Source organism: Larus michahellis, chromosome 1 (genome assembly GCF_964199755.1).
Source record: "Larus michahellis chromosome 1, bLarMic1.1, whole genome shotgun sequence".
Taxonomy (NCBI): domain Eukaryota; kingdom Metazoa; phylum Chordata; class Aves; order Charadriiformes; family Laridae; genus Larus; species Larus michahellis.
In genome coordinates, this window is record NC_133896.1 from 15,681,293 (window position 1) to 15,753,381 (window position 72,089).

The window sequence follows — 72,089 nt, forward strand, 5'->3', positions numbered from 1 at the left end:
ATGTCAACTCTGGCTCTTGGAAAGATGCACTTCTGGATCCTAACTAGAGGGTTCCTATATGGGTTTCTACCTAATTTCTTTTATGATTAGTAGAGGTTACGAAGTATTTCCCTGCAGAAGGCTTCATAGACCTACCGAGAGAAAATGCACCCCAAAAAGCAATCAGGTAGGGAAGTGGCATAGCCCCTGCTCAGGCAGCATTATGGTGAAGAGGCGAAGCTAGGTGTGATACGCTGTGCCTGTGCCACAGGGCTGCCGCTGAGCACCCTCTGCAAGCCCAGCACTGGTTTCCAGGCTCAGAAACATAAAGCATGTCAGCCTCAAAGCTGCTAGGTTGGGTCTGGAGTCAAGGCAGCACTTTTTTTTAATGCTAGTTTGGTTGTCAAAATAAATATTCTAAACAAAAAGGCAAAATAAAGATAGTCCTCCAAAGAAGCCAGTTCCATATGACAATAGAGGAGTTCAGAAAGCTGGACGGGGACCGTTATTTAATGGATTCCCCCAGTTCAGTTGCTGAAATAAACTTTCTTAACATGTTTTTACAGAAAGCAAAACTGAGTTAAAATATGATTTCATGCTATCGCTATTTGAACTGGGGATACAGCACAGGCTGGATGCAGGGCTGCACTAGACATGCCAGCAGGCAGGTGATGCTCTGCAGAGCCGAGGTCCGGCTCATCTCCCAGGCTGGGTGCTGTGGTGGCCGCTGGGCAGGAGGCGTGCTGGGCTCCCCGCTGAGCACAGCAGTGCCTGTGTCTGCCTGAAGGGACCACCTCAGCCTGGTATACAACTGTTGTTATTTCTTCCACACCAGTGGTGAGCTATGAAATGGTATTATTTGGGCTGCTCTGCTCCTCCAGGCTCCTGCCAGCACACTGCAGATGGCCAGGGGACTCCCAGGCCCCTGCTGGGGTGCCTGTGGTCCTGGTGTCACCCCTCCCACCGCCCCGCTGGCTGCCTTGGGAGCTTTGTGACTCCTGTAGGATGAGGATAATTCTCCAGCAGCCTGGCTGAATCCTGCTCCTGTAACTCCTAAGGACAGGGCCAGCAGGAGCTGGGAGGCGGAGACTCCCCAGGGATGACTGTGCGGCTGCCGCTGCCCGTCCCCACCAAAATCCCAGTGCGACGGAAACCATGAGTGCCCCAGCATCAGCCCAGGTCTTGGTGGGAGGACATGCAGGGGACGTTGGAGCCCCAGCCGCCCCTCAAGCCCTGATCCAGCTGTTTGGGCACCATGTTTGTGGGTGGCTCTGCTGAGTGACAGCGCTTGGTGCCAAGCCAGCGCGGAGGTACCAGGGGCTGTGGAGAGCCCCATGAGTGTCTCTCAGCGGTATTGCCCAGCAGGAGGAGGACACTGGGATTTGGTGTGAGCTTAGTGCATAAACTAACTAACCAAGTAAAATGTTTACTAGGAGAGAATTAGGAACCACATGATCCAATGATTGATTAATTAATTGTTTATTAAAGGGACCCCTGGTTGATGCTCTTTGGTTTTGGACTGGATTTACTCCAAAAGCTCCGGGGACTTACATTTTTTATGGCGGTGACTTTTTTATGACCCTTGAATTACCTGATTTAGATGTAGAAAAGCCTTCAGACTTCTCTCTCTCTCTCTCTCTTCATTATATTTATTAGACGTGTTTAAGCATAATGCTTTTGATTCTTGGCTACTGTTAATCACACACAGCTCTGTGAACTTAAAAAACCCCACAATACCACTTTACTCCTGGCTATTCAGGAAAATGTTGGGCTAAGCTACAAGGAAGACAAAAATAAGCGATGGGTGATTTTTTTGAAAAGCAGACATTAATTGCAGATGACGGTGCCTCATGCACAGCTGCCAGGGAATGCAGTTTGGAGATGATCGACTGAGAGGGAATGGTTTTGTCTTTCTGGGTTTCAAACAGATACATCTCTTTCTCCAGCTGGCGACCTGAGCAAGGTCAGGTTTGCACGGATTGTACGCTGACTGGTATTAAAATGTCATTTCAGCCCCGGGAGGATAAAAATCGTCAGCAGCATCTCTTAGGAAGACTTGCAGCAGGATGCATTATCAAGCAACGAGGAGGAAAGACAGGCCACTTAATGTCGTCTCTAACAACCACAATCCAGCAGATTAATTTGGTACTTGGGAATTTAAATGAGATGGGCACAGCTGCCCACAACCTGCTTGGTTGCAACCCCAGTGGATCATGAAACATGCTGTGCAAATATAAGTTGTTATTGTTGCCTTTTTGGCCCTAAGCCACAACAAAAGTTATCTGTGATGGGCCACAGTTCCACGCCTTTGGTGTGCCATGGGACTTAAGGCCACAGGCAGCATCGTTTCACCCAGCTGGGAAGTGCATTAGTACTTTGCCAGCACAGGTTCTGGAGAATGTTATTCCTTGATGAAGTCTTCCTTTTTTTTTTGGCCTTAAAAATCCCACTTTTTCCAAAATTAGAATGAATGTAATTGGCTTCGTGTGCTTTTGCTGGTGCAGAAAGCAGAGGAGGGGGAGGGGAAGGAAAAAGAAAGTTTACTCACCTATTTTTAATTATTTCCTTTGGTTTCCCCCACCCACCAATTATTCCCAACGTATTTCCTGGACGAAAATACCTTTAACAGAGGGCAGGATCTTGGCTGGACCTTTACCTTGTTCTAAACATGCTTCACAGTAGTTCCAGCCCAGAATACTTCCTTCTGGGGGTAAAAAGCAGCAGCAAAACAGTAATAAGCCTTCTAAGGTTAGTTAGTGTTGGTTAGCAAGACCAACGTGTGCCTTTAGTGTAATATTTGCTCTTTTTCTCATTAGACCTCTCGCACTGCCTTTGGTGAAGAGGGAGAGAGCCAGAAATGCCTCACCTGTTGCTTTGAACATGCGCTATTCCGAAAAATGAAACCAAATCCATGGAATCAGGGCAGATCAGTAAAACAATTACAAATAAGGGCCACCCACCATGGCCCCGGCCCTCCCCGCGCCACGTGCAGGTTCAGGCAAACCACGCGGTGGCTGTGTCCCACCTCCGAGCTGCTGGGAGAAAACAGTCATGAGGCAGAAGGGGCTTCCCAATTTCTAACTGACATTATTTTTGCATCAGAGTACTAGATAGACTTATTTTGTGTGCAGAGGAGGTATTGGCTGCATGCTAACCTGTCCAAACGCAGAGCTCCTGCTTTGCATGACCGCGGCCACAGCCGCCGGTCAGGGAGCTATTCGAGCCCATTTCGGAAGAGATACCTGTAAAGAAAGCGATGCCGTTGCACAAGGTCGGCGGTTTATCCTAGAGCACAGGCGTGATGCCTCAGCCCCCAGCCCCCCACCTGCCCTGCAGCTTTCCTTCCAGGGCTGCTTCCCAGTCTCCCCGTGGAGGGGATGAACTTCCCACTCCCCAGAAATCCGGATTGCAAAGCTGTTGTGAACTGATGATTACAGTGCGTTTTGGATTAGGTCACTTTAAACATTTTGGTTTTAAATAATGCAAAAATACTTAATTCTTATTTCAATTATACTTTTTTATTAGTAATATTTATTTTTTCTATTTTTAAAAAATTCTAGTTATATTTTTTTAATTCTCAACTGTAGATACAATTTGTATGTGAAGAGTTATGCTGACAAACTCAGCATTTCAGCAGTTCCAAAACTTTTCTAGCCAGCTATCAAATGGATGGATTCATTGAAATCAAGTCTTTCTGCAGAGTGCTCTGGTTTTAGTGAACTGGCATTTTTTAAGGAAAAATATGCTTCACAGGAGAAATTCCAGTTCTCTTTGCCCAAATTATTGTATAAAGGCTTTCATAGCACTCAAAGGTCAGTTTGTTTTCTTGGAGAAAGCAAGCTCATATTTTGTTCTGCTCTCCTGCTCTAACTCGAAAGGAAATAAAAATAGATAAACATTCCCCTTTTGGTAGTAAAAGTGCCGTTTTGTACTTTGATAAGCACTTTATACATTTGAAGCACCATAGAAAAAGTAATTAAGTCATTTAAAACTTCTGCAGCTGAGATGGCGAACCTGAAGCTGTGGAAATGCTGGAGACCCAAGGCTGAGATATCTCGTGCTTGCTGGTTTGCAGAGCTCGTTGCTGGCCACCAGGCTGTGAGGAGGTCCAGTGTCCCATGGCTCCGTGCGGAGTCACTGGGTCGGTGGCTGTGCTTCGGTCAGCAGAGCCCTGTCAAGGCTCCCAACGCGCAAAAATCCCAGAGCTTACCTTGAACTTGGGGGTCTGCTGAGATAAAAATAAGCTCTCCCACCTCCGGGTTTACCCTCGGTTTTCCCAGAGCCAGATTTTCACCCTGGCTGGAAACCCTGCTGTTCTGACAAAGTCCGAAAGGTCAGCAGCGCTCGCCCGCCCAGCAGACCCAAGTCCCAGCCCCGGCACTGCTGGGGCCACCCCACTTACAGACAGCCCAAGTAAGCCGTCTCTTCTAGGCCTTGACCTGGCTGCAGGAGATTGTCTCTGTTTAATGAATGTTAAATTCTGGTGGAGATGAAGGAAGCTGCAGTTTTAGCACAGCACAGGCAGCATTAGGGGAATCAGAATCAACAAATCATAAAATGATTTGGGCTAGAAGGGACCTTAAAGATCATCTATTTCCAACCCCCCTGCCATGGTCAGGGACACCTCCCACTAGACGTGGTTGCTCAAAGCCCCATCCAGCCTGGCCTTGAACACCTCCAGGGATGGGGCATCCACAGCTCCTCTGGGCAACTTGTTCCAGTATCTCACCACCCTCACAGTAAAGAATTTCTTCCTAATATCTAATCTAAATCTACCTTCTCTCAGTTTAAAACCATTAGCCCTCATCTGATCACTACACTCCCTGGTAAAGAGTCCCTCCCCATCTCTCCAGGACCTTTAGATACTGGAAGGCCACTATAAGATCTCCCTGGAGCCTTTTCTTCTCCAGGCTGAACAACCCCAACTCTCTCAGCCTGTCCTCATGGGAGAGGTGCTCCAGCAGGTATTTCAGCAGGCTTGATCTGAAGTTATATAGCTGTGGCTTATCACTCAGCCAATTAATTAGTGCTGCTTTATTAATTTATGAGGGATCAGGGTGTCTTTGTACTTTGAGATAATAGATGACGTATGGCACCGTGCGTGTAATGCAGCAGGACAAGCAGGAGAGGAGCAGGCCAGAGGGAGATGGTCAAGCTGCCCCTTTGGGAGGACAGTGCCTGATAATGGTGCCCAGCTGCCAGACGTAGGGGTTTCCAGCAAGTGCTGTGTTAACACGGGGAATGGTGTAGGATATGCAGTGAGATCCTTCACACTGAAACTGCGCAGTCACTGAAAGACATGTGTGGAAATTATATTTCTTGCTTTCAGCAAGATGGTGTTTGCGAATGGGACACAGGAGATGACATCCAGGCTTACAGACAGACTCTGCCTGCTTAAGGAAGCGGTCAGGTCAGTTTAGTGAAGACTGTCTGGACTTTTCCTGGGTACATGCTTATTCTCCTGTGTCTTGGAGGAACAACATAGAGGGCATTTCCGAAACTGTCGTTGATGCCCTGGATTGCTGATGCTCATTGCTGATGCTCCGGGGGGGGTAAACTACTCAGACAATGAGTAGCATTTGCTGGGTACGTAAGGTCTGCTCAGCCCCTCACTGGGAGCTCAGGGTATGTGCTCCTTCCCACTCAGCATGTTCCCGGCAGAAAAGTCCCAAGTCACAAACAACTGAAAATAGCAAAATGATCTCATAGATCAGTTGCTAAAAATACGGAGAAGAGTCTGGTTACAAACACTGTGGCCGAGCGGTTTGTTATTCACCCAGCAGAGGAAGGCATCAGAGAATCTTGAGTTCTTCCACTTTCAGAATCATTTTTCCTTTCTGGTGTTGCTTGCTGGCCTTTTCTGACCGCCACCGAACTTGTTAGAGAGGAACTTATTCATAAGGAAGTGCCAATGAACGAGGCAGGAGTACATCACATCTCTCATGGGCCACTGGCTCTGCCAACACCTGCCCATCGCCCAGGGGTGTCCTGTCCCGAGTCTGCATCATCAGGAGAGAAAAACCTCACACCCTGTCCTGAGACGGCAAATGTCTCCCCAGGAGAAATAATCCCTATACAGACACAAGGCAGCTGCAGTGGTTTTGACCAGAAGTTGAAGACCCGATGCAGTTTTGTTGTGATGCTGCTCGCTCACCTTCAGGACTTACCTGGAGCTGGGAATGGAGTTGCTCCAGGGGCTGCTCCTCGCTCATGCACATTGCTGGGCTGTGGGGAGAGAGAAGTCCCTCCTGAGAGGAGCACACAGGCAGCAGCTGCTGATGGAGAGGACTTGCTGGAGGGCCCAGGATGGCTTGGCTTTGGCTTGGCATCTTGAGGGAAGCAGCGTACTCAGCCAGCTCCAGTTCAGTTCCTTCCCTCCCACCTGCACTTGGACAGGTGTGATAGTAAAGGCAAAGTGTGTTTTAGCGAATTACAGCCAAGATTTTGGAAGCTGAAAGGTCACCAGTGAAAGCTGTACAGTCCTCGCCTGTGCTTAACAGGATGCCCACACAGTGCCCATCCCCCTGGCTTTTCTTAGATGCAGACAGAGGGATCTGGTGTTCTTGGAGCAGCTGTTTCCCTACAGACTCCCTTGGTCCGTACGACTTTGCTCTCCCCCAGCTTGCAGCTAGGCTGACCTGGACCTCAGTTTTGAAACACAAATGCACCTCACATGGACAGCTTGGCCTGGTGGGAAGCACCTTGCATGCTAAATGATGATTGCTCCATCCCTGCTCACACTTAACTGAGCAGGAGCAATGTGGAAGAGGAGAATGCATTTCATATAAAATCCCGTTTTCTCCCCAGGGTATGCTGGGTGTTTGAGGGGAGTTCCCTCTTCACCCTTGGTTGGTTTGCTGGCTGGTTACTCCCCACCTTCTTCTTGACATTGTACTTCTCTGATCCAGACCTGTGTGGTATCTAACTCAGCAGTTTAAATTTCATCCTGCCATCAGCCATTCTTTCACTCTGGAAATATTAATGTCACAGTGCAGAAGTACTCACACACCCACTGCAGCTTCAATGTGCAGTTCCCTGGGGGCTGTGAGATCCCCCCTGGGGTAGCAGAGGGCTCTGTCTGGTGTGGTTTCCACCTGTGCAGAACAGCCACTGGCATGGAGCAACCCTGCAGCCTCCTTCCTCCTCCTCTACCCCGTGGTGGAACTGCCACGCTGTCCTCCCAACCCTTGGGGCCAGTGGCCCTGGGCACAGCATCCAATTCAGTTTGTTCCTTGGTGAACTAGACAATGACATGAAACTTCTGCAACTAAAGTCTGGGGAAGACATGTAAACTGGAGGGTAATAAAGAGGGACAAGGACAGGTTACTGTTAAGCAAATCTGACTTGCCTGGTCACAGTCCCGTGACATTGCCTGGCAGGTAGCTAAATACCAACTTTCACAACACCAGAGGCAGACACGCGGACTGTCTTGGCAAGCAATAATTCAGAGACAGATTTAGGAGTAATCATAGATGATCATTTCAGCATAAGCTGCCAGTCAGGTAGTAGCTGAAATGGCTGGTTACGCAACCCCATCACGTATAAAATGAAGCTATCGGGAAGAAACAGGGCAAGGATCCCTTTGTGAAAGACCACAGCCCATGAAAGATCACTGTTAGAATGTCTTTATGGACATTGGCTTCTACAGCTAGAATACATACACATCTACATACATCCGTCTATTCATACATAGATAGATTGCATGTTTTTGTATGTAAAATATATATGTATATATACTTACATTTATGTGTAGCTCGTGGGAAGGACCCACTTTGGAGAAGTTCGTGGAGGACTGTCTCCTGTGGGAAGGACACCACGCTGGAGCACAGGAAGAGTGAGGAGTCCTGCGCATGAGGAGGAAGGAGCGGCAGAGACAACTTGTGATGCACTGACCACGACCCCCATTCCCCGTCCCCCTGAGCCACTCGGATGAAGGGAGAGAAATCGGGAGTCAAGTTGAGCCCAGGAAGAAGGGAGAGGTTGAGAGGAAGGTGTTTTAAGATTTGTGTTTTATTTCTCATTACCCTACTCAGATTTGATTGGCAATAAATTAAACTAATTTCCCCAAGTCGAGTCTGTTTTGGCCATGCCAGTAATCGGTGAGTGATCTCTCCCTGCCCTTACCTCAACCCATGAGCCTTTCACTTTATTTTCTCTCCCCTGTCCAGCCGAGGAGGGGAGCGATAGAGCGGCTTTGGTGGGCACCCAGCGTACAGCCAGGGTCAACCCATCACAAAGAGAAAGTCACTTTCTTTGAAGTCCTTTGAAGAAGTCAACGGATGTGTGGGTAAGGGAGACCCTTTTAATATAATCTACTTGAATTTCAAATAGGCATTCAACAAGATTTCCAATCAAGTCTTGAAGGGAGACAAAAACTTTTGAGACATGAGGGGAGGTCCTCAGATGGGTACAATATTGATCAAAGGACAGAAAAGAGAGTAGGAAAAATACTCAGCTTTCACAGAGAGTGTGAAACTCCACTTAGTGATCTGTGCTGGAAGTCAGGCTGCTCAACATGTTACTAAACAATCTCGAGAAGGATGAGTAAGTAGGTGACAGTTTGCTGGAGGTGCTGAGTTACTCTGGGTAATAAAGATGGGAGCTGATTGTGAAGAATTGCAAAAGGACATTATGAAACACTGTGTCTGCAAATTATAATGGGAGATGGAATTCAGCATAAACATAAACTGAGGTGTATAGGAAAAAAATAATCCTAACCGCATGCATGAAATGATGTGCTATGATTCATCTACCACTGAAATAAAAAATCCTGGGGTTATAAAAAATAGCTTCATAAAAAATATCAGTACTAAGCTCAATAGCACTAAAACCAACCAACCAACCAACCAAAAATACCCCAGGCAATTCAAAGGTTAGGCAAGAATAGAGACTGTAACGCAGAGCTTTACCCCGTTGTAGGAAAATTACACATGGTGAGAGTGATGCTTTCCAAATTCCATGTGTTTTAAGAGAGTAGTGGATAAAGAAAGCCCAGTTGGAAGAGAACCAGAGGCAGCCTTAGCCAACACGCATCTCGATGCCCCTGCCTTTGCTGCGGTGTTGTAACAACCATCTCAGTGACAGCATTTGTGTCTAATCAATTGACTTGGGAAGGAATTATTATTTACAATCATACCACAACCGGCAAAGTCACTCCCTCTTCTCACGCTGGTTTACAGCACACCTCATACTTAATAACCATATGGGTTCTTGTCTCAAAACGCCTTTGGGCAGGACCCCGTTGTAACATGGAAGAAATGAATGAAACTGTCCAGGTCTTGCCTAATCTAGTACGGGCTGCAAAAGATAGACCAGGAATAGAACACGGACATGCTTTCTTACAGCAAAACAGCCATGGGAATAGTCTCCACAGCTCTAAGCAGAGCCAGAGCTGAATGAGGGTCACCAAACCCACCAGAAACGCTTTTTAACTCCAGGGTTCAGGATGGCAGCAGGACTTGTTATTTCTTATAGTGTTAGACTTTCCCAGCAGACACAAGACCAGGAATTGTGGTCCCTATGTACTTGAGGACTTTCTTTTGGTATTGCGTGTGCCAGTGCCGGCTCCTGTCTGATGGGATTAACCCTGTATAACATGTATGGAATCTGGCTGAGACTGGCGAGTCAAGAGGCACCTGCAGAAACCAAGCTAAAGTGTTTGAGCATTCAGTTGTTTTATTAATTAGTAGAAAGATTATATGTGTATGTTTCAGTAGATGGCATTTATAAGGAAACCAATTTTTAAGAGAATATATTATCTTTGTTTTGCCAGCTCTCATGTGTCCATTAACGCTTTCATAGTCACAACTCAAGACATGAAAGGCAGCAAAGGGACAGCTTTCTTTCCTGGTTTTACTGTGGGAATCTATTTGCTTTTGTCTGAAGGTGTAAAGCGTGCAAAACCTTGTACAGAGGTGAAATCTTCCTTTTTATCTTCTGAAGATTTATAGTTGCAATAAAAGCAAATAATGGTCCTCAAGCAGCAGTGCTGGAGGTGAGGCTACAAAACCCACGGCGTGTGGGAAGAACAGTAGCTTTAATGAGGTTTGTCACTGGCATTTGGCTTAACAAGTAGCTACAAGCCTTGAAAAATGGATTCAGGTTAGACTGGAGCACATTAACAGACTGGTGCTTTGTTATCGCAGGGACACGGCAACACTCTGTTTTGGTTGAACAGCCTCAATGTTTTCACAGCAGATTATAGGATAGACTCGAACCTGCTCAGCTGACAGGAGAGGGGGAGGGACCCTCACCAGAGGCAGATTAGTTGTCATACTCTGACCTTTCTGTGACTTACAGACATATCTCTACCCAAAGCCATTTCGCCCAGAGATTATCCTCTGAAATTGCTGGGGTATGTCATCCTTCTGACACATCCAACAATGAGCCGCAATTCCTTATGCTTAAAATAGGGTAGCATCTTTTGGAATAGGGAAGACTTCCTTGAAAGGGAAGAGCATGGCAGCCTTGTTCTTTACGCTCTGACAGCTGAGGAAACTGCATCCCAAACGCCCTGAGAAAACAGCTGCTGCTTCTCCCTTTTGTGGGAAAGGGAAGGAAGTTTGGGACTGATGTTCTTCACTTTTCCTTAGAAGATAAAAATTTTAGAGTCCATACGCTCTCACGTCAGGTGAGCTGTATTACTTTTATTAATCTTTTGGTGATATGAATACTCAGCCATTATAAAATAAGTTTCTTCATCTCCTTTCCTATAATACAGCTGATGAGAAAGCTTTAAATAGCTACACTAATAACCTAAACTAGCAACAGAAAAGTAAAAACATCCAGCCCTCAGATCCTTCCACGCATCCTTTAACTACCCACTCAAATTTCTTAGGTACTGTAATTATAGAAAATTCTGAAGCCATTTTCAATAATTTATAATTACCTGGCTACATACAGTATGTTTACTTGACACAAGCATAGGAACAACCACCAAGAATCGGATCTTCAAATCTCATAGGCCAATATTAATCAATGAAGCATAAGGTAAATAGTTACATATACTAATAAATTAGAGTATGCTTGTGTAAATTATCTAGTGACCTAGAAACAGCTTGAACTGATTTAGACACAATCTAAATTGCTGGGGGAAAAAAAAAAGAGGAGTTATACAACCCAAATTTTCTGATTTTTTTTTGGCTCAAAGGTAAACAAACAATAAACTTGCCCTTCTACTCAGAAAAGTTGCATAAGAGGGAAGTAAAAACATTGCTGGAGGCATGATGGCTCCCTCTCCCTCCTTAAGAGACCTCTCTACTCCAGCCAGGAGCAGGAGAGAGGACTGCAATTCTGATTCCAGGAAACCTCACCATAAATTGAAAATTCCAGTAATTCTACTCAAAAAGCAGTTAGGAGTACTCGGATAAGGATTAGTAAGGAACTGATATGGAACAAAATGTGTTACTAGAGAAGAATCCTGCTGACTTCACTCCCATATCTGTTAAATTGCTCTGGGTTATGTTACAGCAGAAATCAGAGCACCTTTCAACAAAATACTGCGCCACAGGAAAACAGTTTTTGGAAATGCTCTATTGCTAAGCAATTTTCATCCCTTACCATGAGTTAAAACCAAACATCTTTAGATAACTCTGAAGGGTGTTTAAAAATCATTACAAGGTCAGCTTTACTACTACTAGTAAAACAGGGAAAAAAAGAACATATCCATGGCAGACAACGGTGATTTTATTGAGCGTGACTTTACAGAGCATCTTTAATCTCAGTATTTCCTTATTTCTGATCACCAGGTTATTTAGAAGGCATGCAGCTCTCCACATGAGGTGCCTCTATCCAACAGGTTTAAGACAAGAGGAGCATCTTTCACTCAAGTGTTAGCATATTCCACAGAGAAGGTGCACACCTACAGGACCCTGACGGGGCTCTCATGGACGAAACCCCCCATACATTACCAGGTAGACATGCAGTTACCATTGCTCAAATGCATCCTCAAAGTTCCTGCCTTGAGCGGCTCGGCACACATATTGCTTTATTTATTATGGTAGAATTAGAAGACCTAGGAAGACACACATTTGTGAGTCCCTTGTCTTCTCCTGCACATTCTGAGGCTTGGAATTTCCTTGCAGATCTCTTTGCGTGATGACCTGGGAGCCCACCACCGCACGCTCACCATCAATAATCATTTTTAACTTACACAAAGGCTGATTAGAGTGAGAAAAGCTGGACCATTGCAGCTGGAGGTTTTTACCAGTGTGGAAAGGAGGAAGAAGAGGCCTGCCTAACACTTAGGCTGTGCATGTTCTCTGTAAAGATAATGGAACAGAGACTTTAAATTCAAGTGCTAAAAGGCTACAGGAGTCCCTTTTTACATTACAGAATGACTTAAAGGGACCAGCAACAAATGCTGGTAAATCTTTACACTAGGTGCCTTACACACCCATCCTAACAGCGTCTGTGTCTGTAAGGTACCCTCTGCAATTTTAAGTTATGTAGGAGTTAAAAGTGTAGCTTCTTCCAATTATGAAAATCCTGCCCAAAGGGACATGAAATGTTCTCTCTGTTGAAGAGCTGACACCATTTGTTGACATATACTGAAGTGAACCGAAGGCTGCAACATCTTTGGTTAATTTGCTTTAAACAAGCTTTTTTAATAGCTTTAGAGGTAAAATTTAAATAATGAATCCTTATTTGAGAAAGGATTATATGAAATATAAATAGAGGGTAGCGAAATATAAATAGAGGGTAATTCCTTCTATCAAATTCAATTACAAGTGCTTGATTTTTAAGCACAAACACGCAAGATGCCGAAGCGCAGACGTGCTCACACCCTAAAACACACCCTTCTTCTCGGGAACTGAGCTGACTGTAAATTCAACTACCCAACCCCAAACAGCGCGCCGGCCAGCGGAGCAGCTCTCCTGCAGAGGACTGCAATGACAGCACAGCTACGCTGACGTCTCTGTTTGGCAACAAAAAGCACGGGAATGAAATCTGATGCCCAACATCGCAACTTTAAGACACAGTCAAGTAGCTATTATTTTCACTGCCAGAACTAAACTTTATTTCCATGTGTATTACATACTGGTATTTGATGCCAAGTACATTAAATTACTTTAACAGAGGATTTAAGTGAGGAATATTTCTTCTTCACTAAACAGGTTAGGAAGGAATGTAAAAACCTATAAGAAAAAACTGTTTAAGCTTTGTTTTGATTTTGGCAAACCAAACAGTTAAGTACTCTTCTGTTCTCTCCTCAGACCTTTCAAAGTACCAAAAAAGCATCTTATCATAATCATGCAGCTCAAGAAAAAAAAAAAAAAATAGTCTTATAAAACCCATTTCTTATGCTAAATATGGTTACAAATAAAAGTATTAACACAAAACTCCCAATTTCTATTTTTAAATACAAATACTGTATTATATTATGAAATGGGGATAATTAAAATATATCAGTGACTACAAATCTAGTAATTTAAAGCAAACTTAAACATGCTGTTTGCTTTCATATGGAAGAATTAGGATATTGTATGGTTCAAGCACTGCAGTAATTTCTGTCAACTCCTTGATGCCCAGAATGTCAAACCGCCAAACACAAAGAGACACGTATTCAGGTCTGAATAGCACCAGGTGTTTTTCTTTCCCCCGCCCCCCGCACCCCCTTTTAAAGATATTAACATTTAATAAAATGAGTGACATGACAACCTTCTGAAAGTGACATGCACAAGTAGACAATTTGCTTCAGATCTCCAACTAATAAGCTAAAAGTTTTAGACAATACTGAACAATTACTCATGTATTTCATGGTACACAAGAGAACAGTGCTTCCACAGTATATCCTCAGTTCAAGTACAAAAATATCAGTTATGGGTAGTCAATAGTTATCAAAATTTTTATTGGTACAGAATGAAAGCAGCATTTACTTTATTGTTGTTTAAACCATACATCATAAAATTCCCTAGTACACACGTGGAGGAGTGAAATAGGCTCTGTTCTATTTACCTGCTACTCATCCTAGGTCCAGATTTAAAACCTTTCCTGGCCAAATACAAACAATACCATTAATAGCAAAGGGAAGGCAGTTCCTCAGTGTGAAAGGTCAGCATTTAGAGTCTCACTAAAGCACTATTTTTGAAACAATACATCACTTAAATGTATAATTACATACACTACAAGTGGAAAACAAATTTTCATTAACAAGAACTATTGAGACTGGGCATAAGTGTTTTAACCGCAAACTCTGGAAATATTATGGGTGCTTTGATGTGGCCCTTTTTGGCGAGAGAATAAGAACAATGAAGTATGGCTTTTCAATCTTCCTTTAAAAGCATATTTTATAAAATTTTATAGGCTTAAGTTATTTTACAGGACCCCTAACATTTTTCTATAACATCGTTTACTAATTAGAAGCATCAGTGACATCAATATATTAAGCCATTGGCTGATAGTCGGTCACCAGCGTAACACAGGAGCCATTTACTTTTCCTGTTGCTTTTTGTTTTTGAGTAAGGGAGGTACTTTTCTAGTGAGAGCCATCCTACAGTACTACCAAACATTTCAGAGGTTACTACATAGCTTCTCAAATAAAATCCTCAAGAGTTTCGTTTTCCAGCAGATATTCAAATCAAGCACGCGCAGAGAGCAAATACAATCAAGTGCAGACAGTTCAAAAGCATCTCTCAAACATATTGTTTTACAGTTACCCTCTGCAAAATAAAAGCCCCTCCTCACCCCAATGAGACGGGGCGAGAAGGGGAAACAGGTCTGCCATTCATGTAGGAGTTTGGCGAGCATAAAGTTTTATTAAAGTTGTTAACAAAAATAGTTAAACATTTTTACAATTTAACATCCAGTCTGACAAAAGGCAAATCAATGAAAAAAATACAAAAAAGTAAAAAAGTGCACTACCCAGTCCAGTATTTTGCTTTAAAGTCATGTCACTTACAGTATATGAAAAATAAACCCAGAAGTGTAATTACTTTAAAATACACCGCTTCCATATTTCAGTATTTTACACATATATTCTATACTGGAAGAGGAGATCTCTTAAAAACTTTACTCTTAAAATATTGAGGTGCATATGCCAAGTGGGATAGACTTGGCAAGTTAAGTTGCAGTAGAGAATCCTTTCAAATTTGGCATTTCATTTACATCCCTTACCATGCCAGCAAGGTCTGTAGTACCTAAACCTTCTAGTAAGAACAGTAATTTTCTTTAATGCAGATTTACTAATACAGACAACTACAAGAAACGGTGAGGTCAGCAATTCTATGGGATCTTAAGGAGATACGAGTCCTCATTTAGTCGTCAAATGGTATAATGTCACAACAAACTTTAAGGCCATGTTTTATTTGCTGATTAATGGACAAAAGGCAATGGATTTTTCCCCCCCACCAAATATTTTCTTGAAAGTCTGTGCTCATAAAAATCATGAAAAGTTGGAAAGACTTAATTATTGAAACTTTAAATATATTTTACACAATCTTGTTTGTACAAAAATACAAGTTAAATATAAACATAAAGCAATCATGATAATTTTATGTAAATCCATTTTGTGATATTCTGTTATATATAAAAAAGTTTCTCAGCTCTGTCTCATTTGTGAAAAGATCAATACCAGATTGAATCACTACTGGCAAAGGGCCCTAAAAAGCACACTTTAGCATTAAATATGTTTTACAATGTAAGTACCATTTCCTGATTTCATCTTTTCTAAAGACTGGCAAAAGATAGGGCAGTATGTCCATAAACCAACAAATAATTTGGCTACAATGTCATAAAACACAAACACACAAATCTGTACAATAAACCCAGTAGCTATGCAGTACGTACTTGTTACACACACACGTACACAGACATGGAATGGAACTTAGTGAGACGCCACTTCTAGTTCACTGTTCTTCAGCCTGGCATTTTGTCTTACTTCATCAAAAGAATATGACTTCGTTACCTTTCCATTCTTAAATACTGTATGAAGGAGATCCTGCAAGAAACACCACTGCTTTAGCAAGAGCGATTTGGCAAACGAACAAACAACATGGGGTCACACAAACTCAAAAGCAAGCGCCCAATTCAAACCTGGTTAAGACTAGAGCTTTATACTGCCAAGATACTAAATCTTTACAGTGTCTTCTGACACCTTTCACCAATGGTTAGACAGAAGAAAGGATTTAGGCCATTCTGTGCACAGAGAGATTTATGCCGAGTAGTCCCTAAAGTAGGTTGTCCACATCTGGCCAGAGCCACACACATGCTAAAGATACCCTCCTAGAGCAGCTAGTAAGAAAGGAGATGCTCGACAAATTAAATACAACTCAACTACAGAGGTTTACATTAAGCCTTTATTTCTTCTAGAGCAACTATGAAAAAAAAATTTAAAAAAAACATATCTCTTTGCAGTCCCCTTTGCATATACATTTTGTAAAACGGTGTCTCAAGAAGTGCTTGCAAACAGCGCACCCAAAGAGCAATAGGCACAGCTTTGTGCAGAAAAGTCAGCACAACAGCAACGCTGAGCAGTCGCTATGATGGATGACCTCCTGCAAGGACCTGTGGCTTTAGGGAAACGGGCCCACAAAAGAGTACGTTTCCCTGTCCTTTCCCAGGGAGCCCCGGCACCCGTACCATACAAATAACCCTCTCTAATATCCCAGGACAAAAAAAATTTCAAAAATGAATTATTTCACCTGTCAAAAAAGAAGGAACTATAAATTGCCTGATTTCAGAGCCAAAGTCTCATGATTTGTTTTGAAGAGATTTCTCACCATGAGGTCCCTCTCTCTCTACGTATACATATACGTTCACCACAAACATACACACGTGCATATGTGTATACTTAACTTTGAAAGTCTTTTTCTCTTAAATCTTTGCATCTAGAGCACATTATCTACAGTGTATATAACTGTTTAGTTTCCATCTTGAATTTTCTCAGACAGATCTCAGTTTTACAGTACGCCTAGTGGTACCCCTCTGCCTAAAAGCACAGAAATGTCCATCCATGTACCAGAAAACTCAAGAACCTTCCAGCTTCTAAAGGCTGAAGTGCAATTCGATAACTTATTTTCAGTCCTCTTAATTCAGGAAGAGACTCAACATCCAGTTAACCATTTCATTGCTTGTACACGGAAAATGTTAATCGATATCAAACTGAAAGCCAAGACTGGCATGAAGTCTGCGCTTATTTTAGAGAAATAGCATTTCATTTTGCAATTATAAAGAATTAACAGGGAAACTGAATTCCCGGCTTAAATTTACATCTTTGAAAACTGGGCAATTACTCCACACACAGAGCATTAACATCTGAAGGAACTACTTAAAAATCTCAATGGGGAAGTAGAAACAAGTTTTAGTTACGCCTGTCCCTCTCCCACCTCCAACTGAGCTCACGACTCCAATAGTGCAATACAGCCCAGGCAAGACTACTTGGCTAGCACTTATTCTGCAACATTGAGACATTAGTTTTGGGAAAAAGCAGCAATGTTCTATTGTTTCTGAAGACAAACAAAAGAGAGAGACCTCTAATTGTAAAGCCTGAACATTCTACTGGCATTCTAACATTCCTGCTGTTACTGAATTTGGCACCAGGGACACTTCTGAGGTAATAGGACAGGAGTTGAACAAAAAAGACAATAAAAAATAAATTCTGAAATTAAGTTATAACCTGCTTTTCCTCAGCCTATTTTTGCATGAAGAAGGATGTAAGAAATTTTGAAAATTCATACCTGCCCATACTCTTCAAGATCTCCCTTGCCTTCTTCAAGTGTCACATAATCTCCAGCAGGTGTCCTGTGCAACGACAGTCTGCCTTTCTTTGACCTTTTGTTTGGATCAGCAACAGGATCCTTGAAGACGTTTACCTAAAATGAAAAGAGCATTTTTTTTTAAAAGGAAAGGGCTTTGTGGGCCTTGTGTACCTAATGCAGATGGTGGTAATGTAACAGGAAATGTCAACAGGCATTCAAGCAGCGAGGCCTCTATTGAAAACATGATGGTAGAAGTAGTACAAGGACATACCCCGAGACCGTTGGTCACCACGTAACTACATTTGAAGGAACAGTTTAAGAGATCTCTGGTTAGTTTCTGCAACAAAGCTCCACCAGATCCAAAGGCAATATTCTCAATACTCCATTTATTCTTCTTCATTCCCTCCACAATCTAATAAGAAAAAGAAAATTATGTTGGAATGTACTTTCAGGCCATGCCATTTTTCCATAAAAATATTATACTACTTAAACAAGATGCTTTTACAGACAATTAAGCCAACTAACATTCAGTTTCCAGGAGATATATGCAAAAATTCTGTCAATACTTGGCACGCTGTTTGCATTTTTATTTGAGACTCCAGCATGGACTAATTATAGAAAGTTTATGCTGTAAAATTATCATCATGCCAGCATGTATACTTCCCAAACTAGGGTAGCACAGTAGTGCAATGCCCAAACAATCAGAGCTCTAAAGGAAATGAAAGACTTCATGGAAGCATTCCAGAGCCTTCTGATTTCTCAGAATTATGGGAAGACCTCAAAGCATAGCATGTATCCTGAAACAAAGCAGTCATCTTGCTCATCGACTCCAGAAGGTTATTACCCACTTTGACCAATGATTTCTACAGTCCTGAAAATCACATTGACTAGAATTCAATTAGCGATCTCGAAGATGGGAAACGGAAATACATAAAGCTGCTCAAAAAGTTGGTACCTGCCTGAGAAGGTGGCAAAGCAGATCCATGTGAACTGCACTGCCAATAGTCAAGTTAAAACTTGCTATTTATCGTTTCCCCCAACTCTCATCCTACCCAGACAAACATGACGTCCTCTAGCCTGGAGTAATGGGTGCTGGTTTAGTCATGCTCATAAATGGCCAAGATTTGTTTCCCTGACCTGTTTACCATTACGACAGCCTGAAATGATGGTTATAGCCCCAATACCGGAGTGTTTGAACTCCCATCTCCTAACCATTTTCCTAATAAAAGCTGGTGAGAACTTCAGAGTGGATGAAATAGCAAAATCCCATCCATCCAGAAAAAAGGAAGGTGAGAAGCAGAAGGGGAGGACAAAATTATGTGGAACAGTGCAGAGTTTCAAAAATCACATTGTCAGAAACCCAGTAATCTTTTGTGCAGTCTCAGCCTCCTGCATCAAAAAAAAAAAAAATGCCAGAGTAACACTGAAAAGGACTGTTTCAGGAGCTACTGATGTCAAGACACTTTTTTTAAGGCACAGCTAAGGCAAAGTTAGAGTTTTAGACGAAAAAAAAAAAAAAGAGACAACTCCAACTCTACAGAGTGGCAAACGGATAGCTAATGTAAACAAAAGAGCATACTAGTTAGTGTTTTGTTTATCCATTTAGTCACCACATGCAGACTGCCTCTTCAAACACTCTCAAACTCCGAATGCCTGGCAGAGGCCAGCCAACAAGTGGACTGCAGAGCCGTAACCTTTTGAGGGTATGCTCTGAACACCCTCCCACTATGTTTTTAGCAGAGATTTCCGCGGTAAAGGTTTCATCAGTGAGCTTCCATCATTCTAAAGCTACCAGCTTACTCAGCCTCATCCAAGAAACCAAGCGCAACGAATCTCACGGCACTACCACCATGACTTTCACTTAAGGGAACCCTTTGGAAGTTTTGTATCCTGAACAAATAACCCCTCAATATGTGACAATCCTGTGGACTTCAGCAGTAGTTACCATATCCTTTCAGACAGTGACCACACATAAAAGGAATCCCTGTTTTCAGGTGATTAGGTTCTCCTGGAAGCAGTTAAAGGGGGTACCCAGTGAGGGATTGAAATGAATGAAGTTCTCCCTTAAGCATCTGAGAAGTAACTGAAAACAGAAAAGGAAGGGTAAAAAAAGAGATTCTCCATACTTTCTCCTTAAGCATAAGGCCAAACAGCACCGTAAGAAGTCAGCCTTGACTGGGCCAGGATATGGACTCTGCTTATCTGCACTGTCTTTTGAAAAGGCAAATGTAGGTAAACTCCACCTGGACTCTGATCAAATTCTGTCCAGATGCTGACCAAGACTGAAGCCACGTGAACTGTTGGCCAATCCTGAGCCAACATATTTGACTCCTTTCCTTATGGAGTTTTATAGATCACATCTGACACTGAACTCCCTTGAACATGCCTGCAAGATGTAGCGCAAACTGCCTGGTATAAACAACATCCTACCAAGGCACACGGATGCTTAGACTTCGGGTTCACTGATACCTGTAGGCTAACAGATGCTCGTACAAGCGCAGCATAGCTGGGCCATGGCCGCTTAACCCTCTTGCCTAGGTGAGAAGAAATGTGAACCCCTGTTCAGCTAGTGTTCCTGCTCTCGTTTACAGAGGGTTTGTTCACCTGCCACAGGCACAGCTCCTCACTTACCTTGGGTGAAGAACTGGCTTCCACCTTTCCACTCTCTCCCAAGGAATTTCCTTACTCAGACTGATCTTTGGCTGGTGAGGGGTGGAAGGGAAGGGAAATCGAGACCAACCTGAAAGACAGCTCTAACTCTACCAGTGACCCGCAGCAGAGGCCCAGATAACAGCTTCCTTAGGTATGGGGAAGAGATGGCAAACAGCAGCCGTAGTATGGAAGAAGAAAAGGGGGAGATCTGAAACAACTGAAGCCTCCCCCAAAGGAAACCAGTACAGAAGAATTTCTTGTTTCACACTTTCAAACCTATACCGGGAGAACAGTTCAGATGTCAAGGTTTTGGCCAGCTTCCTTTGACCATTATGAGCATGATTAATCTGTCAACTGTGACTCCAGATTAGAGGATTTTCTTTGTATAAAAATTTAAAGACATCTGGAAATTGAATGTTCAAAGAAAATCCTTTGAAAGTGTAGTATATTGTGGAGTTAGCAGATTGGAATGATTTTAAAAAGTGAAAATGCTAGAAGAAAGTCAGAAAAGGTTCCTTACCTGTTCTACCAGCATCCCCTATTAAAACAAAGAATTTTAAAATCCAGTTTATACTCTGAGTTGTTTTCTATATTGTTGTTTCAGCTAGTTTGGATCGTGAAATGAGACTGATCGGTCATTACTCATTCTAGATTTTCCTACTGTACCCATTACCTTTCATCTGATCCATAACCATAAATCACATCTCGAATCTAAGGCTGATACGGAATAATTAGGATAATCACTTCCATAGGGTCTAAGGGGCCAGGGGGTGGGGGCAGTGGTATGGCTACAACGATACCTGTTCATGTAAACTCCTTTTTTGAAAAGGTTAGGTTCGCTTTAGGGTGGTTTTTTTTTGTTTGTTTGTTTTTCACATGGCAAGCTATTACCCAGTCTTCCAAAAGTCAGCATGGTAACCTTGGTTTTGCTGACATACGAGGATAAAGAAATCCATGAAATTTAAACATGACTAAAATTAGGCTGCAAATTCAGGGGTTTTTCTCCAAGATAACTTGCTGCTGTGTCTCTTTCCTTCCTTCCTGCTTCTCCCAGCTCAAAACAACAGCTTTTCTCTCCTGTATTGTGCTGGTGAGTACCGGCCCCTTTTTTGAGCCAGTTTAATTCACTGAACCAAAAAACTGGTCACTTTTGGCTCAGTTAGTTTGCTGCTACGTGTGTGGGCTAAATTAGTTTAATGACCAGTGGTTCAATGACCAAAGCTGACATGAGGTACGCAGCAAGATTAGAATCAGGAAGAGCTAAAAAGGCAGCCAGTAGGCAGCAGGGACTTATGTCTGCTCTGTAAGTCTTGTGGAACCAGACCTTCAAGTCCCTTCTACTACATAGAAGTAGACTTTTCCTCATAATCAGTTACAGTTTGACAAGGAAGATACGTAAACAGGCAGATCATCTGAACAAAGAATTGCTCCTTCTGCCTCTTACCCTCTCCCATTAGCTGCTGGAATTATTTACCTGCTCTATTTAGAACTTATAAAGCAGTGCATTTTTTAATATTTTAAATACTGGTTTTACTATTTTGATTACAATTGATGTTATATGAGTATCCTTGAATTTTGTCCAGTACAATTTACAGAAAGCAGAAATTGTCCAGTACAATTTACAGAAAGCAACCTTCGAATTCCTTACAAGAAATAATTAATAGCCCAGTTTCTTTCCTGTCATGACTCATGAAAATCTCAACATACTTTGCCTAACACAGGCATCCGTCCTGTTAAATGGTTGTTGAGAACAAGTAGAAGTTTATATTAAAAAAAAAAAAGAAGAAAAAAAGAGTCTCTTTCCCTAGTATCTAATAATAAAACTTTCTTTCCAGCTATTAGCCTCTCATGCTTGTGTCCTGTTAAGCACTTTAGCACAGTTGTAGATTTTCAAAAAGCCACATGGGACAAAAAAAATGAAGTAAAATAGAATTTGCTTTAAAGGCTATCAGTAGAGGAACAAAACTATAGAGCATGACTGCACTACAGTAGGCACAGGGAACAATCTCAAAGTTAACTGCTCTCTAAGGATCTGAGTAACAAATTTGAGTTCTGTCGCTGCGGTTCACATGATGTGCCTGTGTTAGATACTCAGTTTCAGACCAGCTAAAAAACAAGCTTGATGTCTCTCTTACTCCTAATTTTGAGGAGTAGCATAAGTCAACTTTGATTAAGAAGAATCTAAGGATGTCTCAATCTAGAAAGCCAAGACAATTGTGAATAAAATCAAGTAAAATTGATCTCAATTTATTCAACTTATTTCTGGTTTTGAACTCCAATACAGCTGAAGATGAATGACCCAGGAAAAACCTGATAAAGTCAAGTTCTCCTCTTACACACATCTCCCCATCTGTAGTTACTGGAGTCTATACCTTTGTAACCACATTATATTACCTAGTATCTCCATCTAGTCAATAGTGGTGTATTTATAACGAGTTCCAAGCATGCAGCATCTACTTAAATAATCAATTTTTGTCTTGATGAAATTGTACTTTCGACTTAGACTACAGACTAATCTGTTAAACATATTTTCTGTGCTTTCAACAATCCTTATTCCACTAGTTGCCAATTAAATGAACTCACCTCCCTTACCTTTGTTTTTAAAGTCTCCTTCAAAACTACACCTTCAATACTTGAGTGCAAGCACACTTCAGATGGTACATAACTAATGAGCCAAACCAGTTAATTACTACTATTGCTATAGCACAGCAATCACACAGTGTGCCTTAGATACATCAATGAAAGGACCAAACGCTGCCAGATTTTGATCTGAATGAGACTTGACAGGCAGGATGAAAGCAAACAAAAGGAGACAGTGGGAGGAGAAGGGTTACAACAGGAGGATTAGGAAGTGCCTTTTATTTTTTTTTATGCATCTTAATTCCCTGTGGAGTTTTAATGAATTTGTTTTACATATCAGGATATCACTGCCAGTGTCTGGAATGAAGGGCAGGGTGGGGTCAGCAGAGAAGCTGCAATATTTGACTAGGCGTAACAGAGTCCAGATTAAATATCAACATTACCAGTGTCACCCTGACACCCAAACAGGATCTCCTACCTCTTGCAATGTGTTGATATCCACACCATCTCCTTGAATAACTCTGAGATACGGTGGCAGCAACTTGTAACCTTTTGAGTTCTCTGTAATGGGAAATTTCTTCCCTAAAATCTCCAAGACCTATTGAAAAGGGAAGGGAGACAGTTCAAAATAAAACCAAAAACCTGCCATTCCAATAAAACCCCCACAACTTCCACATTTTAGTAATGCTCTGAAAATAAAAAAAATAAAAAATAATTCCCTAAATATACCCCCATATCCTGCTCAAAATCTATCCACGTAGGCACACAAACAAAAAGCATGCCAGCCATTGTGGTGGGAGCCATTAGATTAAAGCAGTCACAGACCATACGGCCTTTATGAACTTGTACCCAAGAGCTACCCGGAACCATGCTTCCCTCCTCTCTCTCTTTGGTTGCTGCGAGTTTTTGTTATTAGTGCATTAACTTAAGATTCTGGTCTTCTTTTGACCTCCCTTAGGATGGTGGATGAGGCTTTCGGTTTTCTGTAATTTTGTTAGCCACCAATAATTAAAATGAAATACTTCAGCTGGGAGTTTTTCTAATCAGGTCTGATAAAGATTATTGAAAGTTCCTATTTGTGATATGTCAGTTGTACCAAAGGAGAATAAAAGAAAAGTGTTAAAGCTGTATGGATCTAATCTGATAGAGTGCCAGCATAACTAAAATCTCCCCTACTTTCTTATCAAAACAGTGCTGACAGCTACTCAAATCCAGAGGTATCAACAGCTTTTATTCTAAAATTGCAACAGTCCTTAGACTCTCTAAAGAGCTTCAGGGCAAGAAGCACTTTTCAACTTGGAGGTCGCGTGCCACTGACTTAAATGCACATCTTACAAAAGGGAGAAGAGTGCTAAACTTCTATTTGTAGCATAAAACAATGAATCACATTAATACAGGACACCAAGATATCTAAAACTTGATGGTAAGACGTCTTTTTGGCCTGGCATTTATTAATGCTCAAGTTGTTTCCCATTTTATTTCTTATTAAGTGATGAAAGACCTCTCTTTATAGAATCATTTCAACGTCATTAGATGTAGCTGTTGGTAGCGGTTGTAAAAGCTTCAAGAATAGTATGCAAGAATGGGTTTGATGAAAAAGATTGAACTATTCGGACTGCAAGAGTTCCCATATCTGTACTGAGAGCAGGTAAATGTTCACATCTTTCATAGGTCCAAATCATCCAGCATCATCTATATACTATGCGTATCGAATTAGAGCATGACGTTTCCTAGGTTTGTTAGCCAGTCATTACAAAACAAACAATTGCCCTTCCCAATCTCGTATACAAACGACTTAAAGAAAGGATTACCTTTAGAACAGTGTCAAGGGGATTCCCAGAATCTGGTCTAATAATAAGTGGTGCCTCTGGACTTCGGGCTTCAATTATATGCCTTAAGTCATCACCCCATATTTTTTCACAAGCATTGTAAATGTCGTAGCTGTCACTAACCACAGATACAGGCACTGAAGAGAACTGTGTCACTATGTGTTCAAAAGCATCTTTTTCATGATCTTTCCCCCAAGCTGTTATGGTACTGTAAAGTCAATTGAAAAAAACACATTAGAGCAGCATTTACATGTTAAATCACACATTCGGTATTTCTTACCAGTAACAGTTCAAGATATTAGTAGGCCACATGATTACAAGACAGCATAAACTACGTGCTTGTCAGCTCTGTGTTGCATGGATAGTAAATATACTACATACTAAATAAACAGCACCCTGGATGCATCTTTGGCAACTCAAGACAAACACTTGACACATGAAACTTCTTTCACATGTAAATGTGATTTTATTTATTTATTTTATTGAGATTTTATTTTATTTTGTTTATTTATTGAGAGCAGCCCTGAGGAGAAGGACTTAGGGGTGTTGGTTGATGAGAAGCTCAACATGAGCGGGCAATGCACACTTGCAGCCCAGAAAGCCAACCGCATCCTGGGCTGCATCAAAAGAAGGGTGGCCAGCAGGTCGAGGGAGGTGATTCTGCCCCTCTACTCTGCTCTGGTGAGACCACACATGGACTCCTGCGTCCAGCACAAAAAGGACATGGACCTGTTGGAACAGGTCCAGTGGAGGGCCACAAAGATGATCAGAGGGATGGAGCACCTCTCCTATGAAGACAGGCTGAGAGAGTTGGGGCTGTTCAGCCTGGAGAAGAGAAGGCTCCGGGGAGACCTTATTGAGGCCTTCCAGTACCTAACGGGGGCCTACAGGAGAGATGGGGAGGGACTCTTTGTCAGGGAGTGTAGTGATAGGACGAGGGGTAACGATTTCAAACTGAAGGAGGGTAGATTTAGATTGGTTATTAGGATGAAATTCTTTACTGTGAGGGTGGTGAGGCACTGGAACAAGTTGCCCAGGGAAGCTGTGGATTCCCCATCCCTGGAGGTGTTCAAGGCCAGGCTGGATGGGGCTTTGAGCAACCACGTCTAGTGGGAGGTGTCCCTGACCATGGCAGGGGGGTTGGAAATAGATGATCTTTAAGGTCCCTTCCAATCCAAACCATTTTATGATTCTATTTAACATATGTGAGAGAGTTTCTCTTTTAAATCTGAAATTCAGACAGGAAACTACAGATGCAAGAACAGAACATTGGCTCTGGCAACTTCAGACTACAAAATGGGAAGTAAAGAACTAGCAGCATACGTTTGAGAAAATCTTAGAGAAAACACAATTTATTTTCTTTTTTTTTTTAATAGTGATTTAAAATCATTACGCTCACCCAAACAAACATTCTTCTAGAGGAACCTCAGGGCATTACCCTTGGCACAAGGGCACAAGCAAGCACATAAAACAGAGTTGCTGAGAGAGGTAATAAGTTATTGAATGACAGCTGGTCTGCAGCCGATGTTTGTATGTGGCTGTCACAGACCAGCGGACATAATTTACCTTAACTTGTGTGTGAACACCTGAAAATGCTCCCATGCAAAGCATAGGTGTGCAGCAAGAGCTAGTGGGCATTGAATTTTTACCATTAAGCACCAGCATTAACTTCTGTGTGGACAAGCCCCACATCACACTAGTGAAGAGACAAAACAAGATTTGTTTCAAAGAGTTTGGGGCAGTCTGAGGAACGACCCTGGCGGCGTGACAGAGGCAAGCACCACACTCACAACCCAACCTCTCACTGGAGGCTGTGGAACAGTAGAACAATTCTAGAAAAATTTGGATGTCTTGCATGAGACCCTTTTGGTGTATTACCTTGGAAAGAGCAACTGCAGACTGCATTTGGCAATGCGAACTTGAACTAGGACAGCTTAAGCTGTCTGCTCTTATACCACCACTTCAATATGCAGGGCAAAAGACACTTGCTTGTTCTTTGACTCCATGAGTTTGCCTTCATCACAACGAATTTTGTAGTTGCTTGATCCACCATTTTTGGATTTAACTGCAGTATTAAGCAAATGTCACTTCTACTGATCAAGCAGGTGTTCTACAACAGCACTACAGCAATGGTTCAGGAAGTTCGATGAAGCAGTGTTCGTTCAAAGATGATCACCACCATATTAGGACTATTCAGGTAAGCCTTTCCATTGTCTGTCTTGCAATTCTAAGTGAAAATATTGACTATTCAAAAGCACTAGGTTTTGTAGTCTATAAGAAAAAAGTAACTGTCCCTTCCCTTTACGTTCTGCTTATTTCAGTATGCAGACGTGCAAGTGAAATCCAAGGATTTGCATTCGCTCATGACCTCGTACAGGATTCGGATATAAAAAATGAGAGCTCTTCAACCCAAATGCCTGTTCCTTACTCTCAAAAACTCATTCACATTTCTTAGGGAGAGATCAAGGATTTACCATTGGCCGAATTAGTTATGCCAACAGGAAGCTTTAGAGCAGCTGCCTTTTCTGGAGGGCAAACATGATCTGGGAGAGTCCAGAACTGCAACTTATGTGGGTTTTTATTTTTATGGTTTTATGTTTAAAACAAACTTTAAAGTTCATAACATGAATCCTCAATATCTACTTTTACCTGTAAGCCTCCAAGTCAATTCTAAAAAGAATCATCCAAATTTACTTAGACACTGATAAGAAGGTTATAGTTAAAAAACATTTAAAATACACTTATAGGTAAGAACAACCATGCCACTGTTGCGTCCCGAAAACATGCAGAGGCATCAGTATTGATCTTCAGCTTTAACAGCTGGATCAGTCATGGCTAATACTACACGATGTAAGTGAAATAGCTTAGTAATTCTAGATACAAAGATGGATAAGAAAAAAATTTCAATTTTGTTAAGCTATTTTTAAAAAGTCTTTAATAGCCTAATATCTTACCTGTGTTCAGCAGCTGGAACAGAATATCCCGGAACCGGATCTTTTGTACCGTAGTACTTTTTAATTAATGCAATTCCTGCTACAGTGTCTGTTCCTTTGAAGTTCACCAAATGAGCTGAAGCTCCTATTCCTGCAGTCTGAAAAAGATGCAACTTCCAGTTGCTGCGCCAAATATAGAAGCCTAAATCCTGACACCGCCTAGCACTAGTTTGTAACAGCAAAACTCTGACTCAGTTCCCCTTTCACCAATACCTTCTTCATGCATCCACAGAGGAAAGACAGCTTCCATACAGAAAACCACTTCGGCAGACTGTGCTCACAGTTCAGACACATACCCACCCCCCAGCCCAGATCTCCCCCCTCCACATCAGTCCACGATGCTCTGAGCATTCACAATTTCACTGCTGAACAGGGACACAATCATTAATAGATAGACGCTACAATCCTCTATAGTTAAGAGCAACTAGAAATCTCATATTATTAGACAAATAGTATTACCTCTTGTGAAGAAACTCCTCTGTAGCCGAAGTCATGCAGTTTATACTCCAGCCCTTCTAAACTACCAGAAGTCTCTAGCAAATATTTGGCCAAAATCTTTTTCTGCTCTCTGGAGTTTGTAGCCACTGTGATTGGATACCATGACTGCACAAGAATAGTCTAAAACAAAACCCACCACATTATTAGATGTATGTTTGCTTAGGACTTAGAAATCCCTACCTGGCATTTCATCAGGCACAAAAAGGTCGATTTGTTTCCATCGCCCATTCAGAAAGTACCGATGCCTCCAACAGTTCGCTTTACGGCTGAAGTAATTAGCCTTCATAAGGTAGGCTAGGTATTGACCATCTCAGGAATTACCACTCCCAAGCTACAGACACACAATTCCCCCCGGCCTCCTTTCCTTATGGATAAAAGTACTGTTGTGAGTTTTCTGTAAAATTATTACAATTTCTTGCCAGGTAGGGGGAAGAGATCTGTGTAAGAGCACTAAAAAAAGAATCTAGGCTGACTTAAAGCAGAAAACTAAAGGTGCCAGAGATTCTCCTTAAACCAATAAGGGATTCAGCCTTTAATGTAAGTGCATTAATATTTACTTAGAAAAAACATGTTAACTTTCCAAAACTGACCTCAATCCAATTTGTGAGCCAGTAGCACTCTGGATCTGTGTTTTCTACTGTGAAAAGAACATTTCCTCTGGGAATTACAGAGCCCTCAGGAACAGCCTTTATTTCTATAGGAAGATGGCCATCATATTTCTGTGTAAGAAACAGTAATATTGTTAGACAACAGGAAAGATAGGATCTGCCCCCCTTTATTTGATTGCAACGGAAAAAAGTCAGGCTATGAGTTTATTGATAAAGTTTTCTTCGTCTTCATTTCTTTCCATCCTAGAAATAACTTCGTTTGTTTGTACACCCACCAACCCAAATAAGTAAAAAAATCCACATTTATCACAAAAGGAGGACAACCCTGTAACCTAGAAAATAGTCTCTTTATCAAACCAAATGACGGTTATCAGTTGTAGTCCTTGTGCAAATTGAGTCAGGAAGGCTTAAATATTCCATAAAAATACTTAAGTTCTACCCCCAGAATAAGAAATATTTGCTAATTGGGTTTTTTTCAGTGCTTTCACATGAAGTAAGCCAAAAAAGTTTACCTATTATCTAGGCCTTGAAAAAAATCTCTAGTTCTGCTTAGCATAGATGTGTGCTTTTTTAATTTATTAGTGCATATTCCATTTATTATCTATCTTAAAGAATATTTTATCATCTCAGTTATTCACTAAACATGAAATCTAATCTTGAAGTGTCATTCTTTCGCCAAATTCAGTCTTTCAGCCCTGAAGGACTAAACATTGTGTGAAATACGCCTTTTGAAAAAAGAGTAAGTTGCAAACAGCAACTCTAAAAGAATAATTATCACTTTCAGAAAGAGCTTCGCAAGATAAACTGATAATACTTAAAACATTTTGTATATTGTTTATGTTTTGATAGAAAGCTTCTCATGAGATATTCTTTAAAGGCAACAAAAATTGCATCAATTCAGAGAAATTACACAGATTCATAAGTAGAATCAAAACATATTCTCCAGTGCCCAAAACACATCAGAAGTCTCTTCTACACTGCAGTTTAAAAGTTTCTTCCAAAGCGTAATATGCTGAAGCAAATTCTGTTAATATACCACATGGGGTTTAGTCGTTAGACTTGGAGATGTCTGTTCTGGATTAAAAAAGGACAATGAAGCTTTCAAAAAGGCTCAAAATAATTTATTACTGATTCAATGAAGACAAAAGTATACTTAAGTGAAAAAACAAAACAGATTTCAAAGTTGCTATAGGTGGTGATTTTGCCCATCGAAAAAGGAATATGGTCATGCTATTGCACTATATTATAGCCCTTTTCAAAAATTTTAGGCAAAATCAACTTGTATAATTTAGGGCTCAGATCTCTATCACCCATCATCAGTTCTTGCCCACTTCCAGCCTTTACACCCCCACCTTGTTCTCCAGGAAGTCCACTCCTCTCCCACACCTTCACCCTATCGGTATTTAACTCATTCATTTATTCTTTGTACAAATTAATGCCTGTACATTTCAAATCCGTTTTGGCACTTTGCTCATACAGCCATTGCTCCCTCCAACGCTACACATCAGGTAACAGAGCCAGAGAGCAAACAGTGGTGGGTATGTGAGTGAGCAGAAGCAGGGTCTGTGTGGACATAAGGGCACGCAAAGACCCAAAGGGTATGTATGCTTCCAGTTTGAGAGCCATCGGCATCTAAGATCAAGAAGTTGAAATCATATTTGTTTATACTGATGCACAATTTCAACAAGAAAATCTGACAAAGGAATAAAAAATTTGCAGACAGTGGGTATGCAGGAAGGCTGCTTTTGACTAAACCAAAAGCATGCATTGAAACGCAATTAGTTAAACCACGTTAAAACTGTGTGGACAGAGACGCAGTATTAAAAGTGTATTAATTCAGTTTAGCCAAAGAAGGACCAATATTAAATGCAGATGAGAGCAGTTCACAATGTATAATGTATCTTAAACACAAATATGGATTGAATTCATATTATTTCAAATGGTTGCAAATCCTCTACAAACCTCTCCGTAACTCCCTCTTAGAAAACCACGGTTTTATTTACCTTGCTGCCACTTGCCACGTTTAGCTGAAATTCACTTTTCTCTGGCACACCTTATGGTCCACCCTAGTTGCAAGATGACATCTAGATATATTCACAGACAGATGCCACCATAAAATACATACCGTCAGGGTATTCAGGGACAAATAAATGCAAAGAACTAAAAATTGTGTTTTCAAATGCCAAAAATATCCATTCACTAGAACCCACAATGAAATTTAGCATTTAATTAATCTGCAGGGATTAGAACAGCTCCGATGAATGCTATTAGTCTGAATCTGCTGCTTTTTCAGAGAAGAGATGTTTGCAACTATTTGAAGACTGACACCTTTTTAAACAAAAGGGAAAGAGGATAATCGTGGAAAGACTTAATTTAGAGGGATTTTTTGTGTCAAAAGTGCTCGAGCCTTGTATTTCACAATAAGGTTCAACTTAAGTATCTCTGAAAAATTTAGGAAACGACTGAAGAAAACATGTATTTTCTGGAACTACTTACACGTGCAAGAAGTTGTAATGCTTTCTGCATTAGAATAAAAATGGTTATGATTAGTTACAGAAAGCAATGTAAATGATGCAAGCAACCACTAAGCACTGTACTATATATGGAGACTTGCCAACAAGCCCCCACTTACACTGACTGGCTGATGGCAGACATAAATCCTTATTACCTGCAAAGCCATATTTGGCATCTGAAAGGATGAAAATTACTTTTCTCTAAGGAATTACAATTATATGATTATTCTTTGACAGCTGCTACTCCCTGTACACTAAACATAAGAAGCTAAATTCATCCAGTCTTTACTATCATGGTAAAAAGGAGAGACTGCTGTGTTATTCTACAGTTGATTCATAAATCCTTCATGATGATCTCATACTGTTTTCATAAGTTTTTACCTCCAGAATATAGTTCCATCCCTTTTCGTTGAAGACATCATCTTGAAAATGCTCCCTATATACTTCTTTGGCTTCCTTGATTTTCTCTTTGGTCACCACTTTACCTGTGGTTTCAGAAACAGATGAGAATTTAGAAACTGATGATATTCATCAATTTATAAAATAAATAACAAAAAGGTTCAGACACAGTAAAGTCACTTTGCCTCCAACAAAGACACGGAGAACATGTCAAATGCAGTATACTAGCTACGTTAAAACCAAATTTTACTTTCATTTATTATATAGATTAGGTTGCTCAAGAAACCAACAGGATAAAATAAAATTGTAATTTGCAGGTGACTCAGGAACAATTTGAGATTATTACTCTTTTATGATGGTCAATAACCTGTCAAGGGTTTTAGCAGCAGTGCTTTTCCCAGGGGAATGTGATGATTGTGCAATTTGGAACAAGACGTAACCAGCCTGGCACAAGGGTTAAGCTACGCGGCTCCAGTGGAGAGGCCTTACAGCCAGCCTTTGATTAACCACTTCTGCCATACGAACTGACAAACGAACCACATTATTTGAATAAGCATTGCTGCTGCTTTAGGACCAGTCGTCTACTGGAAACGTTAGAGATCAATCCTCAGACTGACAAAGAGAAAAGAAACAAGTTTATCAAGCGTTTTGATTATAGTGGAATTCCAATCCTTGGCAGAATTGGCAGAGACATTTATGGATTCTGGATCAAGACATGGATACGTAAGCCACATGACTCGAGCTTTCCTCCTAAAGCTCGGCAGAAGGCAACTTGCATTCAGGTCAGAACAGGCAATATTTGCACATAATGCAAAAAAGCAAACAAAATCTTAAACCGGCACCAAGGAATTTTCAGATGTTACTCTTGAATTGTCAATATTGAAACCACTTTCACACATAGCTGCCATATTCAGTGATCTAACCTGAGTGGCAACTGAAATTTAAGGGAAATTAAACCCATTATTAGTTTACACAGTAAATAAACTAGCGAATAGACTAAAGTTTATGTTCAGAGTGCAAAATCTTTTTTTCCCCTTGAATCTTCTATCTTCTTGTGATTCTGTGCACAGTCTTGCTCTACTTTAATTAATTTCAACTTAGTCCACTGAAGCTGGGATACGAACACCTCTTCATTTTTAATGCATCGTTGGCATAAATAAACATAGCAGAGAGGTGTCTGAATTAAGAAGTCAATACCGTTTTACGAGGGTGGACATCTCATTTTCAGAATCACATAAATAAGATCTTATGCCTGTCACTACCTACCCTGTACCCAGATAACCTGGAACTGTTTCAACTATAAGACTCCAGGCTTGAGAAAAATTAAAATATTTATTTACAGGTAAAATTTTACTGGAATTTGAGACAGTTACCTTTTAAGTATTTATTCAGTATGTACTGCAAGCCATAAAAAACAGTTTCTTCATATTTCACTTTCCTTAATTTGGAATTTTCAGTCTTCTTTTCACGACATTCAAAGTAGGAATATACTTTGCTTGTATTAGGTGGATATTGCTTGTAGTGTGTAACCTACATCAAGAAAAACTTCAGTAAGAGCTCAAAACATCACTACAAAGCACAAGAGAATATGTTTGTACGTTAAAGCTTAAAGTAACACCCAATTCTTCTGGACCATTATTTATCCATTCACATTCTACCTAGTAAGTATGTCGGGGATTTCCCCTTTTTCAGCCACCTTCAATTTTCAGTTCAAAAGACTGATTTCCCTATCTTAACCTTTGCTTCTGTGTCAAGCCTTTCCCCCTGGAGCAATCTTCATGGTCAGCTCTTCCACTCCCCCGATGACTTTGATTTAGACACTGGCTGGGATTTTAGGAGCCCCACCACCCAGGGTCAGTGTTCCTTCTCCCACACTTTGGCCAAGCTGAAGTTGGAAGCACAAAGTTGTCTGCCACTACCAAAGTGGTACCACCAGGTACTACACCAAAGTGGAGGCACCCACTGTATTTGACTGACGTTTTGAAGGCTATAATAAAAGCCATCTGGACTCAAGAAGGCACTGACAATGGCCTTTACCCAAACGTCCTGTTCACTATGAGCAGAGCGGGTTTCCCAAGCCCAGATTACATCAAAGCCAGATTACAAACCTATTACTGTTGGTAACGCTGTTAAAATCTACCTGAGGTTTGTACCTCCCCACAAAGTTTGCTAGGTGGATGTTTTTTCCCAACCTTTGAAAAAGTTCATGTTCAGCATAAAGGACGCATGAAGAATTGCAGCCTGAAAGTGCGTATTACATGGAAATTGGTCATACGAACATATAATGTTACCCTGGATTCCACCATAACAACTTTTTTAAGGTACTGATAGTAAATCTACCCAGAAACTCTTACTTTGAGTTACGTATCATTTAAAACAAGTACACTCTAAATGTTAATAACTTAAACCTGCAAAATTGTTATCTCCTAATGTATAAAAAGCAAACTCCCTGCAAAAGCCATAATTCCACATTAAACAAAAAGAATACACAATGACATAACTGTAATACTACCAATGTTCAAATTACAGGATACATAAATAAACTTAAGGCATTCGCAAAGGTGAACCTATCAAAAGTTGTCCTAAATTATGACGAAAAGTCTGTGAACAAGTCTATAGATTCCATAAGGGAAGACTGTTCCTACGGCAGAGTAAAGCACCACCGTACAACAGAATAAAACTCAAAAAGGTATGAAAGTTGTGTCTGAATTTTTCTCAAAACGCCATATTTATAGGTTAGAGCATGAGTTCGTTATAAGTGTCTTGCTGCTACTTCTTACTCCAAATCACCTTAAAACCTTTTGTTTCTAATACCACATGGAATTGGAAAAGCGATAGTTTTACCACTTCTTCCTTATTGTCCTGGTGGTTTTGGTTTTTTTTTTTTTAAGTGTACCACTGACACTTCAAAAATAAAATATTTGAAAGTTTCCCTTACCTGTATTGCTAAAACTGTGTATTAAGGGATTAAAAAATACATTTTGTTTTTCCTCTCAAATGCCACTTATATTCAGTATTTCACTCAGCTTAGAAAATGAACCCAGCTCAACTGAATTTTTTTTGTTTCTCTTATACCGGCACAACGCTGCTGTGCTTCTGTTTCCAATGATGCCAGGAAACATTCAAACAACAAAAAGGTCAATTTTCGGATCTTTCCATTATCTTTACTTCTATGAAGTTTTCAAGGCCAATCAAATAAAACCCAAGCTTGTCATTGCAAGTTTTCTGCCTTTACTTCGAACAAAGCACTGCAACGCAGGCATTTAATGGAGCACAAACCTATTCTGTTCCCATTCCACAGCCAGTCAAAAGCAGAATGCTTAAGAGTAGCAACGTTAGACCCAAAGACAAAACCTGACTTTTAGGTTTACTTCTAGCTATTAAGAGATGTCTCACTCCACAAATTATAACATGTCCTTTTCTAGTTCTACAGAGAACTTCTAAAAAAGTAAATCGCACTGCCAGCTCACAGAAAACTGTGTTCAGGGTATCATGATGCTTAAAGGAAAAAAATCCAAACAAACAAAACACACCCCCTCCCTAAACCACCCCCCACACTATGGAACGGTTAAAAATATGCTCTGTTTGACACGTCTTTCTAACTAATGGGAAGATGAACACACACACAACCACCTTGCAAAAAAAGGTATAAAATGGACTCTGAGGAAAAAGAACACGTAACAATTCATTAGAAGGTTCATTCACCCACTGTAAGGTACAGAGAGCAGAAGTTCTTTGCTTCGCAGTGTTGCCGCAAGTTATAGCAGCTGTATGAAGAAAGCTGCTCTTTTTATGACTGGGACTGGCCTTTAACTTAGTGCTTCTTTACGATTTCATTATATTGCCTGGGAAAACACTGTTTATTTCCATTCTTCATCCTATTGACATGCTACAGCTTCATGGTTTCAGAGTAAACGCTCAACACAGAGCCCACCAGCTTAGCCTGTCCATAGCAGATGTCCCAGGAACAATTCCACAAACCACTCTCTGAATTCCTTGTGAGGAGCTCTACAGCAAACCAACGTAACGCTCCTGTTCTATTCACAACAGTTCAAGCAAAACAAAGAAAACTATCTCCACTGCCTACTCAGGTTTCTTTAAAAAGTTTAATTATCCAGCTTATTAACTAACTATGAGCTGGTTGTTGAAGTCAACAACCTACATTATAATGAAAATTTGCATGATCCTTGGCTACAATCTTTAAAAAAATACTTGACTACTGCAGTTCGAAGATATCTCCTCCAGTTAAACACTTCTATCAAATAGGTTACAGAACCAAAATTAGCTTAAGGTGTACAGTGTACACACATTGAATTGGTGCCACCTTTTCCTATTACGTTTCTTTTCAGGGTTTTGTTTTTTTTTTTTTTAGGGACTTCCCATTCCAGCTCTGCTGTGAAGCACAATCACAAAACACATTGCTCTTGCTGCAAATCAGAACTTGAGGGCTGAAATCAAGCTGGAAGGCTAACGGCCAGGTTTATCCTTTACATAGCATATCTGGCAAAACAGCTCCTCCAGACTGCCTCGCTGGCAGCTTCCACCTAAAGAAAACAAGTCTGACAGAATGGCTTGTCAGTGATGGAAGAGATATATTTGGGGGACCGTCGCCCTCATACACAACTTACTGAGTTAGAGGATCTTACTGCAGTGGTGCTTCTGGCATTTATACTTCCGTGAAGCACCTCTAAGATCCCCATTAGTTACAACATCACATATTACTTGAAAATATTGTGGAAAGAGGCCATGATTTCAACAACTGCTTTACCTAAACCTCCATGAGGTTTAACCAATGGAGCGGTTAAAAGCAAAGGTTGCCAATAACCTATATGGAAAACAACACTGTTAACAACGAGGAGATGAACCAGTACTTAGGAACAAAGGGAATGCTCTATCAGATATACCTCACTGGGATGAGAGACGTAACGAACAGCAGTTATAAGGTATTGCTGACCCCCTTCAGGAAAAACACCCACAACTGCAACTAGCAGTTACGTTCAACAAGGGTGCTTTAGTAGCTTTCAAAGCAATCACAGAAGGAATGCACACCACAAACAAAAGTGGAAATGAAAACCAAACCAAAAGTCAGTGTGGTTAAAAGATAAGCTTATTCGAACACAAGAGGAAACCTCAGAAGAATCAATCTTTAATAAGTCAACAAAAAGGGCATCCAATAGTAGCAGGTAAAGTGAGACACACTTGCAAGCGAGTACTGAAAAAAAAAGTAATAGAATCATAGAATCATTTAGGTTGGAAAAGACCCTTGGGATCATCGAGTCCAACCATCAGCCCCACTCTACAAAGTTCTCCCCTACACCATATCCCCTAACACCACATCTAAACGAGTCTTAAACACGTTCAGGGATGGTGACTCCACCACCGCCCTGGGGAGCCTATTCCAGTCAAGTACTATCTTAGTATTTTGGTTATACACGAGCTTCAAATTGCCAAAGGCAAGTAGCCTTAGAGAGACTCCAGATCCCTTATTAAAAATGCTTAAGTGAAGTAAATACAGATTAAGAAAATGTTTAAGACCTAAAGTGACAATATTGGGAGATATCTACTCTTACGAGATGAGAGGGATAAACTAATGCAGGTTATGACTGAAGGCTGATCTTGTACCACTTTTAACGTCTCTGTATTCTAGTTCATCCATCATCTCTTATGTGTGTATTGAAAAGTAAGAGGACCAGAGGTGAGGAAAAAAAAAGTTAAGAGATCAGCCAGTACTGAGAAAACTAAGGAGAGCAACTGAACTCCTATGGAAGCTGCATATTAGCAGCAGAAATGCTCTAAGTGACCATGTCCATGTTCATTTAAAAAACAATGTCAAGTGTAAGCACTAGAACTGAGTGTATTTTAAATTGCTCAGAGAAAATACAATGTGTAAAAAAGGTAACAGCAGATTTCTTTCCCGTCAGAAATTTCTGTGTGCTTTGCATCCAAGATTATCATAACAAAGATGACAACATGCCTTATGTTTACTGTTTACACATTTGTGAATAGTCAGCTGTACTATGTCACATACTGCTACAAGTTTCCTGGTCCTTAATGAAAAAAAGAACATTTACCTTCTCAACAATGAAAGTTGCAATGACTCTGGAAGGGGTTACTTTCCATTAACAATTGGCTGAATTCTGTACAGTTGCAGTGTTCCTTTAGAGCAATGACGACTGGGGGTTTGTAACAGGACTGTGTGACTGCAAATCAAAACTTGGAAGGAAACAAACCTAGATAGAGTGAAGATTACTTACAAGGAGTGCCGGGCCAGGAGTTTCCAACACTTTTACACTGACAGAATTACAGGAGGTAACAGAACACATTCACACCCCCACTACAAGATTTTAATAAATATCTATACACATATACGAGCTGCTGAAAAGAATATTTTGCAGTCAGTAAGTACTAGCCCAAACCAACAAGCTAAAGAATACTCATGTCTCTTCCTTGCATACCTCTAGCCTTCTAAATAAAGGATATACAGGCTGTCAGAGCCCGGAATAAACACACACTCACGTGAAGCGCTTCAGAAGTGCTCTTCTACATCCACGCAGAAGAAAAGAAGTCCTTCAAAACGACAAATACTTAAAATCCAACATGTAAGGCATATAGTGTTTAAAAGTATCTTTTAGGCTTCCTTGAAGCATCCAGAAAGAACTGAATTCTGAAGCGGATATCATTTACAGTCTAGATAGCAAGTCAGCTCCTCCTACGGGGCAACTGCATGGCAGCTTATTAAAGCTATCACCTTAATTACGAAACAGTCCAAGCAACAGTAATACATTTCATCGGTAAAAGCAAAATAAGCTATTATTACTTCAGCGAACAAGGTTCAGTCCTCATTTTGATAGCCTTTCCCACTTGCAGCTCATGGTCCATCCAACACAGCCCAGTACAGGCCAATCACTGGTATCTTCTGACCAAACAACACAGCTCTGCTAAGCTGATCCTCTCAACAGTTTCAGACTACATATGCCCTGGAAGATTTCTTGCCTGTGCAGAATAAATAAATACAGGATAAAGATTATTGGGAAGCGAAGCGAAAGAAAATAGAGAGGTGGTGTATCAATGTATTGGGTTTGCACGGCGAGGTTTTGGTAGCAGGGGGGCTGCAGGGGTGGCTTCTGTGAGAAGATGCCAGAAGCTTCCCCAGCGTCTGACAGACCCAATGCCAACTGGCTCCAAGATGGACCCACCACTGGCCAAGGCCGAGCCCATGAGCCAACAGTGGTAGAGCCTCTGGGGTAACGTATTTAAGAAGGGTAGAAAGTTGCTGTATGACAGCAACAGCAGCTGAAGAGATGAGCAAGAATATGTGAGAGAAACAGCCCTGCAGTCACCAGGGTCAGAGAAGAAGGAGGGGGAGGAGGTGCTCCAGGCATCAGAGCAGAGATTCCCCTGCAGCCCCTGGTGAAGACCATGGTGAGGCAGGCTGTCCCCCTGCAGCCCATGGAGGTCCATGGTGGAGCAGAGATCCACCTGCAGCCCATGGAGGACCCCACGCTGAAGCAGGCGGATGCCTGAAGGAGGCTGTGACCCCGTGGAGAGCCTGTGTTGGAACAGGCCCCTGGGAAGACCTGTAACCCCATGGGGGATCCACGCTGAAGCAGTCTGTTCCTGAAGGACTGCAGCCCGTAGAAAGGACCCACACTAGAGCAGTTTGTGAAGAACTGCAGCCCATGGGAAAGACCCAGGTTGGAGAAGTTAGTGGAGGGCTGTCTCCTGTGGGAAGGACGCCACGCTGGAGCACAGGAAGAGTATGCGGAGTCCTGCCCATGAGGAGGAAGGAGCGGCAGAGACAACCTGTGATGCACTGACCACGACCCCTATTCCCTGTCCCCCTGCACTGCTCGAAAGGAGAGAAATCAGGAGTGAAGTTTAGCCCGGGAAGAAGGGAGGGGTGGGGGGAAGGTGTTTTGAGATTTGGGGTTTATTTCTCATTACCCTACTCAGATTTGATTGGCAATAAATTAAACTAATTTCCCCAAGTCGAGTCTGTTTTGGCCATGCCAGTAATCGGTGAGTGATCTCTCCCTGCCCTTACCTCGACCCATGAGCCTTTCGTTATATTTTCTCTCCCCTGTCCAGCCGAGGAGGGGAGCGATAGAGCGGCTTTGGTGGGCACCCAGTGCCCAGCCAGGGTCAACCCGCCGCAGCCAACAGCGTCAGACGAATGAAGAACTGAAGGGCATGGACCCCTCCGCTTGGGAACCGCCATGAGTGAACAGAACCCTCACTGTCACAGAGAGGACAGTGATTGCTGGGACTTCTTGGCAGAGACACAAGAGTAAGCTATCATGCAGCACAAACACTGAGCTCCAAGGAGCCTGCTGATATCCCCTCACTTGCAGCTCCACCAACAAGGATTTTGACTTCAAATGCTTCCCTTTTTCTGTAATACTGAGTCACTAGCAGGAAACTTTACTCTTAAAAGCATCATTGCTGTACTGGACATTCAAACAAAGAGATTCCCCAGATAACACCGCATTGATGAATCTCTTCCAAGTCTTATGATCCAAAGAATTAAAAAGACTGCTGTCATCTATCAGCGAGATGCACGCACACCATGCCATATGCCCATGCCCAGACTCTGGGGCGATGGCATATAATACCGCGCACACAGGAGGAATTACACTGTCGGGGGATTTGGAGAAGCTTAGGAATATGCAACGAAGTACACAGGAAGAAAAAAAACACAAACCCTAACTGATGTAAAAACACTTATCTTGTTATGTGGGTTAGACATAAACTGCACGATTTGAAGCCCAGCCTCAAAATCCTGAAGCACTTGTACAATTCCCAGTTCATAATGGAAGCTCAGTACTGGGTCCAGTGTGTAGCAAGTCTCTGCGATTCACTCAGCAGGAACTATTCCTATCTAAAAATATCAAGTATGCTAAAAATTAGCAAGATACTCAGTTGCTTTTCGAAAACAGCTTTTAAGATTTTGAAACTGAATATTTGATGATCTTCTGTGACTTCAGAGGAAATGTCCTATGATGCACACACAGGCAGGAAAACAGCTTAGAGGGAGGTGCGGCTGGATTAACTATCAACAGACGAATCTTTGCCTACCAAATCACTTTGTTTCTGAATTTTTGTAGGCACTAAACCAGTAACCAATTTTCTCTCCACCCCAAATTTCCAACTGCAGCAAGAGAGAACTGGGACACCGGAGTCAACACTCAAAACTAATGAGTTGTGACAGATATGACCCTGGGATACCAGAACTTTTTACTCATAGACAGCTGCCTAAGTTGGGCTTGTACTGTTTGGGAAGGTCTGCACATATTTTTTTTTTTTGCCCTGAGCTGTTTATTTCCACATGACTTTTGTCATCAACGTTAGTTCATATGGATCGGCATCTACTGCAATAGGATCGCCAAGTAAGCTTCTGAACGGATACATGTTTTTTCCTCAAAGTCTGAACACTGTATACGGACAGTACTGCACACAGAGATGCTACAATTGCGGATACTGCAGAAATGCCTAAAAAAAAAAAAAAAGAAAAACACACAAAATCAATTCTCATTTTTGTTTTAATTGCTAGTAAGAGTGTTTGGTAACTCCTGTAAAAAGCTTGATGGTGCAAACTACCAGATATTTTAGTGCAATTGTTACTGAAAGCGCTCTCGCTAAGTGTCTTTCATTGATTAGGAAATGACAGTATCAACCAGGGAGAAGATAAGTGATGTTTGCTCATATTACCCAACAAGATAAAAGAAGCTACGTGTTTAAGTACTTTTCAAAAAGGCTGGAGTTCCTAAGATTTCGGAAAAAAAGCATAGAGGAAAAGAGACAATTTGAACAGTCCTAACAAAGCAAAGTAGACAATTACAACTGCTTTTTTATTATAATACAAAATGCTCCTAGCTGCCACAGAAAACCTCGTCCAAATTCTGGATTTTAAACTGGAAAAAAAAAAAACAACTCAACCTTTACTTGACCTCATTAAGATTTCTACCACTGCTGAAATGTTACCAAATCGTCTTTCCTATGTGAACAAAACAGAAGCAAATTAGCAAAGTAGTGATCTGTCACTCCAGTGCTCCTCACTAGCACTAATCCTACAGCAGATCCACTGAATTTAGGAAAAGTAGTGTGCAAGTTAGATTTAAAATAGACACCCTTTAAACCCAGGCCTACAGTATTTAATGTGATTAGTCTCGAACATGGAAGAAACTCCATATTTGAGTAAGTTTGATAACGAACACTTAAACATGGCTCTTAAAAGAGTACTGTCGCTAGATGAAGTGCGTCCTCCATGCATGCAGTTTTGTGAGCCCTCAGTAGCAGTGTTAGGATTCTCTGACTGAGCTGCTCCAAGATTTATCAGCATCTTCGAACAAACAGCAACAATAAACGTTAAGAATTTCTTTACAAAAAGAGCATCTTTATGTAACATCATGCAATAATAATAATATCACGGAGGAGCTGTGAAAGGTACAACAGCACCAGTCAGCAATGGAGCACTCACTGAGGCTCGTACTGTGATAGTTGGCCAGTAACGAGACCTGGCCATAACATCATATTTGCCTGTTTTTCCAACTCTTCTATCTAGAAGTACCATCCTCCCTGAAACCCACCGGAGTGCTCAAAGCTTTAAAGGACTATAACATAATAAATGCTTTATAATGACACTCAGGACTGTTTGTTGAGGGCACTAATAACCTCTTTGACATTGCAACGCAGCTCCTGAAGAAATAAAAAGTTAGTTTTTCGGTCTAGGAGACGCAGGGCACATCTGTATGACCAGACTTCGGGAGTCACGCGCTGGCTCTGCCCGGTGCCTAGGAACCCTATGGTGACACTAACGCAGCGCAGCGCAGGAGGGGACGTGGGCCTGGGCACATTCACGTCCTGAGGCACGTCAGTCGTCAGCCGGTGACCACCGGACCAGAGCGTGGCCAGCGCGCCGGTACTTGGCCACTGCTATCAAACAGCACGATTTTCAAGCAATTTCACGGAACGAAGGGAGGACCGTGAAGTGCGATCCCCTCACTCTTGAATCACCTCGCGTACCGAGTCTGACACCGCAGTAACCAGAAAACTAAGCAGAGGACTCGAAAATAAATATTTTAGAGCCAGCCGGTTGCTCGGAGCGCTCTGCGCCGCCACGGCTCCGCCGCCAGAGTTGACCAAAGAAACGAAACACGGGGGGTGGGAGGGGGGGGTTGGGGGGGGAAAGAGCACCCGCTCTGCTCGCGTCCCACCCCCCACCCGGGCGACATGTGCCCCCGCTCCCGTCCCCGGGGGGGGCGGGCAGCCCGGCGGGCCGGAGGATGCCCGGCGGCGGCAGGCGGCCCCCGCCTCCCGCCTGCCCGCCATGGCCGCCCCCCGCGCCCTGCCCCTGCCCGCCGGGGCGCCCACCCCGCCCGCTTTCACTTTCTTTTCTCGCCCGGCCGCCGCCGGCAGCGCGGCCTCAGGCACCCGGCTCCCGGGGCTCCGCGGGACGGGGCCGAGGTGGTGCGGGGGGGACCCCGGCCAGGCCTCTCCGTCGCCACCCCCCCCACGCCGGGCACGCTCCCTCCCGCCTCGGGGGGGCCCTCCCGGCCGCGGGCAGGGGACAGGGAGCCGGCGGCGACGGGGAGGGCCTGGCTCGGCGCCCCGTGGGTGGAGCGCCCCGGCGAGTCCCGTGCGCCGGCGGCGGCGGGGCGGCCGCAGAGGTGACCCCCTCCCGCCCGCCCGCCGTGCCCGCACCCACCTTGTAGGAGTCGGTGGCGAGGAGGATGTTGAACTCGGTCCCCGCCGCAGCGCACTCCATGTCGCCGGCACCGGGGAGGCGCCGCCGCCCGCACGGACAGGTCTGGGCCGGGCCGGGCTGGGCTCCGCCGCCACCGCCAGGCGCTCGGTGCGGGGGGGAGAGAGGAGAAAGGGGGGAACGGGGATGGGGCGGGGAGAAAGGGGATTACGGCCGACGGGGGGGGCGGGGACCTCGCGCGGCTCCTCGCAACGCTGATTGGCCGCCCGTCTCCGCCGCCGAAGGAGGGGCCGTGAGGTCACTGCGCGGGTGGGGCGGGGCCAAGGGGCCAGGCGGGCTCTGATTGGCCCCACCGCCCGATCGGTGCAGGGGAAGGGAGGAGGTGGCTGTGACGTCATGGGGGGCGGGGCGAGGCCCCGTGCTGCACGTTCTCTTTGACCGGATCCCGGGCGGGGCCGGCTGGGTGACGTCACTGCGCGGCCGGTGCGCGCTCTCTCCCTATTGGCCAGCGGCGCGGCGGCGGGGCGGACGGGATCCTGGGCCGAGCAGCGGGCGCGGGGCACAGGGGCGGCCTGCGCATGTGCTGTGCGGCGGGGCAGGGGTGGGGGTGTCGCGGTTTCGTTTCTCCGTGAGGCCGTTACGGGAAGGGGCGGGCGGCGGCCTCGGCCCTGCGGGGGGCTGGGACCCGGCCGTGAGGGAGGGCCCGGCTCCCCGGCCGCCCCGTCGGGCTGCGAGGAGGCGAGGGGGGGGACCTGCAGCCGCGCCGGGGGCAGGGCTGGCTGGGAGGGCGGGAGGCCTGGCCGGTGTGCCCCGTGACGGGAGGGTGGGGTGGGTCGGGTCAGTGAGGACAGGTCCCCCGGGAGGGACCCGGGCACCGGCTGCCACCGCGCTGCTGCCGGGAGAGCACGAGTGCGGCAGCTGTTGAGTACAGTGAGCCTGGGTCGGGGCCATCGGGCGTGTGTGAGGAGGAGGAGGAAGGAGAGGGGCATGGAGTCATAAGAGTCGTTATGGTTGGAAGAGACCTTCAAGATCATCACGTCGAACCATTAGCCTAGCACTGCCACGTTACTGCTGAAGCATGTCCCTCAGCACTACATAGAATCACGGAATGGTTTAGGTTGGAAGGGACCTTAAAGATCATCCGGTTCCCACCCCCCTGCCATGGGCAGGGACACCTCCCACTAGACCAGGCTGCTCAAAGCCCCATCCAGCCTGGCCCTGAACACTTCCAGGGATGGGACATCCATAACTTCCCTGGGCAACCTGTGCCAGTGTCTCACCACCCTCACAGTAAAGAATTTCTTCCTGATGCCTATCTAAATCTCCCCTCTTCCAGTTTGAAGCCATTACCCCTCATCCTATCGCTACATCCCTTGTAAGTCCCTCTCCATCTCTCCTGTAGGCCTCCTTCAGAAGGCCATAATAAGGTCTCCCCGGAGCCTTCTCTTCTTCAGGCTGAACAACCCCAACTCTATCAGCCTTTTGTCATAGGAGAGCTGCTCCAGCCCTCTGACCATTTTTGGTTTTCTAATCTGTGTAAATCATGTTTAGCTATTGTTTGAATTGTTCTGTGACAACAGGAAACATTGCTTCTTTTGGAGCAAGTAGCAAATATGGTTTTGGTCACAATTGTGGCTCTTTCATGATGGCAAGATGGTCTTCTTGCTCTCTACTAATTAGATGTATGGAAAAATAATAACATTAAATATTGACCGTACTACTGATCAGTACTGCATTAAAAAAGCTGCTTAATTAGCCTTTTCTGTAAAACTGTTGGTGAATTAACACTTAGGTTGACATTTGCTGATCTGCAAATCCAAACCCAAAATTGTATAACTAATAGCTGTTTATTAAGATGCTTCCGAAAAGATGTATTTCACCAGTCAGATTTTCATAGAAATATGAATATCCAATAAAATTGCAAAGAATATGATCAGGAATGGCATCCAGATATTTTGGACCTAATTCTACATCGGTCCTGGTTGATCCATAATTGCACTGTGAGCCACATTCTTTCAATTACCCTTGTGTGCCCTGTTGACTTCAGTGTGCCATGTTGACTTCAGTGTGCTTTTGCTTTATGCCATTTCATGTGAGAGAAGCACCAGGTCTTTTGTTTAATTGTGACTGCTTACTATTAAACCATTTACTTACTGTTTAAAAAAAAAAAGGTAAACACTGACAGCTACTAACAATAATCAAGCTGTATGAAACTACTTTCATTAGTTTTCTCAGGAGGGAAAGTGTTCCCATGGAGCAGGAAAAAGTCAGTGAAGCAGTTAGAAACATTAAAAGAATATGTGTATCAGGAGTTCCCTGTACGCTTCCTTCTGCCAGTTTGTCTGTGTGCGATTTTGCAACAAAACCTGGTAGTAGCAATGGTAATTGCTATTATTGCTATTATCCACCATGAACTTGCAACTAACTCTTCTGCTTGTCTCAAGTTTTCTGCTTGCTCTTGTTCAGTCCCATGGACACGAAGTTCTTACCATTACTTCCCCATCACAGCAAAAAAAGTTGAAATTTCCATTTTCTTTCTCAGGGTTCTCTGTAGCTCTTCCTCTTCTTATCTCTTTGTCTTGTTTGTGGCTGCATAGCCAACCCAGTCTGCTCACTTCCATTAGCTAGTCTGTAAAGCTGCTCTGCCTTTTTCCACATCCTCCTGAAAGATAAGATTATTTTTCTGAAGTTGCCTGGGCTTGACTCTTCCTTAATTCCTTCTGAGGATTCCTTTTGTGGAGCATCCCATCAAGGCGACAACATGATTATGGGATAATTTGAAATGATAATTTTAAATATACAAATCTCCCTTGTTTTGTCCCAAAACTTTCTTCTGTGATGTCATTTACATCAGAATTTTGCCCCTTACCATGTTCTTTATCTGTGTATTTTTCATGGTGAAATTTCTCAGCTGCAAAGGTCAAATCTTAATTTTTGTTTGGAAAGTCTATTTTAATATAAGGAAGATTAGTAAAAAGAAAAAGTAAATTAATTGATCAGATCGGTCTTTTATCCTAACTGTTGCAAGAAATTAGAAAAGTCAGAGAGATACTACAGGGCTGCTTGTTTTTTTTAAAAAAATGACGTTTCTCGCTACAGAATTCTGCTGATATATCTTCAAGCCTTCAATAGAATAATTAATGATTATTTGCTCAGACATAATTTTTATTAGCATCTTCCCCCTCCTCCTGCTAGCTCTTTCTTGTACCTTAGGATGTGCCAGAACTTGAATAATGGTTTAATTTAGCTCATATGAACATATCTAAAGCTGTATCTGTAATGAAATATTGTAAAGTTAGGAGACTTCAGAGTATTAATAGAAAATGGTATTATGCTAAACAGAACTATATTAAATCACAGTTTTCTGGTGAAGAGAACATATTTTAAGTTTGAAAAAAATTAAATACATCTCTTGCAGCAGTAGATGGTGGGAGTATAGTTACAATGGCAAAAGAGAAATAAACCTAGGAACCTCAAACACTCCATTCCTGTGCTGTGTTTGTCATCTATTATCCGTGAAACTGACTTTGGACTGTTCATCTGGCTTATTGAAACCAGCATTTGTAATGTACGTGGGGCTTAACTTCTGTCTTCAGATGGAACCACACCAGGAAATCGTGTTCATCAATTTAAATGCGAGTTCAGCTAAATTGTTTCTGATACCATTTAGCATACTGGTAGAGCCAGGGTTCTTCAATAATTATCTTCTAACATTTCCCTTTGGCATGTGAGAGATTTTTATAGGTATTCACGTTAGATATTTTTAATAAACAAAGCTCTAATGATAGCTTTAATAAATTCCTATTAATCCGGAGACAGGTTTGTTCCCAAGGGATTTCTGATAATAAATGATATTCTGCGTAGCAGAAGTGTCCAGTCAGCATTATATGTATATAAAGTCTATAATGTAGTCTGCTCTTGTATTGGGAGGAAAGCTATCCTGCAAATATGTCCTCAGGTTGATGTCTGAGGAGGTGTACAAGGACAGCCAAATTAAGATGGATATTACATTATATCCCTTCTTCGATCACTATTGCAAAACTTGATATTTATTTCATCCAGCTGTGAGAGTCCCATCGCAGTTGCACAGATCTATGTGACTGAAATTTCTGCACACGCCATGGTAATGCACAGTGTGATTTCCTCCCCCACAAAGAGTTTCTGGTTCTTTTGGTCATTAATTCCGATCCCGAACCAATCCCTTGTGCTCCCTTTATCTGGGTGATAGTTTCAAGGCATATTGACAGATTAAATGTCAACATTATCTCTTAATACTGTTATTTTTCTGTTCAAATACACTGGCAAAAGAACAGAATTTTAGCTCTACTTCTTTTGCTTTGGTGCAACTAGTGCTTATGGCAGTGTTTAAGCTTGTAATGATTGGCAACAAGTCCCTCGGTGCCTGATAGCCAGGCTGGTATTGCTGGAGTTTATCAGACATCTGTCACTCTCCACCTCGGTGCATACAATTCTTCGCTGTGGAGCTATGCGGAAAACGGAATGGAGCCTGCAGACTTTTTTTCAAGGCCAAGTGTCCTAAATCTCCTTTTATCCTTCCTAAGGCTTCCCATCCTACACCATTCTGCAGCACCTCGGTGTTTCCTCTGTGTTCTTGTAGCATTCTTTCACCTTGGATAGCTGGCTGGGACTCCAGAGTCAATCAGTACATAATTGGTTAAGATTATCTAAGTAGACTTTAGTGGGCTCCAGAATTTAATTCTCATTGCTAAACAGTATCCATCAATAGTCTTGTTAAATAGTATCCCGGTCACTAGGAAGCACAGAGAGGTAGATTCTTTTGCATAAAAGTGAATAAAAAAATTCTGACACATCATTTTAAATAATTTTCAGTGAATGAAGCAAGCCTAGTATTTCTCCCCTGTAGTTTATCCGAAGGCTTGTGTAGAAGTCTGATTGAACCATTACTCAAAATCCACTTTAAAAATTATGTGTTATGCAGACTGTATAAATAACTGACTATAATATGTATGAAAAATAAAGAGGAATTGCTTTATTTATGAAGTATATAGGACAAGGTTAAATCCAGTGCAAGATTCTGTTTACAGGAGATGGCAGATTCTTCTGGTGAGCAGTCACACTAGATTATATGTAATTTGATATTTAGATCTTTTGTCTGTGCGTGTGTGTATATATATACATACCCCGCACCAATATTCTGTTGAAATACTGCTTGATGGTCTGCTTACTGAGGTGTCTGTTCGGTCCATGGCGTGGCATCTCTTTTCTGAACTCCAGCTACCAAGAGGTGTTTATATGACTGCGGGACCTGGGTCAGAAGATTCGCACCTCAGCACAGCTAACCTTCAGATGTTTGTCAGGTTTTGTGCTTCCGAGTGTGAGCCACAGCAACTCAGTGTTTCTTTATACTGTCTTAAGATCTGTATGTCGCCATAAGGTCTCATCTTCGGAAGTCAATGCATGTATTTCTGCTGGGAGTTGGGATTACTACCTTTCCGAACGTGCTGTGAGGCTTCTTGCCATGATTTTTGGGAGAGGTGAATTTTGGATTATGATTGTGGCTTTGTATCACAGCACGTAAATTTTTTATTTCTTGGCATGCATTGTGTAACCTGTACTGAAGTTTTTGCGTGTTCTTTGAAGAGTAAAAAAAGCTCCATTGCTTCATTGTTCAGAGCAATGTGAAGCTGCAATAACTTGAAAATGCTGTCACACAGATGGATGAATGCCACAGGACACCCTGACGTTTCCCCTGTTACAGAGATGCCTGACTGGTCCTGCATAGTCACTGTGGATCCAGCACAGTTTATCGGCTTTGGCTGAGTCCTGAGGCTCCCTCCACAAAGAGCCACTCAGGTGGATCTCCTCTGCATTTTTTCAATGCTTAAGATTCCTCATGAGACGGATGGCAAGTAAGTGTTGCTTATGGATATCTGAGTGCATCTGTCTAGCACCAGCTTGGATCTTCTTGATCCAGAGACCTTCCTGAGCAGGAGCTTGTTGAATCTAATGGTGCCCCATGAAGTAAAAGGTTGCACTTCTGAGTTTTCCTAGTTTTGTACCATGCTCTAGATATACAGTGAATGGAGCTGGCTTGGGTAGGTAGAGCTTATTCTTCATGTTCCACATCATTTAAAAATGGCTGAACTGCTTCCAGATCTGAACTGACACCGAAAGCTGTTTAACCTTGTTTGTGCAGCACTGCACCTGAGCCAATACACTTGGTATTAATAACCTCTGAGCTATTCAGAGTGTCTGTGGCACAACTAATGTGCAACTGAAATAACCTTCTACAGCTGGTTAAGTGATGGCTGTGGAGTGTAGGACGCAAGGCAAGAAGGGAGCTGACATGAATATTAGACTGGATCACCTGTGCTTTGCCCCACACACCAAGGTTCCCAAACATCCAAGCAGCTGGGTTTCTTTTCTCTTAAATCAAGTGAGCACGAAGTATTTTCTTGGCCTCCCAAATGAAATTTCCTCCACTTCATTACAGTGCCCCGAGGCTCATCTTGGGCAAATAAAGTACAGTTCATCATAATGAATGCATCTGACTTTTACAGGAAGAAGAGTGAAATATTTCCAATAAATATATTTCAAGATTCAGAAGTACTTCTAAATAGTTTCCTCAGCAGTGTTTGCCCAATGGAGAATTTGTGATGTTATGACATAGTGTGAAGACTTTACTGCTGTTTGTCTAGAATAACAGTTGTAATTTAATCAGTTTTTACTGCTCCAGAGTAAAACAAAATGAGTCCTCTGGAGCTGAGACCATTTCCAGTTCGGTGTTTGTTTATCACCAGACGTCATGAGGAAAGTCGGGGTTGTTCAGCCTGGAGAAGAGAAGGTTCCGGGCAGACCTTATAGCAGCCTTCCAGTACCTGAAGGGGGCCTATAAGAAAGCTGGGGAGGGGCTGTTTGCAAGGGCATGTAGCGATAGGACGAGGGGCAATGGTTTTAAACTAGAGCAGGGTAGGTTTAGATGAGACATGAGGAAGAAGTTCTTTACAATGAGGGTGGTGAGGCACTGGCACAGGTTGCCCAGAGAGGTGGTGGAGGCCCCATCCCTGGAGACATTCAAGGCCAGGCTTGATGAGGCTCTGAGCAACCTGATCTACTTGAAGATGTCCCTGTTTACTGCAGGGGGGTTGGACTAGATGACCTTTAAAGGTCCTTTCCAACCCAACACATTCTATAATTCTATGATTCTATGACTGATTCAACCCGGAGCTTCTGCACGAACACAGTAAGAGCCTCAACGGTGGTGTCTGCGGGACGTGATCGAGCTTTGTATGGTGGAGGGATAAGAGACCTGAAGCTAAACGCATTGATTTTTGTTGTGTATTTCACAACACACAGTATGTATTCCAATATGAGAGAGAGACGTACAGTGGTGTGTCTAGGTAAAAATACAACACCCGCTACACCACTGAGTTAGCAGAACACGGAAAGTTCAACCATGCTGCCACAGTTCTGTCTGGGGACCAAATGGCAGTTGTCCAGTATGGAAAGACAGAAGATGACTTTCTAATGATCCAGGTGTCCATGTTCATTCTGGCAAGCTGAAGCTTATATTTCTCTTCATTTGATTTCTACCTACCTGGGAAGAAAAAAAACCTGCCCCCCACCTAAAAACACCGATTGCCCAGAATTTCTGTTTTTGCTGTGTAGACAACATGAAAGATTATACATATTTAGTGATTGCCCGGTTTCTGTAATATTCCTGCTGGTTTTGGAGGAGAATACCTGAAGCAAAACAGGATAAATCAACACATTTGTAAAACGCAGTAGAGGGCCAGGCACCCAGCATTTTGCTACAGCCCATCAGTTCGAGGAGCTGCGGCTTCACAGCTTGTGACATCAGCTGGTCTCCTCACATGAACTTCAGCCTTGAACTGTCTTTTTTTCTGGGGTTGCGTTAACACGCACAGACACTTTCTGCTTTGGCTTGATCCTGTAACATGCAATGCTTCTCCAGTGAGCACGCGGAGCTGCCACTGACTTCAGTATGCTCGGGGATCTTGTATACTGTTTCTTTAAAGAGAGAAAAAAAAGGAATAATTTATTTATGCTCTCTGAAAGAATGGTATAGAGGGCAAGCTGTACTGAACAGCCAGTTTTCTGGCAAAAAAAATATCACAAGGCTACAAAATTTATCTCACTACAAGCTTAAAGAAACGTGTGATTCTTCCCTTGCACCCTTTCTAAAAATGAACTGGGAGGTTTATCAGGCAAAGACCTTGCTCCTGCTGTTCCTGAGGAGTGCGGATATTTTGATTATAAAGGGATCAGGACAGAGCCCTAAGCGTTGTCCATTTTCATAACAGTTCATCAGAGATTATCATTTGACAAGGGGACAAATTAAGACCGTTCCAGTAAATCAGCAAGGGTATGTGGCTGTGATACTGCGTAAGGATGCAGGGCTGTTCTGCCAAGTCATCCTAGCTGTAGGTGGGGAAACCCTGCGTACAGATGCGGGATCATTTCTGCTCACTCAGTGCCGGTGCGTGCAAACTGCTGCCGGACTGTGCCATGGCTTGTGCCTCTCCTGTGCAGAGGTGGGAAGCAGAATTGTCTGGAACACCTTTGAAAGCGGGGGAAATCCTCATGGAAGTTTATGTTTGGGTTTGTATTGCATTGCTTCTTAAGGTAACAAGGAAGGAAAGAGAGATGGATTTAGAATATTAGCCTAAGCCCATAACCAGCAAAAGCTACCTCAGGTGCTTAAATTTAGGATGTTAACAGTTTATTGACTTGAGCAGGATTAAAGTCAGCGCGTTTAGTGAATAATTGCAGAAGTGATGAAGCAGTGAGTGTGTGTGCACTCATTTGCGGAGCTGGAGATCTTTCTTTTTGATGTCTCAAACAGAAATGATCTCTGAAAAAAAGTGTTTTTTTTTTAAAAAAAGTGGTCTTACACAATATTTGCACTGCGCATGGGGCGCTTTGCTTCCCAAGATCTCTGTTGACTGATTCCTGTGAAGCGCAGAGTCACTGGAGCAGCAGACACCCTCCTAGAGCAGCGCCCCACCATCCTTACGGGTATAGATGAGACGTAGGTTTCTTCTGCTCTCTTTCAGACCAAACCCATCTTCAATTCTCTCCACAGTGGACAACACTGAGTAGGCTGGCACGCAGCCTAGGCTTGCCGGTAGCCAGCTGGTCTGGGAGCTGTGCTGCATGGCATGGTCTGGGAGCCTCCGCATGGCCCCTTCCTGCGGTGCCGCCTTTTAAATGCAGGGGCAGTTCTCTGCTCTCACTCTCTGCACGGAAAAAAGATTGCAGCTGCATTTTGCGAAGAGCTTAATCCTATTAGCGTGCACAAAGCATGGCCTAGAAATGCTCTCTGGATGTATGCAGAGGGATGTTGCCTGTGGATGCTGGTGGGTTGGAGGGGTGGGCACCGAGGCAGTCAGGCTGCGGGCTGAACAAATGGGCACCTACTACATAATACAGAGTTTTCTATGAATGGTACACTTTGATTTAGGTCTTTTTTCCCTCTTAAATTCTACTTTACTCACCTTTGTCCTAATTTTAGTGATTTGTAATTAAACATGAAGTGAGGACAGGAGAGTGGAGCCTACTGTGGCAGGAGACAGGGAAGAACTTTAGGCGTCAATTTCAATACAGATCAGACTGATGCATTAATTAAGAAAACATACTACCTCAAATTATGAGGCGCTACAAGAGGTGCTGAGAAGTGGAAGGAAAAGCTGCCTGAGCCTCGTAGGCAGAGAGGTGGCAGGCGGGCAATGTAACAGCTTGTGCTGCATCAGGAATCAATGTGGGATCCCGGTTTGAGCTATTGATTTGGATTGCACCTACCCGCCAGATACCTGTAGGGTCTGGCTTTTCCCTTTCACTTTGGCGGCATTTGGAGAGTTTGTCAATCTGATAAGTTGCAGTGAACTGAATTATAGCATAGCCCCCCGCACACAGTGTTTTCTTGCCAACTTCTCTTCTCCTCCCGGAAGGTTTGCCAAGCTCCCTGAATTCAGTTCCCGCCTACAGTCTCATTTCTTCCTCAGTGCTCTCAAGAAATGAACCAAATAATTAAAACCCACCCCTGAAACCCACACTTGTTTATAGCTAGTCCTTCCTCTGGGATCATTAGCAAGGTGTCTTTTCTATTTCTCCCTCTGTAAATTCGATCCTGAGATCTCGTAGTGGAAACAGGAGTGAGATTTTAGGTTGCTAATTTTTAGAGTTAGGATTTTTGTGTCAAAACAGCACCGAAGTTATTGCTTAGGATGCACCATTAATCAACTATCTGGCAATATTACTTTTTTAAACATGGAAATGAGATAATCTTTAACAAAAGAAATTAAATAAATATGGCATTAGCTGATTGCGTAGCAAGTAATAATCTTTCCACAAATGTTTTGGGAAATTTGTGGTTCTGTGAACCCAGTGAGGTAAAGGCTTGTGATAATCCTTGGTGTCAAATGAAATGTGAACCTTTCCATAGCCTCTGTTAATTTTACTATATCGAACCAGTACCTTCCTTATGTTTTCATTTTCTCATTCATTTTGTTTTTCTACCTAAAGAACCTGTTTTGCTGCTTCTGGCAGCAGTTTCTCTCTTCTTGCTGGGGAGGCAGAAGGTATCTGATGTATGTTTTTCTGCAGGTACCTCCTCCTATGGTTTACATAGTAATGTTTTCTCTCTTTTTTAAACTGATCATAGTAGTGGAAATCAATCCATATTCCTATTAAAAGGATTTATTTCTGTGTCACTTTATTACTGTTTATGTATTATCCAGTCACCTAACTTATACTGTCACAAAGATTTGCCATTTGCTAACAACTTGATTCCAATTAAAAGTTTTAAATTTAAAAGACTTTTAAGATTTAAGTAACAATTAACTGATAAATGTTGTGCAATATTTGTTAAACCCAAGGGTCTCTTTTACAGGGAGAATAGAAATGCAACACTGGAAATTTGAGTGGGGGATGTCTGAGTGTGTAGCTCAAGAAACAGTGTTCTATTTGATGCTGAAATGCTAAAGATTCAAAACTTTTCCTCCCAGAGGGAAATATTCAGAGGACAGTGAGGGTCAACTAACTATCATGGAGTAATGGAAAAGAGTGGGAGTGAAATTAAAGGTTGAAGATAAATGATCCAGAAGACAGCAGTAAGAAAATATGTGTAGAAGAAATGGTCGGTTGTCCTTGTTTATGGCAACAGCGCTGGAGTAATCTTCGCCACCCTTCCTATGAGTCATGTCTATGGGGAGATCCTCAGGAGTTCCACTAGATCAGGAAATCAGAGGAAGAGTTGTTTACGTGTTGGGTCACACTGTGTCCCAGTGTACACTGGTTTTCTGGCTGCTGGTTATCCAGTTTAGCATCTCTTCTAGCATATCATCTGTCCAAGAGACGTACCTTATTTTGTAGGGTCCATAAGGCAGGGTCGGGGCAAGGAGGATGGCTATGAAGTTCCAGTCTCACAAAGGTTATATGAGAGCTCCAGATGCAGTCAGGAGGTGGTATGGTTCCGTATTCAGACCTTGGAATTAAGAGGATATTCCTGGATGCAATGGTGTATGAGTAGCCTCTAAAAACATTATGTTATTTTGAACTGGTGAAAGAGGAGATACATCAGGAAGGGAAATAGGTGAGCTGAAGTCTTGGCAAGTCCTGAGCCCGTTTCTTTTCCCACCATTTACTGTTGAATCTCAGGGAACTCATTTAAACTCTCTGTGATAATTCATAGAGCTGCCCAGGTTGGAAGAGACCTTGTGAGATCTCTAGTCTGGTCTGCTGCTTAAAGCAGGTCAATAAGGAATTCAGACTATATTGTTCAGGGTTTTTTTGTGTCAGATCTTGAAAATATCCAGGGATAGATGTTCTCCAGTGTCTCTGGACAATTTGTTCCAATGCTTAATTACGATTAAGCAGTGTGATTGTGATTATCCCCCCCACTTACATCCAGCTGGAACCTCCCCTGTTTCAAGCTCCTTGCAAGCATTGAAAGGTTGCTATTAGGTGCCCCCTAAACCCTTCTCTAGGCTAAACACGTTCAGCCTCACCTTAGGTTAGTGTGATCACACAAGCTCGGCGCGTGTGATCTGATCACATTGGATGAGTCAAGATTTCTCAAGACATACTTGCCTTCACCCTTTTCCAAGGAGAAGATAGTTCTCCTTTACTCCCTCTCCTCTCCAGGCACAACAGCCTGGGAGACCTTGCTGGTGAAGACCGAGGTGAAGGAAGCACTGAGTACCTCAGCCTTGTCTGTGCCCACTGTCACTAAATCACCCATCCCATTCATCAGCAGGCCCACGCTTGTTTATTCTTTTAATGCTAACGGAGCAGTAAAAGCTCTTGTTGTCCCTCATGTCCTTTGCAAGTTTCAACTCCAGCTGAGCTTTGGCTTTCCTGATAGCATCCCTGAGTGCCTGGGCAATGTTTTAATATTTCCTTTCAGAGCCTTTGTCCCATCTGCCCCTCCCTCCATCTATCCAAGCAGTCTAGAACTCAACTGGTGTGACTGATCTCATGTCTCAGTGATTCCAGTGATGTCATAGCTCTGTACCCAGATGTGGAGCTCTAGCTGCTCCCGTTTCTCTGGCTGCGTGTGTTTGTGTACAGGCATTTGAGGGGGTCCCTTTACACTTATTTTATCCTTCCCAAGGGACCTCTTGCTCCTGCCACCTTGTCTCACCTGCTTACCACTCTGGCCTCCCTTGCTTAACTGCAAGCTGTTATCACCATTCTGTGATATTATCTTGTTTGAAGTCCTCTTTACTTGCCTTTACAGGCAAGCCTGTTCCTTCCCCGTAACATGAGGATGGATGTACTTTTCTGTCTTACCAGCATAAGATAATGATAAATACATGAACAAAATTGTGAGTGGAGCTGGTTGAAAACAGAAATATCTGCCTTGTGGGAAACTTGTGTGCACAATGAAAATTCATTATGTTAGATACAAAGGTAGAAATGTCAATATTTGACGTGGAAGGATTTATTAATAATTGTTTTAAGATAAATACAAGTATTTTGTTAAAAACAGTCTTTGAAAATGTTGAAACCGAGGCAGGGAGCTCAGCTTCAAGACACCAGCTGCAGTGCACAACTTGGATGCTCTGCTTGGAGCCCCAGCAGGATGAAGGGAACTGGGAGACTGGAAGCCCTGGGAAGAGTGAATGAACCTCGAAGCTTTGGACCCAGTGGTTGCAGGTTTTCTCGGCTCCTCACTCTCTGTCAGGCACTAAATAAAGCTGGGTCAGCCATACCTTCGGGGTTTCTTGGAAGCCCGAGCACGCTCTAGCCTAATAAAAGGGTTGGAAACAAGCATGATAAGGTTTTATTTGAACTTCTCTTTTTTTTAATAAGAAACTCTTTAAAGCCTATATGTATTCATGAGATGTGTTAGTTCTAGCTACTTGCTGTTTCCTACCTGTTAAGCCAGAAGATTCCCCAACTCGTTGGCTCAGATAGTGCAGCACTGTTGCTCTGGTAATGCAGGCTGTTGGGAACCCAAGAAATGTTGGTCCCTGTCATCACAACCAGCGATTATGGGAGACCCTGAATGTTATGCCAACAGTGAAGGAAGGTGGCTACAGTGTGGTACATGAATGAGCTGTTCCCCTTTTACTGTGCACAGACAGTAACCTCTTCATGAAGATAGCTGACTTTTTTTTAATGACACTTTTCTTCAAGTGAGCTGACTGGAAGACCCATCAGACTAGGGAATGTAGCAAGTAACTGCGGTGCCCCCTTGAAGGACACTACAAACAACGTAAATACATTTGAGCAATTGCTGGTGTCGCTGTTTCCTCTGATTGTCAACTTAAGGTGAAAGTAATTCAGAATGGCTCTGGTTCACAGAATCACAGAATCACAGAATGGTGGGGGTTGGAAGGGACCTCTGGAGATCATCTAGTCCAACCCCCCTGCCAGAGCAGGGTCACCTAGAGCAGGTTGCACAGGAACGCGTCCAGGCGGGTTTTGAATGTCTCCAGAGATGGAGACTCCACCACCTCTCTGGGCAGCCTGTTCCAGTGCTCTGCCACCCTCAAAGTAAAGAAGTTCCTCCTCATGTTTGTGTGGAACTTCCTAAGTTCAAGTTTGTGTCCGTTACCCCTTGTCCTGTCACCAGGCACCACTGAAAAGAGCCTGGCCCCATCCTCCTGACACTACCTTTTCAGCAGGGGAGCTCACAATGGTGGGACAAGTCTGCATCAGCAACACACACTGAAATCTTTCTCCATATAGATATTTCTGTATAACTGTTGAGAAAGATTTTAAAGTCTGTAAATTAGTCATAAGGAGCCAAGAGCTTCCAGTATTCCTGCAAATACTTCTGTGAATACTACTGTGATTTATTCATGTATAAAAGACTACATTGTATTTTATCTTTATGAAATTTCCGATCTTTGCTTGAGTTATCTAGAAAATTGTAGTGGATTCCTGCATATATTTAATGCTGTTGATTATAAGTGCCTAGGGAAAACTTGGACTTCACTTAACATTTTGTGAGCAACACCTAGCACTTAACACGAGCAGCGAGACTGAAGTGCTTTGATCTTCTACAGCTCAGGTCTGTGCGGCTCTACCTGGTACTTAGTGGCAATCATGCAAGTACAGATACTCCAATTTTTAAGGGCACTTCTTGAGCATAAACTTTTATGCCTTTCATCCGTACTAATTACATACAACTTAGCTGTGTGAATAGGGAAGGTTAAGAAGAGTCAAATTAAAACACATGGGCCTTGTTTCATCCTCTGTTAGACTGATATAAACCAGGCACAAACATATTGAAATCAGTAGTAGTTATTGCTATATAAAACAGGCGTAATGATTACAGAATTAGGCAAATTTAGGCTGATTTTTCCCCCTGTCTGGTTTAAGTAAAACGGATTATCAGATGTGAACTCTGATTCAACAAAGGCAAAAGACTTCATTAGCATTGCACTTCAACATGTCTTTTTTTCTGATCCATGTCCAGTTTGGTTAAATCATAACAATTAAATCAAAGGTCAATAAAGACCTATACCTTTAGCATATTTCTTTTAACGTATTGGATAAAAACAGATTTTCAAATAATGAATAAAACTGCTGTATGTCACATATCATATCAATATCAAGCCCGTTAAATTTAATCCGATTAAGCTCACAAGGCTGAGTTTCTCAGTATTAAAAGCACCATCAGGAGCAGTGGTAGATTCTTACCTTCTACGGACTAGGCAGTGGGCAAGATGAAAGGTATATTCTCTTATTAAAATGGACTGCATTTTTACTTTCCAAGTATCAGTCACTGATTATTTATGCCATTATCAGAAGGTTTTATGTTATAGAATAAAATGAAAAGTGTCCACATCACTATATTGTCATGCACAAATTGTTGGAAGGTTTTGTGAATGCCATCAATGCAGTTAGATTTTGAAAACATACCTTTCTTTCATGGAAGGTTGATTATATACACGTTCTGTAGTAAATTATTTCTTTATGTACATCACACAGATTATTTTAATAGGTTATTTCTCCAAGAACTGAAATTTTATATTTTTTCTGTCTCCTGCTGCAGCCAGATCAGAAGCCCAGAGAGGTTTGAGCTGAGAATTTATACTCTGTAGTTTTTTGTGAGTTTATTATCTTACAGAACCTTACAGATCTTTTTAAAGTAAGAATATTAGTCCAGAGTTCTGAATAAATTTCCCATGTCTTCAGCTTAATTGGAACAAGGGTCTTCAGGTTATTTTTCACGTGTAGTCAAGCACTGCTACGTGGTTCTGAAAAGTCACTTCAATTCACAGAGAGAGTATTTCCAAATATATGAGAGGTTTTGATCAATAAGGCGGTAATAAAAAAGAATATTTTTTGTACTTCTATGCCAGTCTGCCCTCCTAAGATCTTAGCACCCTTTGAACATCGAAGGAATGAAGCCTATAAAATATATCAAGTAGGTAACATCATTTTCATTTAATAAATGGAGAAATTAAGGCATACAAAATTGTAACCACTTTTTAAATGTCCACTGGGTTTTTTGGGGGGCAAAGATTTTGCCCCAGGCTCTGGGTTCAGAACAGCTTCCAGCATTTAATTATGTTTAGCCCCTAAATTTTCAATTCCATGCAGTCATCTGGAAGAGTTAGGATTTTTGGGGGTGCCTTGGTCGCTGTGTGTACCTCATTCTCCGATCACTCCATTTTGACTGTGTTCTGCCGTGACCTGTATTGTAGCTCAAAGAGGCCCTGCACTCAGCAGCTTGCTGCCAGGGCCCATTGGCACGGGCACTGCATTTCGCTGTCATTTGCTATTATTCCTTCTGGGTTTTTTTTTCTGTTCTTTTTGCTATCCTTCTTAATTTTCTTTATCCAGTTTAAATGTAGGGATTTACTTTCTGATTTTTGCTTCCTCCTTTTCCTCAACAAAAGTAGTTGTCCCAGTCTTCATCCGCCTACAGAAGGAAGACATGGGGTCTAGAAATTACATTGTCCATGTGAGGCTATGCTGAAAAAGAGGGTCAGGTTTTGCTGCCAGGAGGAATTTGTAGCAGTAGTGCTAGAAGAGGGTACTTACTAGCAGCATATTGGTTCAAGATTTAGGGCAGTAAGTGTATGGTCAAGGACTAGTAAAAAATGATCTCACTTAAGGCGATCAAGATGAAACCTTTGACTAAGAGTTCATCATGGTGCCACATGTAGTTTGACCTTCAAATAAGGCCAGTCACGGTATAGGAAACCTGTGACACTGGCTTGTCATTCCCATCCAAGGTCGAGAACAGTGATCCAAGCGAAGTCCATACAATGGGATCGGGAACCAATTCCTTCCTCTGTCACCACCATCCTCAGTCTTCATGACAGGGTTCTTGACTACCCAGAAGACTAGTATTGGTGACTGCTTTGCTTTGTACAGTTACTTCAGCCCTAAGAGAAAGAAGAAGAGGCCATGAGTCCGAAAGACTGTGAATGAAAGAATTTTCCATAGTTATCCTAACCATTCTCACTGCTGTAGACCACCTACAGATAGTAGAGTGTACTGGGTTTGTTAAACAGGAGTTTCCTTTGGCATTAGCTGGAGAGGACTTCTGTGCAGAAGCCAGCTGCATCACATCAGTCACTCTGGTTAAAAGCATGCTGCAATAGTTGTGTTTGTTGTGTACATTGCGATTGCAGTTCTGGGAGGAAAAGTTGCTCGGAACAGCATCCACTCTCCTTTCCTGCCGCTGTCCCGGTGTCATGCTGTTACTGTCAAAGTGCTGTTGCAGTTACACTTACTCATCTTACATGGGAAAAATCAGTGCAGCATTGTCTTCCCCACGCCCCCTCTTTTTCCTTTTCTAGATCTTCCTTGGCTACAGTGTCCCCTTCTTCATTTTCCACTAGCCTTGGAAAATGTCTGCCTTTGTCAGGCCACACTGACATTCCCAAGCAGTCAGCAGCAGAACTATTCCAGTAATGTGGTGGAAGAAAGGTGAAAGAATGGAAGAAATAGGTAGTTTCTAGTAAAACAAAGCAAGGTAGGAACCTCTTAATTCTTCACATAGGTGAACCCCAGAATGCACAGACAATTGTAAGTCAGCATGAGACCAGTGTATGTTGGAGATAACTTCCACTACAAGCCAGTAGAACTTACTCTTCCAGTCTGTACCTGAACACAAAATCTGTGGTGTGTCACCAAGCCCCCTGAGAATGGGGCACAGAGGAAAACTCCCAACAGCAACGAGAACTCCATGAAGTTTATAGAATCATAGAATAATTCAGGTTAGAAAGGGCCTCAGGAGGTCTCAGAGTCATCTATGGCATCAGACTGTGTTGCTTTATCCAGTTGGGTCCTGAAATTGTCAGAGGATGGAAACTCTACAACTTCTCTAGGCAATCTGTTTTAATGCTCCATTGTCCCCATGGTGAAAAAGTTTTTCTCAATATCCAGTCTCTGGTCAAGGGCAGGTACCATGTGACTGGAGGGTGGCTAATGTGACGTCCATCTACAAGAAGGGTTGGAAGGAGGATCTGGGGAACTACAGGCCTGTCAGCCTGACCTCAGTACCAGGAAAGATCATGGAGAGAATCATCTTGAGTGAGCTCTCATGGCAAGTGCAGGGCAGCCAAGGGATCAGGGCCAGCCAGCATAGGTTTGGGAAGGGGAGGTTCTGCTTAACCAACCTGATCTCTTTATATGGCCACGTGACCCGCCTTCTGGATGTGGGGAAGGCGGTGGACATTGTCTATGTGGACTTTGGTAAGGCCTTTGACACCGTTCCCCACAGCATTCTCCTGGAGAAGCTGGCGAATCATGGCATAGACAAGTGTACTCTTCGCTGGGTTAAAAACTGGCTGGATGGCCATGCCCAGAGAGTTGTGATTAAAGGGGTGAAATCCTCTTGGCGGCCGGTCACCAGTGGTGTCCCTCAGGGCTCAGTTTTGGGGCCAGTTTTGTTTAATATCTTTATCAATGATCTGGATGAGGGGATTGAGTGCACCCTCAGTAAGTTCGCAGACGACACCTGCAGACGACACCAGACTAGGTGGGAGTGTTGATCTGCTTGAGGGTAGGAAGGCTCTACAGAGGGACCTGGACAGGCTGGATCGATGGGCCAAGGCCAACTGTATGAGGTTTAATAAGGCCAAGTGCCGGGTCCTGCATTTCGGTCACAACAACCCCAAGCAACGCTACAGGCTTGGGGAAGAGTGGCTGGAAAGCTGCCCAGCAGAAAAGGACCTGGGGGTGCTGGTGGACGGCCAGCTTAACATGAGCCAGCAGTGTGCCCAGGTGGCCAAGAAGGCCAACAGCATTCTGGCTTGTATCAGGAATAGCGTGGCCAACAGGAACAGGGAAGTGATGGTGCCTCTGTACTTGGCAATGGTGAGTCACCATCCCTGGAGGTGTTTAAGAAACGTGTAGATGTGGCACTTCAGGGCATGCTTTAGATTGTAGGTTGTTTGGTTGGACTCGATGATCTTAAGGGTCCATTCCAACCATGAAGATTCTGTGATTCAGTCTGATAGAACCTCTCTGGTTTCAATTTATGCCTGTTATCTTTTGCTCTTCTGCCATGGATCGCTTAGACCCTTCTCCAGGCTATAGAAGCCCAGCTTCCCGTTGTGGGGCATGTGCTGCAGTCCCTTGATCATCCTGAACCTCCACTGAACTTACTGCAGTTGATCTCTCTTGTATTGGAGGGCCCCAAACTGCATGTGGTATTTCAGACGTGGTATAATGAATGTCAAGTGAGATAATCACATTGCTCAATCTACTTGCACTGCTTCTGTTAGTAGACCCCAGAAGGCTGTCAGCCTTTGCTGCCAGGGCACACTATTGGCTCATGTTCAGCTTGCTGTCTGCCAAGACCTCCAGGTCTTGTTCAGCAAAGCTGCCCTCCAGCCAAACAGTGCCCAACCTGTATTGTTGCAGGGGTTCTCCTGTTGCAGGTGCGGGACTTTGTATGTGTCTTTATGGCTTTTCGGAAAGTTCCTGCTCGTCCATATCAAGCTGCCTACATCCCTCTGAACGGTTGCCTTGCCCTTAAGCAAACTGGCTGGTTCCCCCTCCTGCCCTGTCAATTTGGTGTCATCTACAAAATCTGTGACAGTGCCTCCTTCAGGAGACTGGTAAAGTTCATGAACAGATCCAATGGTAGACCCCTGCAGTGCTACGCTTGTTACTGGTCTCCAGATATAGTACCACTTGTTAATCATTAAGCCAAACCATCCAACCAATTTTTTTCCATCTAGTTGTCCAGCTATCCAGATTGTAACATCCTAACTTGGATACAAGATTATTATGAGACTGCATGTCAAAAAACTTCTGAAACTCAAAGTGAGGGGCACCTACTTATCTCCACCACAAATCTAGTAATTTTATCATACAAGGCAGTTGGATTGGTTAGACCTGATTTTCCCTTTGTAAAAACTATGCTGACTGCTCCCAATCACCATCTTCTCCTTTGTGTGCCCAGAAATGTGCTCCAAGAGGCCTTGCTCCATGACTTTTCAATGGATTGTAGTGAGGCTGACCACATCCTTTTTGAAGATGGGTGAAATATTTGCCTTTCTCCACTTGTTGGGGCCATCCCCAGTCTCCACAACCTTTCAAAAATGACAGTGGCCTCACTGCAATATTGGCTGGTTCTCTCAGAGCTATTGGTTGCAGCCTGTTTGATCCAGTGGACTTGGATGGGTTGAATTCTCACAAACCATATCTGACTTGACCCTCATCCATTGCTGGTAGTTCTCCTCCTTGAACCCCGCTTTTCAGCCCAGATGCCCAAGAGACCTTGTAAGTGAAGGCTGAGGCAAAGAAAGCACTATGTACCTCAACTTTTTCTCTGTCTGTTGTCACTAAATAACCTACTCCATTCAGCCATGGTCCCACATTATCTTTGTTCAGCCTTCTACTACTAATGTAGTGGTAGAAGCTCTTATTACCCTTCACATCTTTTGCAAGCTTCAACTCTGCTTGAACCTGGCTTTCCTAACCCTATCCCTGTGTGCCTGCACAATCTTTCTAAATTCCTCATTTGATGCCTGCCCCTGCTCCCACCGCCTGTATGCTGTTTGATTGCACTGGGGCTCGGTCATTAATTCCCTATTTACACTATCCAGTCTCCTGATAAGTCTACTCGACATCTTACATATTGCACTTGTACTTGGAGGATGCTGTACTTAAGACCTTGGCAGCTTTCCTGAGCTATTTTACGCTTCAGAGTTGTTTCCCATGGGATTCTAGCTGTCAGCTGCCTGAAAAAGCCAAAGTTTGCTCTCCGAATGTCCTACTTGCCTTCCTTACTCCCCTCAGGATCTCAAACCTCACTATTTCATGGTCACTACAACCAAGGCTGCCACTGATAATCACATCCACAACTAGCTCTTCCTTTTTTGAATAAAAGATCCAGCTATATGTCACTCGTTTAGCCCATTCAGTTCCTGTATAAAGAAGTTATCCCTGCCATCCTCCAAAATTTTCCTGTATTGCTTGCCTCCCACTGTGTGGCCATTACAGCAAATGTCAGAGAGGCTGAACCCCCCCCAAAAGTACTGAGAAGGCTGTGATCCAAAGACTTCCATGTTAGAAGAAGAGTTTATCCACTTTCTCACTTGGTTTGGGTGGTCTGTTACAAAGTCCCGCCACAATATCACCTTTATTGGCCTGCCTTCCAATCCTGGCCCACAAGCTCTCAACCAGCACGTCATCTACCCCATAGGAGAGCTCCATACATCCATGCTGCCTCTTCCCTTCTGCCATTCCTGAAGAGCTTCTGTTCATCCCTCACTTCATTGCTGTCATGCAAGCTGTCCCACCACATCTCAGTTGTTCCAATGATGTTGCAGTTCTGCACATAGTTGTCTAGGCCTTCATGCTTGTTTTTCAGGCTGTGGACATACGCTTGAGATAAGTGTCCTTTTGCTCTGTCGTATAATTTCTGACATCTCTCTTGTTCCCACCTGCTTGCATCATTTGCTTTCCACTGCTAGCCTCTGTTTCTTCACCTAACTGTAGGTCATAATCTCCATTTGCCAGTCTTTCTAGTTTAAAGGCCTTCTTACCAGGATGGCCAGCCTTTTGGCAAAGGTGCTGTTGCCCTGCTTCATCAGGTGCATCCTGTCTCTCCCCAGCAGCCTCCTCAATCCTCAGATAAGATTCTGGCTTTGTAAAAGCCAAACCCCTGCTTGGCTGCCAATGAGGTTAAAGGGTTCAGAAGCATACTAGACCAGACCACGTCTCGGTCTGGATGAGTCACAGCATAGTATACAGCAGGTTAACAAAAACTGTGGGAACGGCTTTGTCGCTGTACTCAAAGGCATCACCCACTTTCCTAAAGGACTGCCTGAATCAGCAAGAGGTGCTCAGTTCACTCACTAATTAGAGTTGGTTATAAAGTCCCAACAGAGAAGGGCTTTTACCGTGGTGTCCTTCATGCACTGTGCATAACTCTTCCTTTTCCTCCCCTTCCCTGTGCTTGCTCAACTCCTCTCTCTGTGGAGCATAGGCTGCTGCTGAACTACATGTGTTGAAAGAGCCTTTGCACTCAGTGGCCTAATCCTTTTACGACACAGGCAACAAATGAATAAGTCTCTCCGAGACTTCTCGCTCCGTGGCTGACAATGTAGACCTCGGCATCAAGGGCAGTGTAGGGAGCAGATATGGGCAGTGCATTGTATTGTGTGTTTTCAGAAATCTGCAGGGATTGAGACACATGTTCTCTCCACAAGGTTCTCGGGCGGAGAGACACTGGCTGCTGCCATGCTGCCATGACCAGTCCTTCTGCCCAGGGCCTAGATTTAAATGGAGACTGGGGGCCCTATCCTGTCAGGGACCCTGAATCAGAACTGGTCTGTTGACTTGCACCTGGTCTGTAGTGGAAGCACTGCTTCCACTAAGAGTGTGCCTGTTTACCCTACAGGAACTGGGTAGCAGAGCAGCCACTCCTAACTGAGTAGCACCAGCAGTCCAAAGAGAAGGAACAGGACTGATAAACCCTTTAAGACCATTCAAGAGCATGCTTTGTGAGCCTCCAGCCCCAGAGTTTCCTTTTTCTGTGGAGGAACCATCAGTGCCAATGAGTTTTCTGCCATTAGAAGAACACTTTCCTCAGAACTCTGCACCAGAGGCCCCAGTGTCACTTTTTGTCCTGGAGAAGTCACTTATTCCATAGGGACCTCATTGCATCTTCTAGATCATCTGCCCCACATACTGAAGCCCTACTTCTGGGAAGTGGCTGGATATCTGCTGATAGGAAGTAGAAAATAAATCTCTTGTTTTTTCCCCCTTTGCTTCCATGTGCAGCCTTTGCTTTTGCTTTATTAAATTGCCTTTATCTTGACCCACAAGGTTTTTTCCATCTTATTTTCTCCCTCCTCCATCCTGCTGAGGACGGGAGTGATAGAGCGGCTTGGTGGACAACCGGCGTCCAGCTGAGGTCAACCCACCACTGTCCTTTTTGCTGCCCAACACAGGGCACGAGACAATGACAGTTTTGTATTAAGTGTGCTATAGCTGGAGTAGTTATTAAGCGGCAAGCTCCTGTGCTGGTCATGGAGTTTGTTGGCTGCACTGCCTATCTCTTTATTTTGCTGAGCTTGGGAACATGTTACTACAAATAATGGCTTCGTGCTTTGCCCTGGCATTGGTGGCCTTGCTGTGCTGGGGGAGCTATCTTGTGGAGAGGATGAGGGAATACATTTCCCTGTTCCTACCCGGGATTGATGTGGGTGGTTTTATTATGCGGGTTCCCAAGGTCCTTGTTAACCCTTACATGAGCTGTTTAATACTACTAATTAACACTGTTAGTTTATTATGGGGTTTGTGGAATCTGGTGCCATCCTGATGTAAGAGAAGACAACTTTTGGGTGAGGCGATACTGAAATGTGCCCTGAGGCAGCCTGTCCCTGGGTGGCGGGGGGTGTGGAAGGATTTGGGCAGGCTCCTAGGGCGATTATCACCTCCCATAACCTGGGACTTTACAGGCGAGGAGGCAAGCAACCCTGGCAAACTGACGCTCCAACCTGATAGAAGGCTGCCTTGCCTATCCCAGTGAAAACCAGCAGCTTCTAGCATTGTACTGGGGCCTGGCCTGTGCCTATCAAGTCACAGTTCAGTATGCTCAGAGGACTATGGTTGAAGACCATATATTTATCTGAACATTTGGTATCCTTAACACTGAGAGACCTGACATTGCCTAAAAACTATTTGGAACTATAGATAACTCTGTAGTGGGGAAATCAGGCAACGAAGAAAACCTGAGGCATATCTTTTGCAGCACATGCCTTGCAACAGGAGTACAAGCAAGCTGGTACTTGTACTCATCAAGTAATAAGCAGAGAAGTATCTACACAAGGTTGGACACTCAATCTTAAAGAAAATTATGCTTTGTTGGGGATGGTGGAGATAAGGGCTCCACCTACACTCATGTTAAGTGTTCTTTTATTACAGGACATTGCTCATGTGCAGCCTCGAAAATGGTTTGTTTCCTCTGTGAATGCAGAGGTTCAAATCCCTTGAAGCCATGGTATGACAGCCTCATCAGCTAGCAGTCCACAGCTCACAGCTTCTTAACTCAACTGACTCCAGAAAAATGCAATCTCAGACTAATTAAATAGCCAGCTGCAGCCTTTCACAAGTTGCAGTAACATACTGCCCTTTGCCGTTTCCGAGGCTTTCAGGAGGAATATAGGAACTCACGTGGACTTTAGTGTAGCCCATATGCATACACCGAAATTAAACAACCCTTCAGTTTCCACGTTTTTACATATGTAATCATGTGCAATGAAAATGTGATCAGGGACTTCAAAGCCAAAAGGAAGTTTAAGGAAAAAAATAAAAGAAAGGGAGTGTAGAAGGAATGAGGAAGACAGCCTGTATTTAAAATTATCTTATGTCATTTTACCTATCACCATTTGCACAGGAATTCTGAATCAGATTAGTCTTTATACAACTCCCCCCAAAATAGTTGGATTTACTCCAGGTATTTATTATGTGCTGAAGTACCTGCCAGCCAAGAATGTATTGTCAGCGATCACCTTCATGTGTCCTCAAGGAATCTCCATTCTCTTGGCCTTGGGAGAATACATGCAGCAAAACTCTGCTGTTGAATAGCTGAATGCTGCTTTCATCTGGTGTCTGAGAAGAACAAGTAAAGGTTGAGCATCTTTAAAGGAATTTGAGAAAACAGGCACTCGTCATTTGGCAGACTGTGTCTCAATTTACTGTATCCGACAGATGAAAGATACACATGGAGTGACAGTAATTACCCTGGAGTAAACATCAATAATTTGTGAGTCCCTCTGAGTCCCTCCTTGTGGCATAATTGTACAAGTTTGCAACTGTCTGGAGTAGTGAGATCCATATGCAATATATATACATATATATTTAAATATAGATGTTTAAATTTTGTTTAAATAAATATATATTTATTCACCTATCTATTCCCGAGATGAATTACACAGAAGAATTCAATGGAGATACTATTGCCATAACAGTAAAAAAAAAAAAGCAGTATGCGGCAAGTTAACTGACCTATATATATTACTTCTGCCTGATGAGGGGGCAGAACTTGTACTAATGTCGACATTTTCGCAATCTGCAACATTCGATATTACAGTATAATGTATCTGTGACTCAGACCCTCTTGCACACTACATAACTTGGGTTTTACGTGAAATGTTTGCCTATGTTTCACTTTCACGTTGGTATTCGTTCTTTTATCCAGGGGTGTATCACTCGGACATCCTGTGTCTGTGATTAAGGGGATCTTTAGCCACCGCATCTGCTGACAGCAGAACTGACTGCCTTGGCAATTGTGTAATACAATTTTATTTCCACTTTTGATTTACTCAAAGTAGGATTAGGGATCAGCATTAAAATTAAGTGCCTGGCCACTGCAAACAGCATTCCTGAGAAGCTGCCATGACTTTCTTCATATAAAAGCATATTCTGAAAAGAATCTTTAGATTTCACAGTGCACTCATTATGGACAGCAATATCTCAGGGTATTTGAGGACTTTATAACTGCTACCAGGGTTGACATTGTTCTTTATACATTTAGATAAGTACAAATAAAGCTGTCAGAAATTATTTAGATCAATGAAGTGATTGAATTATAGCAATCATTGTACCTTCAGGTATAGCAGCGTTGGTGTGAAAAGCAATCAAGCACAGAACCTCCAAGTCAGCCAGCAGAGGCGAGAAGGATGGAGTCCACCCAAATGCACCAGCTCTGCAGGCTGTCCCCGCGCGCTTAAAACTCTCTTAATCCTTTCCCCAAAAGGGCACATCTTGAGCAGTCCTGTACAGCTCTTACACGATATGAGGAGACTGTTTTCCCAGTTCAAAGTATAAGCCCCCAGAGGAATTGTTTGAGACACTTTATGTAAGCCTCAGTGGTCCCAGGTCTCTATTTAAAGGGTACAGAGGGTGGAAGCTACCTGCAGTCTGCCTGGGTGTGCACACACACGTACACACACACACACAATCTTTGGCTGTACTTCGAAGATGGTAACTACAATTTCTAATTGAAGTAAGCCAACTGCTGATAGGTAGAGTTAACCCTCATGTTCATGCTTTTGGGGATATACCGAGCTGCTGAGCTGAGCATCTTTCAGAGGGAGTGCTGCAAAGATATCATACAGTCATAGAATGGTTTGGGTTGGAAGGGACCTTAAAGATCATCTTGTTCCAGCCCCCCTGCCATGGTCAGGGACACCTTCCACTAGACCGGGTTACTCAAAGCCCCATCCAGCCTGGCCTGCATTTTAATAACCGTTTCTCATGCAGCCCAATGTTATATAGGCACTCAATGACAGACTGTTTGTTTAAAATAAACCCTATTTTTTTTAATCTTATCATAAGATAACTCTCACATGGGGAATCAAATCTCACAGAATGGTTGCTCGCTGTCCCATGCCAACAGGAGTCCCCACTGCAATGGTCATACAAGTACTTGGTTGCAAGCGTCCCGCCGTCCTGTGTGACCACGCATAATCCATCCCTGTTACCGTACCTGCTGCCATGGGCAGATGTTGCAGGCTGTCTGTAGCAGCGTTTTGCAGTGGTGACCTGCCTGGGGTGGGCCCACGACCTGCTGTCTGCTGAAAATGGTTCCAGCCTGCCCTAAAGTGAGTGAAAACCGTACGATGAAAACACATACCGATGGGTTACCCACGCCAGAGCGGGGACACTGAGGAACAGAGCAGCAGACGTCACGACCTGCGGCCCGGCGGAAACCATTACACAAAGAGTGTCAGGAATCACGAAGTGCAGCCGGGCAGGAACAGTTACACGCAGGGCAGCGGAAAGCCACCACCCACACCGCTTCCACATCCTACGCTGCCCGACCGAGGAGTTTTGATGGACTGATTGTGACTGCAGCAAAAATAAGGGAAATTGAGGCTGTGAAGGAGGGAGGACGGAGCTTTGTGTAAGTGTTTGTCTAGCTGTTTGTGTTCTTCTTTCCCTCAATATCCAAATCAGGTATCAGAAGCTCGTGTGGCCTGGCAATAAATTAACTCAAGTAAAATTTCATGACTCTGTAATGTTTTGTCCATGACAGCTACATACAAAACTGGTTTAAATATCTTAACTGTGTTCAAAAGACTGTCCTACATGAGTATTTTTGCATCTGCAGGAACAGTTTGTACTGACTGTTTGGAAATGCCTTATCTAGGTACAACTTGATCCCTTCTGCAACTGCCGAAGTAGCAGAACATCGTGAAAATTTCAGGGACACCCCACCCAGGATGTTAATCAACACGTGCACATTTAAGCATACAAAGGAGATGAGCTACATCAGGAGCTACCTGGGGGAATATGTAGAGCTGTCCAGAATTCCCATCTGGAGAGCTCCAGTGTGTCAATTAATTAATTATGGGTGTGGTGAGGCGTTCAGACCTGCTTTCAAGGCAGTGTGATGTCTCAGACTAGCCCTACTATCTCATCTGTGCTGATGACAAGCTGGGGTGTTCCTGGACCACCCAGGGAATTAATGGCTTAAGTGCACTGGGTGTGCAGAGAGGCCCAGCCCTCATACCCAGCTTTGCCACAGTTATAACTATGGGACACACTTGAGTTTTGTGCTTAGGACTTAAGTCCAGCAGCTCCTGCCACTCCAAGATATTTTCCTGGTCTTCAGAATTTGGAAATCTCTGTTCTTGGATTACAGATCGAAAGGATTTATTCAATTTGGGCACACTTCCAATTAATTCTGGATCATAACGCTTCCCAGGAAAAACTGTAATATTGTCAAAAACAATTAAACAGTGCTGCAGATAAGCTTTTATTTATCCGAGCCTATGACTTTGCTCTACGATATTGAGGGAACCACTGGCCTCTGTCCCATTTGGAGCAAGACAACCTTATAGTTGGGCGTAAATTATTATGGCAACCATTACGTTAATGTTAAGCTTTTCTTCATCTTGATATTTGCCATCAGTGGGTTTCCCTATTTGCATGTTGTCATGCACTGGAGGACAATAGGTACATTCATCGAACAGTCAAAGCTAACAGAGAAAGCAAGGTGGCCTCACAAAACCTCTTGAGATTACACTGGCCTGATTTCTTTTGCGAAGGTAAATGGGGGTTGCATTGTGGCTCTGTTTCTTTTGCTCCCCAGGTCCCCAGAGACAATTTGTCTTTCTGAAGTGCTGTTTTCCCCCATCCCCAAGAATTGTCCAGGCCTGCCCAAGACATGCCACATGAGATGCTGAGCTGCTGAGGTTCTCTGAGCTCTGCTAGACCATGGTGTTCAGCAGCACTATTTTTAATACAGACCTTGAGAAGGCTAGTGGATTTGTCAAGAATTGCTTTAGGAAAGTGTTTCTGTTACAAACACTAGATCATGCAGTCTCCCTTTCCCTCAATAGGGAGAAAAAAGCCGCCTCAGGGCCAAATCTCCAGGAGAGCATCCACAGACAGTTTAGCCTATAATTTGCCAAATCAGACAGCTCTCGAATGGGTGCGGGAGGCCTCGACTGGCTGTGGCAGGGGATGTTTTGATGCAGAAAAGAGAAGCAGCCACCATCAGCAGCCTCAGCAGTGCTTGGAAGGGTGTCTTCTCAGCCAGCCTGGTCAGCAGCTGCTGTAATACGCCATCTAGACTCCCTCTGAAATTGGGGAGGAAAAAAGAGGAAACCATATTGCTGAGAAATGGGTTTTGAAATAATCGAAGTATTTAACAACAGCCTGAGGTCAGGGCACTCTACATCTGGGTCTTTCACTTCA

At 43.1% G+C, this 72,089-nt stretch overlaps 1 protein-coding gene across 2 annotated transcripts; it reads right to left on the bottom strand.

Annotated features, from left to right (window-relative positions):
* Window positions 1-13,809: 13,809 nt before the first annotated feature.
* NAMPT (nicotinamide phosphoribosyltransferase) lies at window positions 13,810-43,722 on the bottom strand. 2 transcript variants are annotated; one of them, XM_074578877.1, is made up of 12 exons: window positions 43,452-43,648; window positions 33,121-33,277; window positions 31,730-31,833; window positions 28,818-28,946; window positions 28,189-28,347; window positions 27,691-27,827; window positions 24,719-24,944; window positions 23,386-23,505; window positions 20,848-20,865; window positions 17,947-18,087; window positions 17,655-17,789; window positions 13,810-15,916 (listed from the first exon to the last, which is right to left on the bottom strand). In XM_074578877.1, exons 1-12 carry the CDS (start codon window positions 43,509-43,511, stop codon window positions 15,803-15,805), a joined length of 1,500 nt encoding a protein of 499 aa, XP_074434978.1. In that variant the 5' UTR covers window positions 43,512-43,648; the 3' UTR covers window positions 13,810-15,802. The 2 variants fall into 2 exon arrangements, with proteins under 2 accessions (XP_074434978.1, XP_074435061.1); XM_074578960.1 differs by lacking the exon at window positions 20,848-20,865 and having other exon boundaries at window positions 43,452-43,722.
* Window positions 43,723-72,089: the final 28,367 nt, after the last annotated feature.

What these genes read in the sequence shown, in the direction of transcription:
- NAMPT (XM_074578877.1), bottom strand. Translation starts at nt 43,511, where the DNA reads ATGGAGTGCGCTGCGGCGGGGACCGAGTTCAACATCCTCCTCGCCACC. An exon ending in GAGGAGTTTCTTCACAAGAG is followed by an intron (nt 27,828 to 28,188) that starts GTAATACTATTT and finishes CATCTTTTTCAG; the next exon opens with ACTGCAGGAATAGGAGCTTC. An exon ending in TGGTGACCAACGGTCTCGGG is followed by an intron (nt 17,790 to 17,946) that starts GTATGTCCTTGT and finishes TTTTCATTTTAG; the next exon opens with GTAAACGTCTTCAAGGATCC.